The sequence below is a fragment of the Vidua macroura genome, chromosome 6 (genome assembly GCF_024509145.1).
Source record: "Vidua macroura isolate BioBank_ID:100142 chromosome 6, ASM2450914v1, whole genome shotgun sequence".
Taxonomy (NCBI): domain Eukaryota; kingdom Metazoa; phylum Chordata; class Aves; order Passeriformes; family Viduidae; genus Vidua; species Vidua macroura.
In genome coordinates, this window is record NC_071576.1 from 34,618,772 (window position 1) to 34,679,719 (window position 60,948).

The 60,948-nt window shown below is 41.8% G+C and overlaps 4 protein-coding genes and 1 long non-coding RNA gene across 6 annotated transcripts in view; 1 reads left to right on the plus strand and 4 right to left on the minus strand.

The window, feature by feature from the left end:
- LOC128808712 (deubiquitinase DESI2-like) overlaps nt 1-11,596 on the minus strand; it is a 78,744-nt gene extending 67,148 nt beyond the window's left edge. The window contains exons 1-2 of the mRNA XM_053980151.1: nt 11,409-11,596; nt 10,427-10,582 (exon numbers count right to left, since the gene is read on the minus strand). Of these exons, the coding sequence (XP_053836126.1) occupies nt 10,427-10,492 (66 nt within the window). The 5' untranslated portion in view covers nt 10,493-10,582; nt 11,409-11,596. The remainder of the gene's footprint in view (nt 1-10,426; nt 10,583-11,408) is intronic.
- Nucleotides 11,597-17,856: 6,260 nt separating this feature from the next.
- SYNJ2BP (synaptojanin 2 binding protein) lies at nt 17,857-27,089 on the minus strand. The gene is made up of 4 exons (XM_053980155.1): nt 25,577-27,089; nt 21,539-21,675; nt 19,956-20,051; nt 17,857-18,513 (listed from the first exon to the last, which is right to left on the minus strand). The coding sequence occupies exons 1-4, from the start codon at nt 25,641-25,643 to the stop codon at nt 18,373-18,375; spliced, it is 441 nt and encodes a 146-aa protein (XP_053836130.1). The 5' UTR covers nt 25,644-27,089; the 3' UTR covers nt 17,857-18,372.
- A 1,858-nt stretch (nt 27,090-28,947) lies between these two features.
- LOC128808755 (disintegrin and metalloproteinase domain-containing protein 21-like) lies at nt 28,948-32,693 on the minus strand. Its single transcript, XM_053980244.1, has 2 exons — nt 29,719-32,693; nt 28,948-29,399 (listed from the first exon to the last, which is right to left on the minus strand). Exon 1 carries the CDS (start codon nt 32,606-32,608, stop codon nt 30,317-30,319), a length of 2,292 nt encoding a protein of 763 aa, XP_053836219.1. The 5' UTR covers nt 32,609-32,693; the 3' UTR covers nt 28,948-29,399; nt 29,719-30,316.
- An 817-nt stretch (nt 32,694-33,510) lies between these two features.
- LOC128808757 (uncharacterized) lies at nt 33,511-37,873 on the plus strand. Its single transcript, XR_008437530.1, has 3 exons — nt 33,511-33,688; nt 35,402-35,494; nt 37,802-37,873. It is a non-coding gene; the product is annotated as an uncharacterized LOC128808757 (long non-coding RNA).
- On the minus strand, nt 37,296-50,493 carry MED6 (mediator complex subunit 6). 2 transcript variants are annotated; one of them, XM_053980246.1, is made up of 8 exons: nt 50,387-50,493; nt 44,036-44,195; nt 42,928-43,019; nt 40,667-40,749; nt 39,845-39,953; nt 39,371-39,486; nt 38,610-38,637; nt 37,296-38,235 (listed from the first exon to the last, which is right to left on the minus strand). In XM_053980246.1, exons 1-8 carry the CDS (start codon nt 50,406-50,408, stop codon nt 38,108-38,110), a joined length of 738 nt encoding a protein of 245 aa, XP_053836221.1. In that variant the 5' UTR covers nt 50,409-50,493; the 3' UTR covers nt 37,296-38,107. The 2 variants fall into 2 exon arrangements, with proteins under 2 accessions (XP_053836221.1, XP_053836220.1); XM_053980245.1 differs by lacking the exon at nt 50,387-50,493 and adding an exon at nt 46,806-46,845.
- Between the last annotated feature and the right edge of the window lie 10,455 nt (nt 50,494-60,948).

Below are 60,948 nucleotides of genomic sequence, written 5' to 3' on the forward strand. Positions count from 1 at the left end.
AAAGATCCCAAACAACTAGCCTTTTGGATGAAAAACACATAGTAGTAGAACATCTCTTGTCAATATAAAGAAAGAAACTCCTTGCAAAATGGGATTCCAGCAGGAGATCAACCTTTCTCCTTCCCCAGCTTAAAAGCATCCCAACCTCATCAAGCATTAAGATCTCAATGAATTAATCCTTAAAAATTCAAGCAGTGCAACTCCCCTTTAGCTACCAAGTCATACATACCCACATCACCCACTGAGAGAGACATCACTGCTAATAATGCAGGGGTGCTGGCTGTGTTTTATATTCTGGGCATACTCCAGAGGAGCTCTTGAAATTTTGCTATGCTGATGGAATTCAGCTTGGCCACATTACCAAGATCCCAAATGGAATCAGATGCAGGTCAGTGTTTTTCATCATACTGAAGTGCATTGCTTTTGAAATCTCTGCGTTAATCATGTCCCTTGTACCTGGTATGAGAAGAGAAATTCAGATGCTAGATTCCAAAAAAATGTTTGTTTTAATGAAATTTCTTAAAATCTGCTTAGTAGCATCTCCTGTCCCTGCCACTCAATTAAACTTATCCAACCCAGAAACACACCCTGACCCCAGCAGTTGGGGGACAGTAAACAATATCCCTTGCTCCAGCTCAGCTCTGTTACTGCCAAGATACACTTGTATCAACTCAGAACACCTGAACTATCCATCTATGAAACCCACGGCTAGCAGAAAGAAAATTCTCATGTGTGAGGTCTTTCAGATATCCATAGGGTGTGTAAAAGCAGAGAAGTAACCCTACTTTCCATTCCAACAGCATTTTCATCAGGGCTACACTATCATCTCCCTTGTACTTAATTTACTCCACCACTCATCAGTGATGAAAGATGAGCCTACTTTCCTGGGACTACAATGCAAGAGGGAATCAATAATTTCTGTAGGAACTGAAGAATCACAACAGAATGTAATCTGAAGAGCTCCCTGTAAACTGCCCAGTGTTGTCTCATCACAGCTCTAGAATCTGTGAGGGAGGTAGCATCCAAAAAGAAGCAAGTAGGAAATAGTTAAAAGCAGAAAGTAGAAATCTTTCAAAACCACCATCCAGCAGAGTCCCTGAGTTTACGGAGATTGGCTAAGGACCACAACAGCACAGAAATGGCAGTCAGTGGCTGTATGTAGAGCAGCTCAGCAAGAGATGAGGATTTACGAGAAAGAGACAGAACACAGAGCTATGGGAATCAAGGTGCAGCTATCAGAGGCATGTTTCACATGTGCACAATTGGGACTGTTAGGGACAATATTTCTACAAGTGCTTGCCACACCTTGCAGCTCTACTTTTCCTTAATATGTGTTCTACTGGAACAGTTATAAAGTTTCCAAATTCTTAGGTAATCTCATCTTTAGATTTACTCAACAAGGGTCATACCCTATCCAGTGTCTGACTTGCTCAGGTCAATCTATAAGGAAATGAATACCTTTGCTCTCATTCATACCAACCTCATCCTTCCAGCATGCTGGCCCAAACCATACTTTGTTCCTTCCTGCAGAGTCAGTAAAACACTAACAATACACAGGTCTTAAAGTTATAATGGTCCTTGTACCTGGAGTCTCCCAGTTTCACCGAGTTACACTAGTTTCTCAGGTGAAGGGAGAACATGCATAGGCTCAGGAGGAAACATTCTGGTTTGGGTTTCTGGTGGATACAACATGGAGGGTGCTCCACTATCAGTACTGCAAGCATGATGCTATTTTCAATCATCTTCCCATTTCCGCTTCGGCCAGCTCACATTCACACAGACGTTGCCTGGGAAGCACAGCACCCACCTGTGAACAAAGTTTGCAGACTGCAGCTGTTGCTGCTCAGAAGTGGGTGGGGGGACACTTCACTCCACTCTCAAAAGTCAGCACCAAGGTTGTTAGATTTAGCCCCAGAATAAGCTCTCTGTGCTGACAGAAGTGAGAGGTTAAAAGAGACCAGATGAACACTCTACAGGGAACCTTTTCAGAGCCAGGTCTTCCAGGAAAGCTTTTGCCTCTCTCAGAGAAGCCCTGGAAGATCAGGAGAAATAAGCTTAGCATCAGATGTCAGCCTGAATGTCAGAAGTCTTCTGTTTGCTGGAAAAAGGCCCGGCCAGCGCTCTGAGCACTGGTGGGAGAAACTTGCTCCCACTCAGGAAGACAAAGTCAGCAAGAGGAGAGGACATGGCCACAAACATTTTTCCTTACAGCAACTCAGTTCTAACCCAGCTCACATTGCACCTCCAAATTGCAGAGGTGACAGACATGTTCTGCTTAGTGCTTACTACAGGAGTGCCAAAGAGAAAGGATTCACTGATCATACCTTCTTCCTTCTCCACTATCAAAGAAAACACTATTTACCTAAATAAGGAGGAGGCATTCAGCCACACAAGACAACTACAGGATGGGTGCTCAAAGAATGGATACACCCAACTGAGCAATGCAGAGTATGTATAAAATAGAAGCCTGCTTCCTGAATAAGCCATACCTGCCAAACAAAATATCTTTTTCTAACACATGGTGCCTTTGACATTTGCCTTCAGTCGTGAGGAGACTTACAATTCATAAGTGCCATAACCATATATATATAATTCATCAGCTGTCTCCACAGGACTGAAAAATAAGTCAGATCAAAACCATCATCTATCTTAAAGATGCTTATTAACATGTTATTCAATGTGCCAAATTAATTTTGCTTTGTGTAGTTAAAGGATTCCTTTTTTTAGGATTTTTCTTTGTTTTTGAAAGCACTTTACCTTATAATGTATTACACTTTAAAAGGGATTTCCTGCTTAGAATTCATGTTGGTTACTTTGCTTTTAAAAAGCAATGTCCTTCTCCCAATATATTGAAACTATGGACAGAAGCCTCACTGAACTCCAAAGCAAAATCAGACCCAAAAGACACAGGGAGTAGAATAGACTTCAGTGCTAGGAAACAAGAGCAATTTCACAGGTTTGGAAATCACAGCATGCAGGAAAAAGGAAGGGTCCTGCCATGCATGGAGAGCAAGGCAAGGTGTAGGGAAAGAAGGAAAGTTCATGTGCCAGTCAAACCTGAATAATGAGGCGCAGTCCAACTCTGCAAAGTGCTGAGGGCTACTCACAGCAATGAGAACTTTTGGTGCCAATCCTCTGTCCACTAAAGCCTAAATGCTCCTATAATGCTTTTAAAAAGGAATTGTCAGTGATTCCTCTCACAACAAAAAGAAAGAATACCCCTACTCTCCCTGCTGCTGGGCCTCCTTACAGTTTTCAGTATATGTTCACTGATCCTATCTGAGCTCACCATGCTGTTTATAGACAGTAGCAGAGTGTGGATGTGACCATGATTCCAGGGGGATGGGACAGAATAGGCCCTGGGCAGCAGCCCCTGTGTCACATAGCCAGGACTGCATCACTGGGCTCATGCTGCTCCATAGAGGAGATCCCTGTCACTGCCTCTACTGATTGCCACACTGCAAACATGCTTCCCAGGAGGCTTTGACTCATGGACTCTATGTCAGCAGCACTACTACACTTTCTAGGGGAGTTTGTAGAACTGTAACTCCTTTTCATTCCTGAAAAGCTGAGGCACAGTGACAGCTTGCCCTGAGCACCACAGAAAATTAATTCAGTACTTCTTCACTGTCACATGGTTCCAGGCAGCCTGATTCCTCCACTCTTCCAACCCCAGAGTGCTGTAATGGCTCCAATTCCTTCTGCTCTGCTTCTAGATGGCTGGAGTAGAAGCTAGCAGGGGCCAAAGTAAGTCTTTTAGCATCTCAGTGCAAGAAGCAGCAGCTGCAGTATTCTGGGATGCCCCAGCACTAAAAGCAGTAGTGACTCTAGAAGAGCTGTTCTATTGACACTTGCCACATGTGGAGCTGGCCATACCCACTACTGCTTACAGCACTTGTATTTATAGTTGCAACCTGGAAGGTATTTTGGGATTAAATCCAAAGTCTGCCACCAAACACAGACCCAGACACACATTCTCATACCTTATATGTTTAAATGTTGACTTGAATAGCTCTGAAACAAATGGATTTTGTAGGTAGCTCATATACAATACAGGCATGCAGAAGTCCAGATATTTAAGATGTACCTTTGCAGGGGATGCTTAGAAACAAAGTTCCATGAAAATGGAGATGAAGTAGTTGTCAGCCAGAAGTGACAGCCTTCAAATACTATCACTCCTTCTTCTATCTATTCTATACTATCACTTCTTCTGGTTTAACTTCCATTAAAAATGACAGGATAAAATGACCCTCACAACAGTGGTGCTCTGAGAAGGAACCACTACCAGTGCAGGTACCTCCAAATCGACAGCAATAGTCTGAAGAACTCAGATTATCAAATTTGTGTAGCTCTACTCCACTTAATTAAAACACTTCTAGTAATTATGGAACCCCACTGGCTTTCCCTCCTGTCTACCTCCAGATCCTCTCCCTCCTTGAAATTCAAATTTGAACTGCCCTGAAGCATGGAGAGTGCTTAAACTCTGGATTCATTTAAAGTTAATAAGCAGATGATGGCAAGCAATGGAGTTTGGATTGACACTTCAATCAAAGTTCAAGAGAGTAAGACTAAAATCAGAAATATGTATTCACCTCCATCCACCAACAACTACGGACATTCAGCCTTTCAATCACATCAAGAATGAATCTGTCACATTAAACCTGGTAAATCTGCATAATTTAGATGTGTGGTCAAATAAAGTTAAGTTACCAAACATTGTCAGTTTATTGGCAAATTGACTGTAAAATGACCTTTTTTTTTTATCCTATAACTGGGAACAGGCTGAGCTAAGGAAACTCTCAGCAGACAAAAAAAAAAAAAAAAGGATGGATTCAAACATAATAGAAATATGTCAGAAAAACAGTCTGCAGATAAAGGGTCCAACAAAAGACACCAACAGCAGAGGGGATTAAATACAAGTATATTAGAAATCAAACCCTGGAACACGAGTATTAATTCCATAGTTGTCACACCTACTTCCCCACACACACTTGTGGAAAACCTGCAAGGCTAAAAGAAGGGCATTGCATTAAAGCCAGATTAAGAGAGGCAACCACAATGCCCCTCTTTTTTCCTTCTTGAAGTAGTCCAGAATTAACAAGTAAGCAACTAGGTCAGACCGAGTTTTACAGCCCAAACCATATTTTATCATTTTGTTCTGAAAAACAAATAAATAAGAAAAGCCATTTTAAAACCCTAAACTATGTTTTTTGCATTTTGCATGCATCACATTGTTCAGCTATGGTAGATGGTTGAGCATGAGCAGTATCTCACCTCATTAAATCCAGCTACCCTGCAAGCACAAAATGCACTCTATGCCACTGTCAGCAATGTTAGTGCAGTTCTACCACTGTGCTGTTGAATTCAGGAGGGATTCCAGCCTATGTTTCTGCCCATTAGGAAGACTGCCAGCTGCTTATTTGCCTCCCACCTTCCTGTTGCCATAACAGTTGATGCTTGAAAGAGGGAAAGATAAAGCCAAGGAAAGGAAAGGGCATTTTGTAGATAAAAGAACCTTATCTGCCAATATCTTTAAGCAATCTTCAGTTCTGAACAAGATAGAAGAGTATAACAACCTGTAAACATAAAGCAGCTGTTAGAACACCACAAATTACATGGTTCTCCACAGAAATAATGTAACTACCTCTAAGGGTTGCATGTATTACTCCCTGAGCACTAAAGGATCACTATAGCTTTATTAAGTTGTCCCAGAAAACAACTGACTACCTGTTGGGAGATCTTCCACTTGCTTCACTGAAATATTAATAGATCACCCCTTCCCGAGTCTTTCTCAGTGCTATCATCTGTAGAGGACTGGCTCTGACCACTTTACAGCTTCAGAGTTTGTGGGAGACACAACTCAGTCTGTGACTCTTCAATGAGCTGAGAACTGACAGCTTCCCAGAAGAATCCCTTAAAGAGAAGCTCCATCCAGAGGCAGCCTTTTGGGTTGGCACTCTTCTGACCTGCAAAGTATCAGCCAAAAGACTAGAGTTAATACAGCTTTCCATTGGCATCTTAACCAAAAATTATACCATCTCTTGAGATCAGCTTCTACTCTGGATCACAGGAGCATAGAAAACACTATATTGTTACAAAAAAGCACAGGAAGAAATCTGGAGAACTATAAGCAAAAAGAATCTTACTTTCATTTCTGGTCAATTTCAGGGGTGAAGGAATAGGAAATCTGAAGTTCACGGAGGAGCAAAACAACAAGAATCTCTACCCAGAACTCACCTGCAGAAGGAGAGACTGGAGCTCTCTCTTTGGAACAATCTTTGCATTCAATGACACACCACCAGCCACATCAGCACCCTGAAGCCTATCTCCATGTGTGGAAGATTAGCTGACTTGAAGTTTGATAACAAAGGTAAGAATCTATCATAATAAATATGGTACATATTGAAACTAGTAGAAAAGCTAGGAATTATTAAATATGGTCTCTGAAAGACATTAGCAGTCTACACTCCAAACATGAACATACATTACTGTCCAGAACAAAGGCATTTCTGGGGTCACTCAGGCATTCTAGAAAAGGGGCTAAGGCTTACATTGCTTTTGGTAGAGGGCTACACATACAGAGCTGCAGGACAGTAAGAGATGAGTCATGAGAAACATCACAGGAAGAAGGAGAGTAGGAGAAGAAAGCAAAAAATCCGACAGAACAAGCAGATGTGGCTTGAAGAACAATTCAGGGAGTGTTGGGGTGAGATCTGGGTAACTCCTTGAAAGAGACAAGGAAGAAGCACAAACACTACCTGCTGTAATAGATGAGAAAAGGACCTTAAACAGTTTTTTTAAATTGAAAGGTAACATCAAAGATTCCTAGCCTTCCTAAATTCTTTAGTATTAACAACCCAAAGGGATTTGGACTGTGTGCAGCAAAGGGTGAGGCCTAGATTTTGAACTTTTAAGTGACTAGATACACAGTAAAAACATGAAGCCTTATTAAGAGCAGCAACTCCTCCAGAGAACTGGGTAACAAGCTTGTTTTGCCTAATTTCAAAAGATTCCAAAAATAATCTGGGCAAGTTAGACCATGCTCACTTTCTTAATAAATCAGCTGAACAGCTCCTAGAAAGCAGAATCTTAAAGACACCCTCCAGGACTACAATACAAAGAATAAACATCTTCTATTGTAAGTCTTTGATTTCATCAATAAAATATTTAGCAGGAAAGAACAAGAGAACAACTCCTATTTTTCAGAGGCATCTAGTGAAGTTCCTCATGGTGCAGTAATGAATAATTTTTATTTGAGTTGCAAGAAGTAAAATTTGATTATTCTGACCCATGACTGAGGGCAGAAAAGGGGGAATAAATGAACAATTTTCCCTCGATGACAGACAGTCAACAGCAGGATCTATCAACTTTTAACGCTTGGATGTATTTTGTTAAAATCTGTGAACTGAAGGAGAAGATTAGCAATACAAGAACAGTATTTAAGTGATACCATTATGTAGGTTTTATACAGGGAGGTGAGACCTTTACCTGACTAGCATAAAATGTAAGGCTGTCTTAGCAGGTTTTCTAGTTAGTGACTTAATTTGCCCTTCTACTAAGCCTCTAGTCTAGTAAAGAGTATCACCTATCTAGTTCAACCACTAGCTCTCCCTGTTGAAATTTTTTTCAAATATTCAAGAGGTTTGATAAGGCTGTCTCATTAATTTCCAGAGAATGCAAAAGAGTTTTACACTGTTAACAGCAAGGGCTGTAATCAAGAACCATTTGGGAAGCCAAGTATACTTCTTCCTGCACCTGGTAGAAAAGCAAGTAACCAAATTTCATTTTCATTTCAGATAGAAATTTACTCCTCCACAGTCAGAAAAGTAGAGTTTCATGAAAGGGGTACTAAGATAGAGTTTGTCTTGCCTTATGAAGATAAGGCAAAACATTCTTGCCCAGAAGACATCAAAAGCTCTAAATCTTCATGTCGCAGCATACATCACAGTTGAGACAGCCACAATGCACAGAGTGTCACCATACAATTTCAGAAAGCTTAAAGCATTCACCCATACAGAGTAACACCTACCTCATCAAAAGGCTAGGTGTTTTTTCACACCTGCCATCTGCCAACACAGAGTAACATCATATCACTTCAGAAGGCTGCAAGCATAGGCCCTTCTTCCTCTTTAGGGCAGCCTTTTATACCCCTCACGGTTCCTGCATTGCAGCTGTGTGCCCTTTTGTGATTGGTCAGTGCACCTGGGCACTCTGTGTCGCATTACCTTCAATGCTGCTCACCTGACCCACACAGCTGTAGCCCACTGGGGATGAGGCTCAGCTGCAGCCCCACTCCCAATTATCACAAACTGTGTGCCTACACTTCATGGTGTGTTTTTATAGGTTATGCTACTAATGAGTGAAAGAGCACCTAAATATATATTTCATATTGATGACTCTTATATTCGAAGGCTGCTATTGTAGCAGGATTTGTGGCCAGACACAGGTGCTATGGGTCAAATCTCTTTCCACTGGAGAGCAGATCTTCATTGTTATGGGCCAGTTATGCCTTTCCCCAAGTTCCTATAACCATCTGAGGCATCTTTTGCAATAGCCTACCAGAGGCAAAGTTATCTGTGTGAAGGTTTCTTCCAGTCAGAGAGAGGACAGAACTTCAACAGAAGCTCTGCAAATCCAAAACCAGCAGGGATTTGGAAAAAGACCAGATTCCTAGAAAACAGCTGGTGCCTGTGAACTATCGCTTAGAGAGCTATAGCATTGTCTCCACTCCAAACAAACACTTGGTCCAGCAAAGTGTATTTGAATTTGGATGACATTTGGACCCAGTTCCTTTGTTTGGAGTTGTCCCTACCATGCAAATGTCCATTAATATCATCCTGAAAGAAGCACAATCAATGCAGCCTCTTCAAAAAGTGGGGAACTGTTTAGGTAGTGAAAGCAGTGAAAGGTAAGAAGAGAATCCCCTCTCTTTGACACAGATAACTCCACCAATGGGCAGATTTTCCTCCTGCTGTGTGTAACTAGATACTTCTAGTGTGCAACTTATTATGGTTTGTAAAGCTAAAGATGTGCTAGGTGAAATATTAAAGCTCTCTATTCTCTGCCCTCTTCCTGCCTTTTTAAGGTTATTTCAATAATTGACATGTATCCTCTTAGCCAACGGGAAACAGTACAGCCAGTTCCTGATTCTGGCATAGATCATCTTGCTGGAGATCTCCATGCAGCCATGTGTGCAAGAAGCTGTGAGCAAATGGCTATGAGTGACAGCTCTTGAACAGTCTGTGTTGTTAAAGCCTGGGGATAAACACACAGGCCCCCAAATGATAAACTTAAACCATACTAACAACTGTTTGAGAAAGAGTTCCTTCATCAATAACAGCTATTAGCACATCACAGTCTGACTCATCCCTTTCACCATCTGCACAATGTGTCATTTGCTCTAATCTCTCATTTTCTTTGCTCCACATTCTTCTTAGCAGTCATGCTTCCCAACTTGCAGGATCATTTGTATGTTCCCTTACCAACAACCACCAATGTGTATTTAGATAACAAGAACATTGTACTATTTTGATATTGCCACCTTGGAAATCAATGGGTCAAGAATTGCTAATTAATCACTAATGCTCAGTGATTGTATCTTCAACAGGCACTGATTGTACAGATGGGTCATTTCTGTATTTACACTGTATTATTGCATTCTTTTCATCCATACTTTGCTACACACTTCAAGCTATGTTCAGATAGATTAAGTGTATCAAGCACCCTCATAAAAAGTACGGGTGCTAAAGCAACTATGCATTGCAAAGCATTTACCTGGACAATTGTTAAATGACAGAAATAGGCCATCACTGCTGGTTTCACAAAGGAAGCATTCTATTTTCAGTACCTTAGGAGTTAATCCATATGGGAGATGTATGGAATACCTTTAAAAGGCATGTCAAGCAAGTCAAGTTTCTCTCTGAATCAAAATCTCAGGAGGACAGCTTTGTGGCACACTTGGATTGCCCTCCTGTTAACTCAGCCCTGTCCCACAGCTTCCATTTTGGTGATTTTAAAATAGATAAGCACTTGACAAGTAACAGCCATTTGACAACTATCTGCCATCCTCCTTCTCCTCCCGCCTCTCCCCACTGCAAAGGAAATCATGGTGGGAACATCAGCTTAACACTGGCTTTTTTTTCTCAATGCTAGATGTTGAAGCTCTGTATCTTCTGTTGTTTAACTCCACATCAGAAATGGTTGCCCCTGTTAAAGGGCAGCCTACAATCTCACCTCTAAAATGTTAAATGTCATGACTATTGGAACCTATTTCAGTCACTTGAATCCTTTAAGAACAAATTCCTTTAAATTTAACTGCTCCAAAATCAAGGCCTTATGCAAAAAATATGCCTGCCTTTTGGGCAAGTAGGACCGGCTTTGCAAAGAATCAGCACAGATGCTTCAAGTCATTGACAGAAGCACAAACCTTGTCCTTTAGCAGCAGCTGTTGAATCCTCATGGTTATCCAAACCTTTCTCCCTCTCCAGGTCATCTTCCGTAATTAGGGCCTTTCACAGCAGCCCGCATCTCCATACTGCACTGCTCACCTTGAACAGCAGCATACATGTTCTGGCACCAGCATCTGAAACAGCATTTAGAGACTGCAGTAGCAAAGTGCTTTCTCTGAAGCAGCATTTGGACTAAGTTTTCTTGTTTTATAACCACAGCCACAGAAGTCCATGTGTGGGATTGTGTTTGGTTTATTTTCCAGCTTCATACCACAGCTTCAGAACCACATATTCAGCTATCAGTGCTCTTACATCCCCTGTTTAGAATTTTTAGAAGTATTTATGCACTATGAACAAATTCAGGAGCTGGACATACCAGCAGCCAAAGGAAAAATTATTTAAAGCTTGAAAAGCAGGGAGAACTTGAATACAGAATGAAGAAGGCTTTCTTCTCCTCATCCCAGCATGTCTAAATGTCCATGCAAGAACATCTAACATCCATTTTCAACCTCTGAGCAAAATGCAGTGGGGCCCATAAAACACTGTGTTGTGTAATTTCAGTACAGATTCAAGCACTCTCTTCTAGTTAATATTAGAAGAAAATTAACATATTGATCAGATTCTTCGACCATATCCTTGACCTACACAGTGCTCCCCAATGGTTTATAGTTACCTGGCAAAAATGGGACCACTTCTGCTGGGGAAATAATTCAAGCAATTTAAGAAAAAAGGACTCCAGACTGACATTTCCTTGCAGAATTGTGTTCTTCAAGTTCTGGCCTGACAGACAAATTGGCTTTTTGTGGTACTCCTGCCATAATTCAGCCATGTGACATTTCCTCAACTGGAAATTGGAAGGTCCACATGGGTGCAGGGATTGGGATGAAGGGGCCATGGAGTTTCATCTCTGCAGTGTGTCCCACTCCTTGCTTCTGTGCCTTTTCTGGCTTTACTTCATACCTGATTTCTGCTGCTTTCCCATGCAACCCAAACATGGAAGAGCCAAGGATATGGGCATACTTCCCATATGTGGGTCTCAGCTAGAGAGCAGGGCTGAAACCAACACAGATGCGCTAACCTTGGTGGGATGGAAACCATGGCAACAATGAATAGGAGCGGGACAGGGGAAGCGAAAAGGAATGTTATACTTTGTTTTAGAGTAGCCAGGTAGAACTGCACCTGCAGAACTGTGGTTAATCAACACAGTTAAGAGACATGAATGATGTAGTTACTGTTTAGGAGTGGAAAATTTAGCTGATACTGTAAAACTATATAAACCATCCTACACCAAGAATAAACAGCTTCTTCTTGCATATGACCCAAGAAATGCCCTGTGTCAACACACCTAAGAGCATTTTACAGCCCAAGGCATTATCTTTGCTGTCAGAACATGTGACCAGCACACCATTTTGTGCATCAGCTGACAACGGCATAAACTGCACAAAGTCTTCTTGACATTCACTAGAGCCCCTTTTGAAAAGTATTATTTACACAATGAAAGAAGAAAATCATCCATATAATCATGGATTATTACTCACCTTTAATAATTAAATTTCTGAGCCATATTCCAAAACTTTGTATTAACTTGCAATATTTAAAAATAAGGAAGTGATTAAATATTACAATTATTTTATTCCCTTTCTTATTCTTTTTTATTATTTCAGTGATTTTTAAGTTTACTAAAACATGCTGAGGAGCAATGAGTGCAACAGACCATCTGGGGAAACTGTGAACTCACTATTTCATGTATTGCATCTGGACTCCTATACAGGCTATGTACTTAAGTGGGGCAGCAAATATCTCACTAATTAAGCAAGTAATTCTTTCATACAGTCTCTAGTTCCCCTAGGAATCTCTATACTAACAACTTAACACCAGACTGCTAGTATCTCAAAGTTTCTAAATTTACAAAACATCCTTACAGATCCAGGCCTCTTCCTGCATGAATGAATGTTAATAAACACAGAATCATCTAACTTAGGCTATTTCCCATTTAACAACTTGATCTCTTTCAATTAATATCAGCAAACTGCCTTGAAAACCGTGAACCATAAATTTCCAGTGATTCAGGGAAACAGGTTCTAGTCTGTGCTATTAACATCCAGAGTAGCTTTGTGGTTCATCAAGCACGTATTACTAGTTAGGGTAACTGAAGAAGGCAGCTACTGTGTCAAAGGTGTAAAAACAGCAGTTTATGCCCTACACTGCTACTTCTGCATCCCCCGAAAACCCTGAGTTTAAATCAGCCAGCCCCAGCTGTGTCCCCTGACTTCCCCCTCCCAGCCCTAACAGTCCTACTGAACCCAGTTAAGCCATCATTACTTTTAGATCTGATTTTCTTTTATTTAGGAGCACACTTTCCTCACGCACACACTATGAACAAGGACAAACAGGTTTTCTTCAGCCTTTTTTTTTAACCCACTTTAAATTGCCCCGAAAAGCTTTTCCCAGAGATATTAGCCACAGATATACAGACAACCCTGCTCTCCAGCACAAGAACAGCTTTCTTTCCAAAACTCTGCATGCCTTTGCTGAACTTTCTTCCTTCTTTCCCTGGAAATAGTCTGTCCCAGCAGAAGAATGACATGCTTAGCATGAACTGCACTTCTGCTGCACTTCCCCAAGTGGAGGATACAGACTGGTTAGCTCTAAGAGCTGTCTACCTTGCACATCCGACCCATAGCAGGAAAAGGGATACAGTTCTAATGTCAACTGCCAAGCTCTAACAACTGCAAGCATCATTTTCTCAACACCACCATGATCAGGAACTTGGAAAGGTAAGACAGACGTGGTAAAGTCAAAAAAGGGCAGGCCTGAAGCTGTGAGTTGTCACGACATCAACACAGGTCTTCAGAAGCATTCACAAAACTGGAATCCAGCTGTTACTGCTGTAGAAACCAAACTACCCTGCTTAAGATATTGATACTTAACAAGATACTTACCTCCTTCTAGCATCCATATCCATGGAGCAAAGCTCTTAGGGCTTCTTTGGACTCAGTTCAGTGTTGACCAGAAACCTCTTACTACTCTAACTGTACAGCCTCACCTACCTCACACACATCCTCATGCTTCCTGTTCTGTCCTCCAACACCTGACAAACCAGACAGAACAAGGGCAGTCACAGAATTAAATGCCAACGTTCATGTTCCAAATGGAAGAGAAAATGAATAAGTGATACCAAATCCAATAGCTAGCTCAAAGCAACTAAGGGAACCCAGCTGAATTAACAAGTATCAGTACTTGCTGTCACAGAGCAAAAGCAGCAATTTTTCTATAAAAATTGCTTTTGTTTCATGGCAAAAAAATGCAAGCCAAGCACAAATGCTAGGCTGCTGAGAGGTGGTAAAGAGAGATGAGAGGAAAGAGAACTTTACCAAATGGAAACATGGCTGGAAGACTTGGACACAAACATGAGCATACCAGCTTGGTGAACAATCTCCTGTCATTCACAGACTGCTATGAATAATTACCCTGCATAAACATCACAGTTACTCTTCCTTACTAAGAGTTTCAGCCTAGGAAAGTTGGTTTGGGCAGCCAGGTAGGAAATACACACTCACTCTGCAGTGAAGTTTGCCTGTGATCAGTTACGGCTGCAACAGCAAGGACAAAAGCTGTCAAATATGACAAGGAAAGCTGCTTTGAGTCTGCTCAACACTGCTCTTCATTAACACCTGCGTATGTTCTCATTGCATGTGGCCCCGTCTTGAATGAAACTTTGAAAGGCCTGGAGTCTCCTTCAGTTGCACAGGCAGAGAGAGAGCAGAGCTCCAGAGATGACATGTACCACGCACAGCAGCATGGATATAGCATGAGTCTGCCTCAGTGTCACAAGGAAAACCCTGAGGACAAGGGTATAGTCAAGGCCCTCCTTCAGAATTCTTTATGTAAGCTTTCCTTCTCAGCCTGGGGGACACTGTCCCATTAGTAAGTTATCTGTTCTTTCCTTCAACCTGAGTAGAGAAAAATAATACACATATTTTTAAAAAAATCAATGCCATACGCTATCAAAACACATCCATTAAACAGAAAAAGAATCCAAAAACCAGGAGATGCCCACAGCTACTGAAAACTCATAACTGTGGGGGAAATTGCCCCTGTACCGAACTCCATTCACTATTTTTGTTGATGATAGAGCAGAAGGCAAAACCAGACAGTAATCTTGGCTGGTCAGTGCACAGTGAATGCAAACAGGAGATGCAGTCATTCAACAAAATGCAGTCAGACATCTTCCTCACACCATGCAGGTCACATTGGGTATGGACAAGGATTTAGAAGTTGGAATATACAGCCACACATGTTTCTAGTGTCTCACTATGACCAAATGGAATCACTCTTTTGACCTACAAACTAAGAGAAGTTACCCCTCATGGGGCAATGGTGTTTTTTTTACAGACTCCTTAGGGCACTTGAGACACCACATGAAGAAGGGCAAAGCTGTATGCCACTCCTAAGAGACTTGTAAAAGCCAGTTAAGAAAAGGCAAGCTCTAGGGAGTTGGCTTAAATGTGCTTTGTACTTATCTGTAACAAAAACCTTAACCAAAAAAATTAAAGTTTGCAGACAAAGATGGTATTAAAAACTCCTCGTATGGGGCATTGGCATGGTCAACAGTGGGAGTCCCACGTGGTTGAGGTGTCTGGATTTTACAAAGCAATACAGAAACTGGAAAAGGTACACAGAACCACAGAAACTACTAAAAGAAAGTACCCTACACAAAGAATCTGAAAGGGCTCAGTTGGCTTTGTCTCTTAAAAATAACTTGAGAGGTAAGGCAATTACAACACATAATTCCCCTCAAAGGGAGGGACTATCAGTTATTAGAGGCCTCTTTAATCTAGCACTGAATAACCTAACAAACCAGTTGTTGGAACCTAAAGGCAAACTGAAAGCAAGATACTTCTCCCTCCTACACACTGCTTTCTAGTTTGCGTTAATTAAAAAATGCCAGAAGTAGTGCATCTACCAATCTTCAGATCAAGTTTAGCTGCTCTCTCTCACTGTTATGCTCTAGTAAAATATGTATTATTGCCACAAACAATTCTGATGAATGACACACAAATGCTTAGAATATACATAAAGTCAAACTAGATAGGTTTGTCATTAAATTATGGACCTGAAAATTCATTTTTCAGCAGATCAGCACATTCACAATACATTTGAGGGAATAGATGAGAATGGGAGAGAAACATGGGTATTTAAGAGTTTCAGCTGCCCCCAGTATTAATGGCAAACATAAACTACAGTTAGGATGCTTTCTGTTTGTCTTCAGGATTTCAACTTATCTTTTGAAAAAAACCCAAGGTTTAAGTTGTAACAAAAGGTAAAACTCTCTCTGATCACTTGTAATTACAAGCTATCCTCACTAGATATTTTTTAAATTTGCTTCTTCTACAATGATAGAAAATGTACATATAGTATCTAGTGCAAAGATGAAACTCAAGGCCTCAGAAACCACATGGTGGAAAATACTTTGGAAAATCATGGAAAGGTTAGGTGAGACAGTCCGGCTGCTGAAAGAAAGTAGTATGAGCCACAGTTCACAGGAGAGTTTGGGGCTGAGGTACTTTCCACTTGGGTTTTGTCAATAAATGGGACAAGAGGTGGCTGGGGATTGGAAAAGTGATTGTTTGGTACCAGGCAAGTACACAAAGGTGTTACTTTTAGACTGGATGGTTTAAATCCTGAGTTAAAACTACTACCCAGACTTCTGAAAAAGCTACTGAGTGGCAGTTCAACAGCTGTGAACACTATACACCAGAAGGGCCTTTTCTTTTTTAATAAGCCATGTCAATTTTCTGAGCATTGAATATAACCCTTCCCCTCCCTAATAAACTACCTGCAATATAGATGGCAATCATGTCTGAACAGTATCAAACTCCCAAAGCTGAAAGGTTAAATAAACAAACAAAAAATCCCACAGGTTTTGCTTTCTGTTACTTCAATGGGAAATGACTAAAACTAACCATTACCTTCCAAAAATCCTCATCCTCCTAGCCTGTTCCACATACTCCTTCTCATCACAGAAACTCAACTCAGGCAAAGGCTAACAAGACAGGTCATTTTCTTAATGTCTGCCTCTTTATTCTGAAGGCTGTGATACAACAACATCAATTTCTAACCATCCATCTTAATACACACATGTGCAGCACATGGACACCACAGCCAAATATTCAGAGCAGGTCACAAACAAGCTGGTTCATGCTGTAGCTGCAAAGATCTGTCTACACAGCAGCCCTTCTGCTATCAGGCACAACTGGTTTGCAGGCCAGGGCAAGTCACTGCATGCCTTAGCCCAGGCTAGTCAACATTAATATTGTTCCCAAAGTCCCCTAAGAACATGGAACAAAATTCCTCCTGTTTCCTCTTCCCCTTACACTAGAGCAGTCTATAGGCCAAACAAGATTTCACGTGATCCAAGTGCTCTGAAACTCCGAGGTGATTTAGGAATGCCATGTTCAACAGCATAACCACTTCTATCTCCAGCAGACAGCAGGAACACAGCCCTGAGCAAACACAACAATTTCAAATACATCAGCAATGTCCTACAAGAACAGAGATAAGTAAAGCACCAAGACACCAGTTTTTCTTTGAAAATATATATTGAATATGTGATCTCTTCTTTGGCACTGTACAGACCAGACCATGCATTTTGCTTTTCTTTTACAAAAACAACAAAACACATTGATTTCTTGGAGACAAGAGAAACAGGTCTTACCTACAGAGCTCCTATCAGCTGGGGCATTTAAAACTATTCAAATCACAGTGAGGAGATGAGACCCTGGAGGTAAATTCAACCATATACTTTCCAGAGGAGGGTCTCTTCCCTCTGGTTTTACTTGCTAGGCTTTACCCTGGCTTAAAGCTGACAGCCCATCTCCTGAACATCACATAACTCTTCACAAACAAGCAAAAGCCAGGACAATCCCAGCCTGCTCTCAGCTTCTCCCTTTCAATCATCATAAGATTCTCCTGACTGCAGAGAGCAAGTTAACTGCTAAAGAAAACTTTACCTGAAGTATTCCCTGTGCAAAAAATAACCCCCAAAACAGACCTCTAACCTGAGAGATGCAGACTTCAACCCACTTGATGAATGCAGAAACTATTGCTTCACTACTAATTTAAAGACTCTTCTGCAGCTTCAGCATGCCTGAATCTCTTGCCACCACTTATCCTTGTTATCCAACAAACAGTTGTCTGTTTGTCTCTCTCCAGTATGCTAGCATTTTGTGGAAAGCTTTCTCTTACAACTCTGACCCAAAAACTAGCAATCATTTTGACAATCAAAATCTTCTTCTAGCAGCAAGCTATCTTCTATCTTTCCACAACTGACAAAATGCCTCACCAATACTGCGTATTGCTGTTAAATCAGCAGCTACACTGAAGATTTTACCTGTGAAACCACAGATCAGATTTTACACATTTAAGGCATTTATTTAGCAACAACCAACAAAACTTCAATGGGAAAAATAATATACCCTTTGCATTGCTCCTCTTTATTCATGGGTCAGACAGAATTCATTAGATTCAAGAAAAAAGGCAAAACCTCTAGAAAATGTTTTTGATTTAAAACCACCCCAACTCCCACTCCCTTTAACCAAAAGTTAAACCTTAAAATGTGGAATAGATGAGTGTGTTTCAAAGTTCATGGTGCAAACTAGAGGAGGATGGCAAAACCTCCTCAGATTTGTCCAAAAATACAGCTATCCCACTCTTTACATAAACACAATCCTCTCCCTTCCCTTTTTTCTCTCTGCTTCTATTCACCCTACAACAAAATCAATATATACGAACATCAGCAGCAACTTTGATGATAGGCAATGATCCTTTTTGGCATCAGTCTGTGACAAGATTGTTGATTCTCTATCTTTAAATTGCATCATAGCTGTGTAAAATACGCAGTGATATCCCAGACGTGAACTCTTCACATCCGCTGTCGATACCTCAGCAAGATCCAGACTGCTGTCGCAGCAAGTGCCAGGCCTGGCACAAGAATGGCTGCCAGAGGAAGCCCACCTGATTCTCCATCTCTTCCATGACCCACAGGGCCATTCTGTGGCTGCAACTACAGGGAAAAAAAAAATATTTATGTCAGAAACCATAACAAGAGAGCTCCCAGTCTGGACCAGGAGGTTCTGTAAGAATGTTCAAAATAGTTTCCCCAGGCACCTGCAGACTCCACACATGGAGGGTTAAAACAGCTTAGGGTGGACTGAACTTAAATGCAGGGTACCCAGTCTGTACTAGGCACCTCCATGTTTCTCTGCCACTTTCTAAACCAGGACTCAAGTGGAACAGGACACACCTCATACAGCAGAAGAAATGACACACACATACCCAGTCACCCCTTGATGCACTTGCCGCCACACCATTTCCTGCTCTCTTTACCAGGAAAAAGACATCAATAATTCTCTCTGGTTTTCTTACCTGCCTTATACACCAGTCCAGAAGACTTACTGCTTTGTTAGGGGAGTAGAAAAGGGATCTCAAGCCACCTCTCCCCACCAACATGCTTTGGGTAGATCACTGTTTCTTTTGTAAACTTCCATGCTATCTGGGGATTAAGGATTTAACTCTTTTTACATCTAAAATGGTGCCAGTATATTTAAAGCATAGCAGTACATATTTCCTATTATCGTAAAATCATTTACATTGGAAAGACCTTTAAGTCCAACCATTAACCCAGCACTGCCAAGTTTACCATTAAACTAAGCACCACATCTTTTTTAAATGCCTTCAGGGATGGTGACTCAACCACTTCATTCAGCAGCCTGTTCCACTGTTTGACAACCTTTTTTCAGTGAAGAAATTCCTAATACCCAATCTAAACTGGTGCAACTTGAGGATGTCACCATTTGTCCTGTCACTTGTTGCCTGGGAGAACAGACCAACCCCCACCCAGCTACAGCCTCCTTCCAGGCAGTTGTGGAGAGCAATAGAGTCTTCTCTGAACCTCCTTTTCTCCAGGCTAAACACCCCCAGCTCCCTCTGCTGCTCCTCATCAGACTAGTGCTCCAGATCCTCCACCTACTTTATTACCCTTCTCTGGACACGTTCCAGCATCTCAGTGTCTCTTTTTGGGCTGCCCACACATTTCAACACTAACTTGAATGTGGGCTTCTGAAACAAAAGGAGTTCTGTCCCCAGTAAGATTTTGGCCACTGAAATAAAATTGGGCAACATGAGATTCTGTCTTCACACACAAAGCTTTACCTCTGAGAAAGGAGAACAGTGAGCAAACACAACATACTCCAGCAAAACAAAGACATGGGGACATCTCCAAACTCACCTTTTCACTGACACAAAGGTTACACTGGTTACAAAGTAATAGAGAGACAATTACAGCTGAGGCAATGAGAGAAGGTCATAGGTCAAACAAAATTTTTATATGCACATATCCCACTGAGCACCTGGACACAGTACTCTTCTTCCTCATGCACAGCTACCAATCATAGAAACCAGTCTAAACTGAGCCAGAAATAACCCTAAGAAAGAGGTAAAACATACCCTGCGCTGAATTTTCAGAGACACGTCATAGCCTGCATTCCTGAACAGTTCCACAGCATCCTTGTGCCGCAAATCCTTCAAGTCTTTGCCATTGATCTAGCAAAAAAGGAAAGGAGAGCCAGATGCTGAAGGTAAAGAAAGCAAATTTTTAATGATGCAGATGAAGAATAAGACATAAAAATCTTCATGTTACACAGAATTCTGCATTTGGGACATGATACTGCAACCATAAAGATCCTAATTAATTAATTATGATGTATTTTTATATGTTGAGACAGAACATGAGAAACTCCAAGCGAAAACACAGAGGTACTGAAAAAAACCAGAAGCAAAATAAGTATAAAAGACCACAGTTGTGTCAATAGCAGCTTCTGATGCTGTTGCTTTACTGGAAACAAATCAAAGGTGTGATTCTGACAGGTAATGAACATAAAAGAGCAGCTACAGCAAAATTATTATTTTAAGTCTCTTCCCTTGTTTCATCTACTGGTGTACCTTTGAAATCCCTCTGAGAGAGTGTTGTAAACATTGTTGCTTTTATAAGCACACTGATGTAGCAAAACCAACAAAAAAAAAGTTACATGCATACTTCTTAGCATCCACTTGATTCACTTGCAAGTGTTAGGATTTTTTCTTAATTTAAAGTAATATAACATGGCACTTGATTTCATTCACTGAGTGAATTCATCCTACCTTTTCATTTTCGCCCCCATTACCCCTAATTGTATCCCCTAAGATCACATCCAGTGCCTCCCTTCTCTTCATATTTAGGCACCCCAAACACAAGTACATAAATATTAAACTGTCAGGAAAAAGAGAATATTCTCTGTTTAACTTAATACCACTTTCTGGATCAATAATAGGCTCCAATTAGTGCAAGGTAGTCTATAGAAGCTAAAAAGATCACATGTGAAAAAAATAAGCAAGTGTAAAATAAAATTAGGGAGTACAAAAAGGTTGTGTATAATCCTAGGAGAGGCTACTTCTTCACCCATCACTTTGTAAAGCTTGTTTCTTGCATGATTGCCAGCTATATGAAGAATCAGTGGGTGTGAACATTAGACATTTGAAAACAATTTTCTAAAAGGAGAAGCAGCCTATGTTATTCTTGAGGAGCTGAAATGAAGAGAAGAATATTACGGCCTAGAAGTTTTATAGTCTAAAAATCCCCCTGTGTAAAAGGATCAGAAATCATGGATTACCAGTCAAAAAATGGAAATTTAAGAGGTGGAAAACCTTTATTTTCATGTGTGTAAACAATAAACCATCCTGAGCAAGAGAACACTTGATGAATTCTAAAACCTTAGGGAAGCAAGTCACAGAGGAAACACAAGCACAGCAACACGGAACACTTCTGTGGCAAATCAAGAAGGCAGAGGAGATAAGCCCATGTGTAGAGGCACTCACCTCCCTAGCGCTCAGAGCTCTCCCCAGACCCCCAAGGCAACTCCTCCAGGGAGTTTGCTTGGGATCATCTAATTCATTCACCACATCCCTCCTCTCTATGCACTGTGAAGGAAAACCTGCCTCTCACATCACATCACTGACCAAGAACACAGGGGACAACAGAAGAAAGGGCTTACCGCTAAAATTTTATCTCCTTCTTGTAATCGGCCATCAAGGTAAGCTGCCCCATCCTTTTTGATCCAGCTGACATAGATGCTGTTGTCATTGGCAATATACTGCTGATCTGTCCCACCAACAATGTTGAAGCCCAACCCTAAAGCAAGCCAAAGAGAAAGATGATGAGAAAAAGCTCAAAGCTTCAAATGTTCTTGCTGTCTTGCTTGTTGGAGACTGCACCCTCCCACATTGCCTTGCTTTCTCCACCATACAAAAACTCACAGCACACAAATCTGCATTACCCTTTCCAACCACCTTTCCATTGTCTAGAAAAGTTATTCCCATAAAACTGGTCTTGAAAGCAGAGAAGAGACACTAAATGCCTGAGGACCCCATTGTGTAATGCTTCATTACACAAAACACCTGTGAGCTGTTTCAGGTGGGTGCTGGGGAATAATGAGGGGCATGCCATCATTTCTGAGACACTGATTCAGCCCTCAGCAGGAACGAACTTCTTTACCACAACATGAAAGAAAATGGAAGTATTCTGCATTTCACATGTGATTACAGTAAATCGCTACCTTTGAGCTACAAGAAATCACCTCTGATAAGTGTTTTGTGAGCTGGGAAACAGGGTAAGGAAAGGCAAGGAGCGTTAGACCCTTTCTACAGATAGGGAAACAGGCAAGGAGAACTGTGCTACTATCTTGAGGGCACCTAGAGCTCAAAAGACCTCCCCTTCCATCCCAGGAGCTGGAAATGGTATGCTTTGCTTCCAAGAATAAGATTAGGCTACATGAAGCTACTTCAAATTGTACGCAATCACTTTCTTCTGTTCATGAATTCAAACATGATAGGAAATACAGACAAAGTTTGCAGATTTAATGCAAGACAAAAAGGAATACATTTATTACATACATTTATTAAAATTGATGTCCACTATACATTTTTGCCAATTTGTATTATTCTTTAAAGGAAACCTCAGTTACAGATATCTATCTGGATCCAGCTTCTGGATTAAAGTTAAGACTTCTTGTTTCATTGAAAGCCAGAAGAACAAATTGAATTTAAAATCTGGAAACCCAAAGATTACGAGATTCCCCACTGTACATGCAGCTAAGTTTCTCTCTAAATACAAATGCATGACAAGGGACAGGAAAGACTCCCCAAGAGACATGTAATGAAAAAAGAAAGAAAAGCCAAGGAAAAAGGAAAAAAAAAAATCAAATACGCAATCAAAGTAAATTGAAAAATACCCAACTTTTTTCCTGACATGAACCAGTCATCCAAAAGCTATTGTCAAGAACAGCTGAGGGCAAGTTCTGCCCACGTTCAGCCAGATTGATTTATTTGTTTTCATTTTCTTTCTTATTTTCTCTCGAACTTGGGACTGGAAACCTTGGGAAGCAGTTTCAAATGAAAGTAAAACCACCTTATGCCTGCTGGGAAGCAGCATTTTAAATTAGTCACAGGAGATCAAAGCATTTACAAAATGAGTCATGGTATTTTAAGTGTGCATCTACAGCTGGGAAGTAAAGAAATATTAGCAGCAATTTTGCCACACCTTTTTTTTCCTTCCGTTCCTGGCAGTTTCAGACAAGTGAGGAAAAAAATGAAAGCAAGAGAAAATTGAAGAAATACTGACATTTCAACTCAAATAACATCTGTTTCAAGAAGGACCAGTTGTGCACAGTAATACACCTTTCAATAGAAAATGAAAAAAATTAAAAATCCACACTCCTAAAAATTATTTGCCATAAAGCAAATCACTTAGGAAAGGGAGAAATCAATACTACTGAAAGTATAAGGTTTAATCAACACTTATTAAAAAGCCAGAAAGAAGGAATTAGGATCTCAGAACACATTCTCTCTGATATATAAAACCTCTAAAGTATATATATATATATATATACACTTTTTTCATATATATGAAAAAAGTATACATTTTGCAACTTTTTACCCGTAACTGGAAAAATAACCAATATTCACAGCTTCCATCAGCAGAGGCAGGTCTTTGTGACAAAGAGGCAGCAGTTTGTGCTAGACCAAGTTAAGTATTCACAGGGCTTTTTCACTGTGTCTTTCCAGCACTCAGACTTGCACTCTGCCTAAAAATATCTCCCCTATCAATCCTCAAGCTCTTTGCTATTCTCTTCCTTCCATTTCATGCAGCCACAGAAAGAGACACAGCACAGCTGGAAGAAAAGGAGCAAGAGGAGAGAGCACATAGCACTAAATCTCTTGTCTGTAAGGGACCAGAAGCAGAATGGCAGAGCTTTAAAAGCAGGCTCTGGGCTAAACTACTGACCCTTCCTGAGGCTGCAGACATCCCTATGCCTCACTTACCCTCTCCGAACTAAAAAAGTCCCCCAAAAATGCCATTAAAAAAAAAAAAAAAAAAAAAAAAAAAAAACAGGACTGGCAGGATTAGGAAATGAGAGGCTGAATACAAGAAAATTTGAAAAAGATAAATATACACTGTCCTGCCACTGGAAATACATTCACAACCAATTCAAACTTTTGCCAGAGGCGTTTAGCATCAGACCTATTTTAAAAGTTGCAGTCAAAGTCCAATTCAAGAGATTACAGTATCCAATTGTACTTCACAGATAAGTGATTTTTTTTCCTTCCACAGAAATGAGTAATAATCCACATGGCAAGTGCATCAAGTCCATAAGGGGACGTAGGACCTTCAAATCAAGTAACATAGTTAGAAACCTAAATCTAAAGATGCACAGCCCATCTCAATGACTGGACAAATGCTGTTCATGGTAATCGAGACTGAAATCAAAGTGGTCACACTCAAGACCATTCTCAACTCTGCCCTTTAACATTCCCTTACACCTTCCTTAAAATTTTAGCTCCCCAAATGTATGGAAACAGCATCCCCATCGGAACCAGCTTCATTTGGCACAGTTTTCCCTGACAAGCACAGCTTCATTAGCTTAAGCTCATGGCTATGCAGGTAGGGCTACCCAGCTTTCAGACCAGAGGCCAATCTGGTGAGCAGAGGAGGCAAAGGGCTGCTCACACCCTCTGGGTTCTGATCGCCAGCATGAGGGCCTGGACCAACACCAGCCCTGCACGGGACCTACCTCTACCCCAGAGAAAGGAAACACACACACCAACAGCGTCGGTGCTGGGCTCTCTGGGGAGCCCCTGGAGCCAAGGCTGGCCAGCAGCCGCACCCAGCAGTTGTGCAGAACAGAAGGGCTGCCACGTTTTCGTCCCTAGTCGTTTAAATTAAAGAGAAGGCCTCAAACACCAAAGTACAACTCTAGCTCCAAAAGCCCTCCTGAAGCCTGCCATTCTCTATAGCCAGGATTTTGCTCCAGAGCTGTACATTTTGTGCCACCTAGCCTCACTTCTGAAAGTGTCATCTGAATGGCACCATAAGTCCTGTAAAAATGTAAGGTTTCCATGAGTGCACCTGCTGTTGAGACATGAAAAGCAAAGCCAAAAAATGCCCCACGAACTGCCCTATTCCCTCTTCCTTCCAGCCTATGCTCCTCTGTCTCACCACTCCAAAGCATCTCAAGGTACGCCGCACAATGAACACCAAGCTGACAATTCAGGGGACGGCCACTTGGGCACAGTTTTCCAATGGCCCCTGACCCAGAGTATCCAATGCGTCTGGGCGCTTAGCGGCTGCCGCCGCACTTGGAAGCAATAGCTCCACCAGAGATGGCAACTTCCAGGGAAAACCAGAGGCGAGTTGTCCGCAGGGACAGCAGCCTCCACCGGAGCTCCCGCAGAGGACGGACTCTGACCCAGCCAGCTCTCCCTCACGCAGGGCACGAGCTTTTCCCGCAGCAGCGTGTCCGCCACGGCTATTTCCAAGGGAGGCCCCCGGGCCCGGCACCTCTGGGCGCTACGCTTCTGTCCTCGCCACCGGGACCCTCCCTCCGCCGCCCCGGTGCCCGCCACGGCCGCCCCGCCGGCCGCCGCCACCCCGCGCTTCCGCTCCGGCCTCGCCGGGGGCTGCGCAGGCCTCGGCGCGGCTGCCCCGGCCCGGGAGGCGCCGCGGACCCGGCGCGGAGGAGCCGCCTCCGCCTTACCTGAGGGTCTGCGGGTAAGGCTGATGATCTCCTCGGAGTAGCCGCCACTCGCCACGCTGCCGTTCATGCTGCGCCCTGAAGGAGAACTCGGCTCCCGGGACAGCCGCTCTCACCTCCTCGGCCGCCGCCGGGCCGCGCCGCGGAGCGCTGGGAGTTGTAGTCCCCGCGGGACGGGGCTGCTCCCACCGGCGCCCGGGGCAGCCACCGGCGCTCACCGCAGCGGCGGAAGAGCAGCGGGCCCGGGGAGCCCAGCACAGCGTCTTCCTGCCCCCGCACCTTCCCTGGCCCCTGCGCGGCATCTGAACCTGGCCCTGCCCTGCTCCCCAGGCTGGAGCTGGTTTCCGTAGGAAGGTTAAGGAATAGGCCATAGTTGTCTGGGGTAGGCGTAGGAGAGAAGAAGGGAGATATATGACCTGTTCCCAGCAGGTCATATATCTGGTCATATATTAAACTGTCCTCACAGCAAACTGAAAAACAGATCGGATCGTGCTGGAACAAAAGCCCAATACAAAGCTGGGCAAGTAGGACAGAGAGCATCCATGCCAACACCGAGTTACCCTGCGGTGCAATAAAGTGATCTATATTCAGAAACACAAACGGTGCATAGAAGCACCGTGCTGCTGCTGGGGCAAGAAATACTTAACTAGATCCTGTAGAAGGTGTTTGGTTTGAGGATTTGAGAGATTTCCTGAGAACTCTACAGAACAGATAATTACCTAGCAATAAAGGGCAAAGAAGTTCAACTTACTGTATAACAGAGGAGCCACTTGAACCTGGGACTTTGTACCTCAGGGTTTATTGAACCAATAGATTATTGGGAAATAGCAAGGAAAATGTTATCATTATCTATTTCAGCCCATGCTACCAGTGTGTCAATACAGACAATGATGACAGGGAACAATGTCAGTTGAACCACCTGACTGCTTGGCACTATGAGGACAGCCACATCTACCTGGTCTTCAATGTTACACTACCATTTTATTTGTTTGGTATTGCAGTAAACATAACAGATGTTTTTGACTGCATTCGTTCCAAGATTATCTGCACTTCTGGATTCCTGAATTTAATAGGGAGAGACAACCTGGGCACCAGATTTCTGACTGCTACAATATATTAATGTTTAGCGCTAAACTCAGTGTTGGAACACCTGCCTCAGAGGTGGGAGACAGGCATTCAAGGTCCAGTTACACTTGCAATGATAAGCAAAACCATGACTCGTGTGATAGACTTTTTTGTTTTTGCTAAGTAGCATTCACCCTAAGTTGAGGACTTTTCAGTGTCTCATACTCTGCCAGTGAGGAGGTGCACAAAAGCTGGGAGGGAGCATGGCCAGGACAGGTGGACAAAGGGATATTTCATACCACAGAATGTCCAGTATATAAGCTGGGGAAGTTATTTGTAAGGGGGCCCAGCACATTCTGGGACAGGCTGGGTATCAGGCAGCATGTGGTGAGCAATTGTACTGTGCATCACTTGTTTCTCTTGGGTTCTGTTACTCTCAACTATTATTATTATTATTATTATTATTATTATTATTATTATTATTATTATTATTATTATTATTATTAATGTTGATGTTAATATTAATACATTTTAGTTGTTTCAATTATTAAACTGTTTTTATCTCAACCCACAAGGTTTACCTTTTCTTTCTGAATCTCCTTCCCACAGGGAGGAGTGGGAGGAGAGTGAGCAAGCAGCTGCAAGGTACTTGGCAAACTCCTTCAAGATACAGCAGCAATTTAATGTATTTTAGAGATTACAGCCTTGGCTTAGAACAAAACCAATTTTATCTTGATCTGAGAGAACTGCAATGTTAAGTGTTTTTAAAAGTTTTCTTTAGTCAGGAAGAGATTTCAAACAAGAAACATGGGTGTATTGTAACTCAATCCTAGGCAGCTCCAGGCGTCACCTATCACGACTGGCCTGCCACATGTTAACAGCTACCTAAGCCTTAATACCCTTGCTGCACTGGCACAGACCATTTCACAGAATCAGAGAATGGTTTGGTTTGGAAGAGACATTTAAGATCATCTAGTTCCAACCCCTCCTGCAATGGGGTTCCACTAGTCCAGCTTGTGTCTTCTTATTTCCTCCAGCACCATTTCATGTAGTACAGTGACTCACATCTCTTGGGAGACGGTGCAGCAACATTTGCAAATTGCCTCTTCATGTGTAAGTGACTTACATATTAACGAAGTTCCCTCATCCATTTAAAGCATTTTAAAATGCAGTTAGAACCAGGAGGGGAAAAAAAAGGGAAACCAAAAACATTAGGACTGAACTTAGACCTGCACCTTCATAGCACCTTCAGAGTAGTGGGACGTTTCTAACAAACCACCAGAAACATCAAGTTTTTCATTGCTGTGTTGAAATCAGAAACAACAATATTTTCAAGGAGAAATCTCAGAAAGGAAGCTGACACATTTATGAAACATAGACTAGGTTTGTGGAGATGCATGTTTGTCTTACTCATATGGCCCAAGAAGAAATGGGAGAAAAGTATACAGAAATACTCCTATCCAAAGCCTCCTCCCAATTAAGTCCTGGTTTTGCAAAACAGTCTTTAAGCATGGAAAAAAACAGAAACTACAGCATTTTATTAATTTATCTTTCCCAAAACTGCATTTGCAAGTAAGCTTTCTGGGCTAAATTGTGCTTTCATTACACCTCTGTCTCTTCAGTATGCAGGTCTGTAAACAAGAACTCCCTGACTCTGGTGTTTCTCTGTCTCAGCATACATCTATACTTGGCAATTTATAGTATACTATTGATCAACAATGGCAGGCCATCAAGGAGGCAACCTGAAACTTCTGCCACTGTTTTTGTATTTAAAAAGCAAAATAAAAAAAAGTCTTAGTAGGTACTAGATGTGCATAGGTAGTTGGAAGGTGCTGGGTGTAGTGCTTTTGTTACTTTTTATCTCCATCTTTCAATTACTTCACATCGCTCTTGTCTGTCTTCTATCCCTTGTTTGAAACACCTGAATTACAATTGTTATTTCTCAGAGGACACCCCTCCCACTCCCCCCAACCCCCAGAGGAGGTCTCTGGTTATAAGGAATAGATGTGGTGTTAGTCAAGGGCAGTTACCTTGCCTTTTGACATAAATGCAGGATTAAGTTTTCATCATCTAACCAAAACCATCCATGTTCTATCATGACAATAAGCACAGCCTAAACAAACAATGTGTTACCTCATTTCTGTAGACAGGATAGATAAATATTTAAGGACTCATTTGCTCTAGGCAAAAAGCTGGGAAAAACTGTGAATCACATGCTTTGTATTTCACATCCCATCATAATGTAATTGGCCCTTTTTGGATACAGGACACCAAAAAAATACACATAAAAAATTACAGGAAAATGCATATTCTAAAAACACATATTATATATTTGGGAGGCAGCAAGAGTTGACTATAATAATTTGTAGAGTCACCAACATCTTTCTTCCCAAATGTTCCCAAGTGTTGGGGTACTTATCCTGCCTTTACAGAATGTTTGCTAAAAGTGTGCTCTTTATTTTCTAAATACAAATAATTATTTTGTTAGCAGACAAGTGCATTATAGCCCTTTATCCTGAAACACCTTTTAAAAAAAGGTTTAACTGTGATCTGGACTACAGACTCCTCTTCATGCTGATCTGATAGAACGGTCTAGTTACTGCTGTAATAGAAATAACAACAATAAAACTTACTGAATGGTGGTTCCATGTCCCTAATATTTTTCAGAAGTTAGACATATTTTATGTTGTGTTAAAAAAATTAAAATGACAATGCTTCTGTGTGGCGCTCCATAGAGGTGCAAGGACACATTCAGTTATAGCTGAAAAAAGAATCAGAGAGTAAGCCAAAAGAAACCCCCTGAGATAGTCAGAAAGGTATCTATCAAATATTGCAGGTATTGTAGGTAGGGGACACTTGCAGAATAATTCCAAATACTTTAGAAATTCAGTTAACTCGGGGAGCCCCACAGACAGCTCCTCTTAGAGACAATAAAATACACAGCACTTCTCAGAAGCAGCCAGCAGTCAAGACACTGGAAAATTTCCAGGAAATAAAAACAAATTGTTCTTGTGAAATGCCAGATCTGGTGTCACTACACTGTTGACATATATTTTACAGTTCAGAAATGCAATGCTTACTGGTTGTGATCTGGATAATCCTTCTCTACTCTTTTACAAAAGGAAGACCCTGTTTCCTATGGTCTACCTCCCTCCTGAAGAGCTGCTCCCTTGTAAACAGCTGGAAACACTTGTGAAACAGACACCTGTATCTCACTGCAATACCTGTTCCTTACCTCTTGTGTGTCACAGATGTGAATTAAATCACAGACACACAGAATAGTTTGCCTGGAAGGACCTAGTGGAGACTGCAAGTGCATTTTTTTTTTCTCTGGCTGTTAATGAATGAGAACAGATGTTCACAAACATCTCTCTCACTGAATTGAAGAAAATATTAGGTGAAGGAGGAAATTGAAGCAAGTAATTTATCTACACCTGTTTTAAGAAGTTTGCATTTTTAAACTGTCGATATGAAGCACAAACACAATACTTGCAGTTTACTTAATTACATCAGTTTAAGAGCTCAGGGTACAAAGAACAGCATGCCTTACTACCTGCATGTACTAACTTAAAAGAAAATATACAGAGATAAGGTTTACTCTGCATTTAATGATATCACATGAGATTAGAGCTGTGCAGAACCTGTTGAATTATTTTGATGAGTTATCAGATGGCTCTGCTAAAGAGAGATTTCCTCAAGAGAATCCAAAGATACTGCTTTTTGAACTTTGGTGGATTTTGACTCGCCAGCAGGTGAGTTTTCTTTAGGAACTTCTGTTTTTTTCAGTCTTTGAAACAACTGCAATATTCTATGGAATTGGGGTTTCATCTTCGTAAGCCATCCCTCTATTTCTTGTCTATAATGGATGGAAAGGGCTACTCCAACAATACACATAGAAAAAAAAACAAATAGTGCTAGTCTTACTTTTGCTCTCTGAGCCCTCCTGACTGGAGGGGGTCCACTGTCAATGCTACCTCCAAATCCTTCCAATTCACAATATGGAGGAGCCCAGCCATACTTACAGTGACAGTTCTTACGATTGTTACACACCCCTCTGTCATGACACTTTGTCATGTTGCAATCATAGTTCAGCACTAATACACTCATACACGTCCTGTTGATACAAAGCATATCACTACCACATGGTGTGCCATCTTCCACAGCTCCCACATCTGCTCTTGGCATCCCTAAGTGATAGTCGAGACCCCAACAATTTTTATCTCGAACAGGAGTTTGGACTAGTGTTACATGGTTCTGCAAGAAAGGAATTTTGACTATGTTTTCACACTGAATCCTACCACACAAGACATTCTTAGTACTGCATTTTGTAAAACGGACATTGTCATGAATACCACAATTCCCAAACCGGTCACCTTGAGTATTCACTGCTTTGAAGCAATCTAAAGGGGCAACCTTGGCTTGCTTGCCAAAGAGATGCCGGCACTTTTCACTGTGGGAAGAACATTTTCCTTGATAGCAATAAATACCATCATTGCAAGGAGCTCCATCTTGTACATATACATCCAGTGGGCAGTGAGGGGAAATCCCATTGCAATACTCCGGCAGGTCACAGCTGCCAGTACTTGCTCTGCAGAGTGTTCCTGCTGGAAGGACTTTACAGTTCTTGCAGCATTTTCCAGATGCACAGTCTGAACCTGCAGTAAATGTACAGTTTGCGCGGCAACAAGGATCCCTTCGGCAGCTTGCTGCTGAACCGCAGTCACATTGCTCTCCACTGTCTACTATCTTATTGCCACAGTATTCACGTTTATCGGTGTAGAAAGTGCCAGGTGCTGGTGGTTGATGAAGGCACGGAGCGCCATTTACAACCAGATTAAAGTACTCTTTGTAACTGCAGTCACTGAATGAATCTGTTTCAGCATTGTTTTCATACATAATGCATGTCTTGTGTTTGCAATTACATTCCGGTTTATCATGGGTCATCCCAAGATTATGGCCCAGCTCATGAACAAATGTGATAACAATTGAAGACAACTTTTTCTCAGTGAAGGAAATAACAGCCGATGACCAGTGGCTATCACACACTGTCCCTATATATGCCAATCCCAAGCTGCTTCCAAACCACTGAAATGCAAATAAGTGAGCAACATCGTGGCGCATCCGATGTATCAGGTTTGACTTTCTCCAGGCGTTAAAGTCACTAAGTACCTGGGGAATAGAGTTAGTAACATTTATTAAGTTATTTTCAGTCCAGATCTCCAGTCCTATGAGAAACAGACGGACAGAAAGCTGTTTGTACAAAATGTCCCCAGAATTGATGACTTGCATTACATGCTTCAAGACTTGGGATTTGCTCCTGCCTGACTTCACAAACCGCACGTGGTCCACGACCACTACTATCTTCACATACCTGATGTGTGTCCACCAGTCCTTCAGCTTTTCGTTCTCCTCCTCTGCCTTGGGAGCCTTGAACCATGGCAGCACAGCCTTTTGTTGCTGCAGTACCTCCGGCGTCAGTCCGCAGCTGGTTCCCTCGGGGCTGTTGGCCTCCTCCATGCGGTAGAGAATGTGCCGAAAGGCCGGATCATTGGGGACGGGCTCGATCTGGTAGGTGTCATCCTCCACCCAGAGCACGCCGTGGAGGCCCCTGCCGCAGGTGCTGAGGGCCACCAGGGAGCCGGGGCTCCCCAGCACGTCGCCCTGGTAGAAGCAGTTGTCCCGCACGAAGGGGTGCTCCTCCCGGCGGGCCCCGTCCCGGCCGTAGGTGACCAGGGTGAAGGGGCGGGATACCAGGCCCCTCCTGGGCTGCAGGCGCAGCACCCGCGGCCGCCCCGCCACGTTCAGCCAGTAGGAAAGGGCCGGGGCGTCGTCGCCGCCCCGGGGGCTCAGCTGCCGCGGCACCGTCACCCACGAGGCGCGCTGCTCCGCGGGCCGGGCCCCCCGGGCCCCGGGGCACCCCGCCACGCCCAGCAGCACCAGCAGCAGCAGGAGCGCCGGCAGCGGCCCCATCGCGGCCGCCGGCACCGGCCGCCCCCGCCCGAGCGGGGATAGAACCTGGAAGGGCCCGGCCCGGGCAGAACCGCCCCGAGGCTCCAACTGCCGCCGTGCCGGCCGTGACGGGCCCGCTCCCCGGGAAACGGCACCTGCGGCGTCGCCGAGCGCTGCCCAAGCGCCTCCAGACAGCCCATCCTGCTCTTTGAGCCAGGACAGAGGCTCTTGTGAGAAGGAACCAGTAAATTTGCCTCCCACAAACACGTTCTCAGCTTTTAATAATCGTCATTTCAAATTAATGGGTACTTCTCCTTCTGAGCGGACACAGCGAGGACAGCCCCCAGTTCAGCTTCACGCTCCTTGTCACAGATGTTTGTGTTGAGCAAAGGGATCATTTGGGTAGACCACAAGTGGGAAAATCTGTTTTAAAATCTCAAAAGGTTGACTTTTGCTTTTTTTGCTGTTTTTATTACAGGATAATTTGTGAGTGGACATCAGAAACAGGCTAAGGCTTAGAGTCTGAAATTAATAAGTTCAGAAATACTCCCTGTGGTGACCTTAGCATGTCCCTTACTATAGCTACTACAGCATACACACCCTCCAAGAAAAAAGGTAGAACCAGGGGAGAATTCACTTCCACTACATTCTATAATATAGATGTAAACTAACAGTACCAAGTATAAAATCCTCAAGCCTATCTACACCACAGCTGCTATATACCTACAACAATGCAACTTAATTACAGACAGCACTTATGCAGCAGCCATTTTCCCACATCATGTCCTCTCTAAAGACTTGTGACTTCATAGCAATGGAATGAGAACACTTACAGGTACATCTACCACTTGGTTACCATGCCCATTTTGGGTACAGTGCTGGCAAGACACAACCATAAGACAGTGATCTGGGTTGTGGTAAGATAGGATGTCCTGCACAACACAGATGCACGCTGGTTTTCTAGCACATACTGCTGGGATTCAACATAGCCACAGCTGTTACCTTTTAGGAGCTCTTCACAACTTTCTTTTCAGCACTGCAAGCACATTTGGGATGAAGTCCAACCTGTTATGGCCCTTATCTTTCTCAACTGCAGGAGGTGTATCCTTCTACCATCCCATATGGATCTCAGGAATCCTGCCTTTTATCACCAGCTTCTGTGTGCTGACCATCACCCTGGCACAGGGAGCAACACCTAACATTTCAAACTACTGGAGATAGGCACTGCCCCTCAGGAGGCTGGGCAAGAAAGAAAGAAGCAGCTGGCAGAATGCTCAGAGCCTTATGCCCCAGGGTCCTGAGAGGGCTGGTACCTTATGCTGGGCACATGGCAGGCCTAACCAACAGCTGTGGAGGTTACCAACTATTGTCCAAAGGTGATTCAGATTCTGTGGTTTGGTACCTTGCTCATTCCTTGCAAGCATGGCCAGCATTAGCAGCATACACCTTGTAATACACTACCTCAGATTAAAGGAATGAATTCAGGATGCCTGCTTCTATTAGGATCCATCTAGGAAGATCTTTCTAGATACCCATCCAAACTCGTGACCTATCTATTTTAGCCTTAGATTTATTTTCCTATTGGTTTTAAAATTATAGAAACTGTTTCTGGTGACGTCTTTTATGTGCAGCTAGTTAAGTGCTTGTCCACTATTTTTCAATTATCAGTTTTGCATTTCAGTACTGAGAACTACACCAGATTATGTCTCTTGAAATAAATATAACCCAGACCACAGTAATGGAAAAATCCTGTTACATAATCTGTGTGCAGTGTGGAGTGCTATTTTTAAATGCATACTTCTGCTGTGTGATCACTCCTTAAGTCATACAAAAGACCCTACTAAATCACTCTGCCAATTTTCAAGAGCCTTGTCTTACCACCGCTTCCATCTCTCAGCATGAAGTTGCCTACTACTTACTTTCTCTTTTAATATAAACATAGCTATACAGTTAAGACTAGAAAATACTCGGGTCTCAAATTACTAGTACAAAGCTCATCTATCCCCTTTGCCTTGTCCCTCCTACTGCCCATACCCTTCTTGCTCCAAGAACAGCTTGGTCTGGCAAACAAACCATACTGACTGACCAGATGGCATCTAACTTTCTTTGCTAGGAAATGGCTACCAAAACATGAAGTATGGGGGCAAAGTGGCAAAGAGGAATGCCTGAGAGCAACATATAGCCTAGTCAGACCTTACTTAATGAAAAGATGACAAATACAGTATTTCTGCTGCACCTGAGACACCATTAGCTTTACACAGTAAACTGAGGTAGCTAGAGTGCCCCTCTCCTAAAATCTGGCTGGATTTTTGCATGCATGTGTACACATACACACACATACATACAAATATGCATAGCCGTTCATAAGTATGCAAACATTTATATGTACTTTGAGGCTCTGTGGAGAATTGTTTCTGTTAGAGCTCCAGGTAATTTTCAGCTGCTGCTACTCCATGATTTAGGCAAAGAAAAGCCCTTTTGAAAGTCTGAATGGTTATTATCTAAGAGCAAAAAGTAGAGATAGTTCTCTTGTTCAACCAAATCTCTCCTTTATACAGAAGAAAGTGGCGCACAAACAAATTTCAGAAGTGCTTGCTTCTTTCCCTTTCATCTACAAGCTTTACAAATACTGAACGTCCTTTGGAAGGACTTTGGACTTCACAGTCAGAGTCTACACTGAGAGAAAAGGCTTAGATTCTCATGCACTGAAAAACATTACTGACTACAAGATATCTGCTTAACATTTCAACAGTAATATCTGAAAATGTCACTTCAGTAAATTAATAGCTCACTTAACTGATGAAATTATTGTAGAATATCTGGTCAGCAAGTAACAGGACCAGATCTTTCAGTCCCTCATACGGCAAAACTTCAGCACTGGACAGCTACTAGGAAATCGACACACTGGTAACACCCATTACTGTTTTAAAATGTAATTTGCTCAGGGAAAGACCATTCCCCTGGAAAAAGTTTATCACATTCAAATGCTTGCTTCATGAATGGAAGCCATTTGCTATCTTCCCAATAGCTTAGATGCTGGTGCTTTAACTCAGATGGGATCACACCAGGAATCCATCCCTTTTAACGCCCTTTGACACCAGCCAACACCAGGCATTTCTGCAGAAGGCAGAAAGGCTGCTGAGAGAGATAAACATGATGACAGTCTGCCCCTTCATGTTCCACCCTTATCTCTGATCAGCTCAAATTCTGAGTATGGAGTAAAATGGTTGAGTCCAAATGTAAATCCAATTCAGTTTCATTAACCTGTCTCTCTATTCAAGACAGAACAGGAGTCCTCTACTTTGCTATTTGTTTCACTACTCAGTTTTATAAAGACTTAATATTTGTCTTCCCAGTGCCATCATAGGAGAAACTCTGTCCTACTCATTTTACTGCCCTTCTTCAAACCCTTCTACTTTAGGGAAATTCCTTTTCAGACATTGAATTGCACAACACACTTTATTTCAGGTGAAGTCCGGTGACTGATAGAGTATTTTGCTCATACTATATTCTAGCATGCATTTTTTGCCACAGCTGTACGTGCCTTCAGCAGTAAGTAAGCTTTCTTCTGCTAGTAGTGTTAAATATTTCCTTGGTGCATGAATAGATAATTTTTCTACATTTAAAAATCCAAACCAAAAAAAAAAAAAAAAAAAAAAAAACCACCAAAAAAAACCCCACACAACCGAAGCCCAGTACCATAGATCTTCATTAAGTGCAGTCTGTCATCTGTCTTGGTAACTTTTTCCAAATTACATACAGGTTCCCAGCTCACTTAATGGCCATTTCCAAGGACTTTATTCTGGCCATCAACAGCAAGGCCTGCTGAGGTGCCTCACCATTCATGTCTCATTTCTGGAAATCCTGGCTTTCCTTCATGGGGGTGGATGAGAGAATGGCTTTTGTGCTTCTTCCACTACTTGCTTTCAGAGGAATTTCTATAATACAAGAAAGAACTAACACCCTTTTTTTCTAATTATATTCACACCATCTTGTCTGGTTTTGAGCATCCCAGAATAACTGCTTTCTATATTTTCACTTGATCTGATAGTTCACACTATTTTTTTATCTACTTTTATCAACATTTTGAGAAATGGCTGTTCAAACCTGATCCAGGTATGAAATAAACCTAATACACACTCAAGTATATGAATATATGCATTTCAGATCTGTATCTGCATTAACTGAGAACAGGTATTGGTATATCTACATCTTTTAACATTACAGCTTTGGATTAGATGATAAAATGGCATGGATCTTTTTATCATTCAGTAATAAATAGCCCTGACGGGTCTTTTTATCATTCAGTAATAAACAGCTCTGAAAAAGAGTGTCTTGTAACCTGAAGATAAATTTGACACAGCTGTCTAAGCATACTTTAGTCTTTCTGCCTATCTTCATTTTGGTTGCTGTGTACAAACCTTTTTCTTGCTATCTACAGATTACTGCATGAAAGCAGGTAACAGTTGTGGAAAGAAAGCAAACTATTTCAAGGTTCACTTCATTACTTCAGTGAAAAACCAAACCCAAACTAATAGTAATTTCTTTTCAACAGATGACTTCTAATTTTTCTGAGACAAAAAAAGGTTTATGTAAGAAAGAAGCTTAAATAAGTGTACAGGTGTCAGTGATGTTTCTCTTCCACTGTCCCACTTCCACAAAAGGCACATGTCTAATGAAGGAGTAAGGAAGTGCCAGGAGCACAGAGGAAGAGATGTGATTGATATATTTGAGTTACAGTGGAAAATTAGAAATATAAACAGCTTCACTTGAGTGTGCAACATCAAGAAATCTTAGCCTGTTTTACATCATAAATCTCTCTCCCAAAACACTAACTTCTATAATAAACTATCAGCTTAACCATTAAGTAAAACCCATGTCCAAGAATATCTAGAAACTGAGACCATTCTGACATCTAATTACATGGATTTGAGGGTCCAGTTATCAAATTTTTATCTTTATCCCAAGCACACTAGAGGCAGAGCAATTTGTAGTGGGTAAGCTAACATTTCCTCCTCAAAAGAGAAGACAATATATTCCAATGTCCAAGCAAGAAAAAAAAAAAAAAAAAAAAAGCTGCCAGCACATATGACATATTTACTACTAACAAAGTATACATTTAAGAAAGGCATTCCAGCAGCCAGGAGTTTTATTTGCCAAGAATTCCAATTCCTTTTTATATATAACAGGCTTTTTTTGTTTGTTTTTACATAGGAAACCCAGACACAAAGAATGCAGGAGTTTGTAAAGATTTCAGGAGGCTGCTGAACACGTCCATGTAAAAACCATTCTCAGAAGTCAGCATTCAAAATAAGATGAAGACTGAAAACACCTCCTTTGAGGCAGGTCACATCCTGACATTAACATTCACATGAGAGGTTTCTACAGAAAAAGCTGTTACTGGGATCTCACACCCTGAATTGTCAGTCTCAGTGGAAGAGCTTAAATATAAAGAAAAGGGAGCAAGAATCTTCTGTTTTCCAGGTACTGACTAATCCAGATGTGCAATAGCTTCTCCCTTCACTGGAGTCTCATTCGTTTTTCAGGTGGTCCTTTAGCACCAGCACTCTGAGCATTCTTTACAGTCTCTTTTTCCTCTGTCTTGACAGCTTCAGGGACTGGTTCTGGTTCCTTCTTGATTTGATCCACTAAAGATGTAACAGCAAAAGAAAGTTAAACCTCTGATTTCATTCCACTCTTCAGAGTATTTAGAAAATATTGTTAATGTCACATGGGCAACATTAATTTCAAAGGTGTAAGAATAATAAGCAGAGAATAAATTCATACTTTTATTCAGTTAAAAGGTGGAAGAGATTGAAGTGATACAGTTCAGGCCTTTCCTGTTTGGAGGTTGCCTATGATCAACTCAAAATCTTCACTCTTATCCATTACTTTGCACAATTAGGTAATGCTAGAATTCCAAATCACCTCACAGTAGCAGCAGCAAGAGCTTACGTGGCAACTGAAAGATACTGCATACAGAGTTTATTTTTTAAGTCTTACAAAAATATTACAGTTTTACCTGGGATAGGCTTTTCTCCAGGCTTTTGCTGTGAGAGAAGAAAGAAAACCAACACATCAGTGGAACCAAAGTTGCAATTCTCAACCCTTCCTGCCATTAACTTAGGAATTAAATGCAAGCAATGCACTCTTATATGTAAGAGGTGAGGGTAGAATGGGTCACTAAATACACTTTAAACAAAATCCGGTTAATATTTTATAACATCCAGTTTTTCCTCTAAAAACTGCAAAACACTAAAGACAAAAATATGCAGTTACCCAGTCTTTCCCAGGACTGGCTGAGGAGCACTTTTGTGAGATGCTGGAAACATAATTTCCTTTGCTCCCAAGCAGAAGACCTGGTGGAACAAATGGCTACCAAAGACAATCAGAGGTAACCACAACAACTTCACAGAATGCCAAGAATTTCCATGCTAACTAATGAGTCCCTAGAACAATGGAGTAACTAAAACAAAATACTGTGATGGCTTGATTGAGTTCACAAAAGAGGAAACTGGAAGCAGCAGCAACATCTGATAGCTGAGAACAGATAAGGAAGATGTATAATAAAATTCACTCTCATAGTTTTGCCAAGGTCTTAATGACTCCAGTGATTACAAATGGAGATCCTACACTCTAATATGAGCCTTCCATGTTTGTGATCTAATCCATGTTACTGTTGCAGAAATACACTAAATCCCATTCAGTTTCACCTGTTTAAATACCTATGACTGTCTTTTAAGTTCTAAGTTACAGTAAAACTGTGGCTTTTGAGTGTCATACCTGAACAAATCTGGGTGGAAACTTTTGCCTTAGGTCTAAAAGCAAAGCATCTACTCGTTGTCTTTGGAAAATAGAGCTTGGTTCTTCTTTCTTCTTGACTTTTGGTTTAGTTTTCTCTGCAAGTCATATAAATATTAGAGAAAGATGTATTAAAAACTATTTTCTCTTAGCAGCTCTTTATTGTATGACCTCCTGACAAACTGGTTTGGCTTTTGAAAATGTGTTTTGGTCCCCCATGGGTTGAAGAATTGCCCACTTTGTTGACACACAGTTCATTATTTTCATTTCCCACCCATGCCACAATGTTCATTCCCACCAGCACAGAAGGGCAAGATTCCTTTAACCTGGTAGAGAGCCCTAACTTACCCTTCAGTCACTTCATCTCACCTCTCCACCATCACTGTGCATTGCCTCAAGCTTTTCCCTACATTCCTTTCCTCTCCCAAAGTATGCAGGAGAAAGTAGCAATCATACCTCGTTCTTCTTCATCTTTGAAATGCCACCAGTAGCCCTTGGATGGGTGATAGCGACAGTAGGACATAGCTTCTTCAAAAGCAGACTGAATTCCATGCACTGCAGTGAGCTTTCAGAAGAAGAATGTAAGGCAAGTGTTCAGAACTCAAGGAGAAAATACAACATAAATTTTTGAAAGTAGGTATTTTAAAATTAGTATTCTATATTCATTTTTGTTCTGGAAAGGGAACTTGGAATATCCCGTTTTGGACTGAGAATGTAATTTCTTTAACAGGTTCTCACAAGGCTCTTCTGAAGTGCTTTTCTAAACTGACAGAGAAAAACTTGGAAAAAACCAGTAGTTTACAAGAACAGAAGAAATCAAAACAAACTTGAGCATCCAATTTAGGAAGAAATACCACATCAATTAAAAACATAAGCCTCATTTAAAAATAAGTATTACATTAGCTTAACATTAACTTTCCAAAGCAAGCTTCACTGATTATGTATTTAATTACTATTTCATATGTATGTCAAATAATTTTAAAATTTTGATTATTCAAACTTCATGTTGTTCTGCCAATTGTGTAGCTTCGCTATTCTGATCCTTCATCCTTAAACAATGTATCCTAGTTTCTGGGCAATACTGCACTCTCACAAGATCTTGCATTTTCATGTGGGATGCACACAATATTAACCAGTGGGGTTTGTTTTAAGTTACTGCACCATTACTACACAAGATCTTTGCTCAGAATAGTGAAGGAGATACTTAAACAGCCTGGGGGACAACCAAAAGTAAAAACAGATATAAACCAGTACACATCAAATGCACAGAACACTTACAACTCTGGAGTTAATGACAGATCCTAAGTCAGGTGCTTGATAAATCACTCCAGCAATAATATAGTAGTCAGCCAATGGCATAACTGTGGGAAGGAAAAGAAGAAAAACGTGGAATCAATTTAAAGCTCTGGATGAAGACTGTGTATTTGTTGCTGAATTTCAGCAGCAGAAACAGCAGAAACGGCAACATTTCTCTTATCACAAAATTTTCTCTTGTTAACCTTTTCCTTTAAGGTGCTTTATTTGCACCTTAGGCACAGACTGTAAGGAGAGAAAAAACCAATGTCTGCTTTAGAGATAGAAAAGCATGGGCTGTCAAGTCCTGTCCTACTGCAAGGAAATGATTTGCCTCACAGAACTGGGGCTACTAGAGCTACTGCTAATCATGTGAACTGCTCTGGAAGTAATTCCACTAGCCTTGGCTAGCGGTAGAAATCCCCAATAATGTAAGATCTCATTGTTCTGGACTCAGCTTTCTCTAGCTTCTACAGTCCTCTCCACTACATTTCCCAGATCCAATGGAGTGAAGCACACACAAAGTATGCTTTTCTAAATTAGTAACATTCTGCCAAAAAAAGACTACCTTCCAAAGGCATTTGCTGAATCAGATTTTGAACCTCTACTGACCAATCAAAAATTCTTGTTCATTAGAGCTGCAGTGCAGAGGAACATTATAGTTGCCTCTATAACTCTGCCAAACACTGTTCAATTGAGAAACCATAGCAATGCTCCCAGCTTCACATTCCTAAGGACATTACCTGTGCACACATGTGTTCCAGTTCCTCCATCTCTACTAACAATTCATCCAGTACTTGCATTTTATGAAGCTTGGACACCTGCCTAAATTAGCAGTCTCAGACATCTGGGTACCTATTACAGTACCCACTTCCCCTCAAAGGAAAACAGATGCTTAGCACTTCTTTACAAATGGAGCAAGACACAGAACAGCAGTTTTACTGTTTCACAGCTCTGTACCAGGTCCTACTCTCCTAGACTAGACAGGCAACTTTTCCTAATCATTGATCTAAAGATTTTTCTAATACCACTTCAAACAGGCAAAAGCTTGTCTTTAAGAATTTAAAATATAAATACTTCTTTTTTAAAAACACACAGAAGTCATAGGACAGGCCTGCATCAGCTGTATTTGAGAATTCTACACTAGCTATGAACTCATTAAATTTCAGTTTTACATCCCCATTCCAATGTCTCAAATACACTAATTTTTGTACCCCAATGAAATAAAATATGTGGTAACATCTCAGCTAGGGAACTATGCAACTCAATTAACGTACCCAGCACAAACCTTACAGTCACAGTGGGAAAAATGTTACCAAACAGGTGTCAGTTAAGTTCCACCAAATATACATCTGCCTTACAGCTTAAGTCTAAACACACATACTGTGGTAGCTCCAACTCCAGGCTCAATCTGAAAGGTGTCAAAACCAGAAATTAAGGGCTGTATGATAATTCTATACTCACTTTTAGAAGCTATGTTGAAAATCTCTAATAAAGAAATAACTCAAACAATGTACTAAAGAATCAATCATACATGTTTTCTCAACTTGGAACTGCAATGTAAACAGACCATTATCTGACATAAGCAAATAAGAAACATTACAAGACAAAACAAAGTCCTGTAAAGACCAAAATGTATATACAGAACCTGAATCCCTAAGAAAAAGAAGAAATAATTAGCAGTAACCCTGCCTTTCTTTCCTACAAAGCTTACTCTGAAATAACCTATTGTTTTATATGAACATGCAGTTAACAGATAGGACAATCCAGTAACTATTGAAATGTGGCTACATATTTGATGAATCAAGTTGCATGCAGATGGGAAAAAAAAGCTAAGGAATTTGATTTAAAAACTGGAAAGAGACACTGTAGGAAGGAGTGGTGCTGTTACCACAAGACTCCATCACAAGAAGACATGGACACTTGCATAGCCTGACAGATAAATACGACATGGAATGAATGCTATTAGCAATTTCCTGTAGGAAAACGTAGCACAGGGCAGCACTCTCTCATTCACTGTTCCCATTTCCCCACAAGATGGCACTCCCTGCTGCTGGCACGCTGCAGGGAACTGCCGCAGAAAGGATCTCCCCACTACAAAGCCTCATACCCTCCTAGTTAGACTGGAGATTAAGACAGAAGAGGGGAAGCAGACGTGCGCAGACGTGCTTAGACGTAAATTAGGAAGTGATAAAAACAACTGACTGATTGGCTTCTCAACAGGGGCAAGAAGTGAGTGACTGTACCTTGTGTTGGAGATTGCCTTTGCTGCTTTCGGATAATGAAGAGGATGGGCTCTTGAGCATGGAGAAGGATGTACTCCACTCCAACCATCTGGCTGAGAAAGAAACAACCAGAGTGAGTATCTTCCTCCAAGTAAAATCTGTAGGAGGTGAAGAGCGACCAAAGGGCCCGGCAATAAAGCAACGAAGTTCTGATGCTTTGAAAGCTCTTCTTTATAATGTGCAGTAAATAAAGGCAAAGGATTTCCTGAGCTAGCTATCAAACCCTAGGTGCATAGACAAAGGGAGTTATAACAACCTGACACAAGTAGAACATATTAGCAACAGATAAATAGCAAGAAAGATAACAGTCTACCTTCATAGAGATGTCATTTAAATACAGCAACAAAGAACTGGTGTATGATGTGACCATATGTGTGTCTGATGTAAAGGCCTCTCTGCAACCACACTGAGCACAAGTGACTTTACCAATGGACTTCTAGTCCTGCTTGCAAACTCTCTATCATATTGTGGAGTCTTAAAATAGTTCTCAAACAACTTGCCAGTGCTCAGCATAGCAGATGGGGAACTGAAAAGAAAGTTAACTTGCACATGCAATCTCAATACACAACCATATGTGATCAGTTTATTTACAACACTCACTACTCTTATTATCCATACTAAAAAGCCAGCTCTTTGGAGGAATTATGTACTAATTATGGCACACAGCCAATAGTATATGGAAACACAAACTATTTATGAACTCAAAGTATCCCCTAACAAACTCTATTCACCGCAGAAAAAACATTTAACTACATTAGACTACTCAGGTTCTGTTGAGCAGGGAGGATGAGAGAAGACAGCTTTTCTATTTCAGAGAAATATCTAAAGGGTGATTTACTGGCATCTCAAAAGACACACAGAATCCTTCAAACTTAACACCTCCTTGAGATGGCATAAGAACAAGCAGAAAACATCCAAATACAGAAAGAGCTGGCCTCGCTGGAAAGTGGTGGGACTAAAAAGCACAGAACAGAACAAGCGTTCCAGCATGCATCCATTCAGTCACCAAAGCCTCTGAATGGAGGGACAAGGGATACTGCACAGGAACTAGATGCAAATTACAACTTACTTCAAATGGTCCAGGGTCATCCGCTGCATTTTGACGACTTCATTGTTACATGTTCGGTCATAGAAAGGGTTACTTCGCTCTGAGAAATAGTCCAACACGCTCCCATTGTTTAATATTGGAATCCAGGAGCTGTCAACCCAGGAAATCCCCAACAGATTATCTGGGAAAATAAATCTATATTGAGTACCAAAGCAGTCAAAACCACTACAAATACATCCAAGAGTAAATTGCCACCAGTTAACTATTATAGCAGAGGAAGGAGATGGAACACAAACATACCAGTTAACATAAAAGAAGTATTTCATAGAGTTCAGATAATAATTGATAACCTTTAACCTTCTGCAGGTCTCTTAGCAGTATACAAAAAAACCCCCCCCCAAAAAAAAAAAAAAAACCCCCAAAAAAAAAACCCCCCAAAAAAAAAACAAACAAACAAACCAACCCAAAAAAAAACCCCAAAAAAAACCCCAAAAAACCAACACACCCCAAAAAACAACAGCAAACACAAAGATACTATCTTTGGGCAGATGCTTCCCAGTAATCTTGAACAAGAGATTCTATTCCTGACTATAAAATTAATCTGCCAAATTGCCTGCAGCAAATTACTTGTTCCATAACTCAATGGATATTACAGATATTTAACTACTGAACACTAACAATTATATAAAAAAGCAAGCTTTTTAAATGAACAGATTTTATAACCTACAAGTCATAATAGGCCAATTAAATTCTTACAGATTTAGGGAAATATGAGTTAAAGTCCCTGCATTTTGTAATCACGCTGCAGCAAAATGTTCTTCAGGCACATCAAAGAAACCAGTGTCAACAACCAATTCCATAGCCAACAAATTTGCTAACACTAGAGATCCAGGAGGAACCTTGGAAAAAAACCCTGAAATTCATTGATTTTAAATCACAGCAGCAGCAAACAGAATTTCCTATACACAAGAAAGCAGGAAGAGACATGCATTGTTTAGATTAAAAAAAACCCTAAGTGATGAGAAGTCATTGAAGACTGACTGAAGATCTCAAATTCCCTCCACATGGGAACCTGTCCCTAAAGTTCATACATTATACACATACCCTCAACTCCCACTTATCATTCCAATGAGAATATTTTACTTCTGTGACAATTCAGCATGCTCAAGGATCATCAGATCACATTCAAAAATATTAGCTCATACACTACTAGCAGCTTCTCTGAGGAAGAGTTATAAAGCAACACCACCTGCTTAGCAAACCAGGAAAAATGCAACAGAAATAGCTACATGTAAATCAATTTTCCTTGCTAATCTCAGAATTTTTAGCCCGACTGTTTCATGCATGGCAGGGACAGGGAGGGAGAAGTCTACAGGCATACAAGTTATTTTACACAGACTATTCTCTCTCCTCACTACAGAAAAGGAAATCTCAGAAACACGGCACTAAGACCCATTATTAAACACCTAAGTCATAGTAGCGCTGTTTATTCCAAATGTCATTCAAATCCAAAAGAGCTCTCCTTTCCAAAATATCTTAAAATCTTAAGCACTTGCATTCTTCTTATAATAAGCTCTCACATTATACTTCAAATACAAACTTTCTTTGGTCGTATGGTTAACAATAACTGCATTTCTCAGAGGACTGTCAGGCGAGCTTTAGAGAGAAAGATATATATAGCTATCATGCTGTATATATAGACTGAGAAATGTATCGTAAAATGGAATATAAAGTTGGACTCTTAAGAATCAATTATGCACAGCTGCTTAGTGCCAGTATTTATAATTGCCTTTATAACTAGCAAGATGGTTCTCTTAACTGTTCTTGGAAAAAGGAGAGGAAGAATAAAACAAACCGTGAATCTGACATGGCTGTCATACTGAAGGGTGTACTGTTTATTTTGGGTATAAGAAAGGATGGCATTCTTGCTTCCCTGTTCCTTTCAAAAATAGGACATCTTGTGCAAAGCACTTCTTGTGGAATTTGCATCACAACTGCAAAAGTAAAGCACTTGTGACAATACTGCCAATCTGTCATGATTTTCAAGACAATTTGGAAGACAAGCCAGCAATCCATGGCAAAAACGAAGAGTAATTCACACAATGTGCCGAACCTGGCCTTGTTGGCCAGGTAGCTCAGCACTACGCTTTGACAAACCGAGAGGAACAGTAAAGTAGCCTGACAGGGTACTGGGTTTACCTGACCAGGTTTGGTAGGAGGAGTCACAGGGGTGGCTTCAGTGAGAAGCTGCTGGGAACTCCCCCACATCCTACAGAGACAAGCACAGTCCATGACAAGGTGGCTGTCTGTAAGAGGCCATCTGAAGCCCCCCTTATTCTCCTTTTGCCTTCCGATTGCCACGAGGAGAAACCCCTTCCCCCACTGCAGTTCCGGCTTGGAGAAAGCGACAGTTGCAGGTGCAACTGCTGTACCGTCACACTAGCTGTTCCGAACAAGGCCTGGCAAGGACTTGGCAAGGAATTGGCAAGGACCTGACATAGACTCAGCAGGGAACTGCCTGCTGCGATACCTGCTCACTCTCCACCTTTAAGCCGAATGAACTTTTGGGGTGACTCTAGTGGTCTCTCACTGAAGACCCCTCCTCTGCCTCATTACCACCGTGACAGACAGAGATCGAAAAACCCTCCTCCCAAGGACTGAGACCCCTACCACAGGGGGTGGGGAAAAGGATGGTGTGACCACTAATTACATGACCTGTTCTCCTTCAGTAGCTCCAATGGACTTATTCTTTATTGTTTTCGTCCTGCCTTGGTGGTTTCAGTGGACTCACCTGTTCCCCCCTCAGCAACTTTCATTGCCCTGCATGTTCCCCCCTTTTTTTGGTGGACTATAACCGGACCCCTGAGTTGACCAGAGCTTTGGAGACCCTTCCCGACACAACAAGATGGATCCCCATCGTCTGGACCAGTGGGGATCTCGCCTGTGTTGGTAGCTATTCCCATCCCCCTCTTCTCTCTCTCTCTCTGTCCCTTTATCTCCTTTCTGACCCCACTATCGCATTTACTGTTTTGGCCCCTAATAAAGGTGCATTTTTTGTGATTAACTGATAGTCCCCTACTGTTTGCCTTTTTGCACTTTTGGGATCGGTGAGAAGAACCATCAGGATTCCTTTGCCCCTACGGGCAGATTGTGACACTGTCCCCCTGCAGCCTGTGGAGATCCACAGTGGAGCAGAGATACAGATGCAGCCCCTGGATGACCCCACACGGGAGCAGGTGGATGCCCAAGGAATGATGTGACCCCATGGGAAGCCACGCTAGTGCAGGCTCCTGACAGGACCTCTGGTGCCTTGGACAGAGGAGCCCAAGCTGGAGCAGGTTTGCTGGCAGGACTTGTGACCCTCTAGGGGACCCCTGCTGGAGCACTTTGTTCACATTTCTCCCAAAGCCAAGTGCAACACAAGCCATGTGCCAACCAGCCCCACGAGTTGCCAGGCCCTGCAGAGCTGCCAGATCATGTTCACCTGGGCTAAGTAGCCTCAAAGCTGGCCCAGAGGGAAAGGCAGGTCAGAGGCCATGCTCGCTGTGACAATGGGCACTCGTCCATCCTGACCCAGCTCTGAGTGCTACAAAGATCTTGGTAAGTCTGGAAAAGTGAGGGATTGCCTGCGTAACCAAGATAACCAGCCTGCACAGAAGGTACTTAAAAATTGGGAGCAGGTTGGTTTAAGTACCAAATATTAATCTGCATTATTACTTCTACCAATTTCAGAGACCAAGATGGATTAAACAAAATTTCTTGATGACCAGTATTTTAGACCACACATGGACTGATTTCAAAAATTTGTGGAGATAAAATATTCTAATACTCTTGGATTGGCGAAAATGCAGTTGCTGTAGTTTCAGTAATATATACTTTGAATTTAAACAATAGTCCCACATGATGGTAGGCTCAAAGGGATATATAGTAAAATTATACCAACAATTCCATTTTTCAGAGGTGCAATATTTTGGATTTTTCCACTACTGGTTTTGATGAGTCATGCAGAGAAATCTGGGATGGTTTTTCATAGGTAGACCCATTGATCATCCAGCACTCTACCTTAATTTCTAACCTTTCTGTTCCCCAAATTTAGGGAATATTATTATCAGCTTCACCCTTACCTAAGTCCCACTCATTTTTTAAGTACTTAAGCAAAGTGGCAGGGCTTAAATCTGTTTTACTGGAATGTGTCAGCTTTTGGAAACTATCATGCTGACTAATAACCCTAATTGGGGGAGTTACGCAGGCTATACTGAATACCTGTTTACAGTGAAGAAGAGAATGGTACTAAAGAAGGTGAAAGGAGAGCAATAGGCACTGGGCTCTGAAAGGGCTCCCACCCTTTGGCCTGAATCAATGTACTCTTGGTAGGCAGGAAGGGACAATTAGATGTAAACATTAATTTTGACTATGAGAGGAGGGGACTGGTAGAAAACATTAAGGCATTCCTAGCAGACCTCATAGCTCCAATACAACCAGAAAATGAAACAACAGACTTCTGATCAACAGCAGAGCCACACATTCAGTTAGAAACAGATACAAGGGCATGCTCAGTAAAGTTACAATACCGATTGTTGAGGCAATGGGAAAAAGGGTTTTATGGCCATTCTTACAGCTTGTGGACTGTCCCAATTGGACATACTAAACTGACTCACAAGTTTCTATATGCCAGAATGTCCCCTTCCATTGTCAGGACAAGACTTACCATGCAAGCTGAATGCTCAAGTAACTTTTTTTGAGAACTGTATTGCTATGCATCTCACAGAAAAAGGATGGAAAGCTCAAATCTGCTTACCAATGAACCAGACTTCAAAGGAACCTGAAAACTACACCCTGGACTCAGTACTGATTGCTGCTTAGAGCATTAATATGAATTTAATACCTGTAAAGAAGGGAGGGATCCCACCATGGAGCAGTGAAGACTGTGAAGAGTCTTCCTGCTGAGGAGGACAGAGTGGCAATGTCAACATGCGTGAACTGATCACAAACCCGTTCCCTATTCACCTTTGCTGCTTGGAGGAGAGAAGTTAGAGAACTTCAGAGAGAACTTCAGAGAGAAGTTAAGCCCAGAGTGGTGGAGGTGTTTTTAAGATTTGGTTTTATTTCTCATTATCTTCCTCTGATCTAATTGGTAACCAATGCAATTAATTTCCCCAAATTGAGTCTGTTTTGCCCAGGACAGTAACTGATGAGTGATCACTCCCTGCCCTCATCTCGATCTACAAGTCTCTCTTTCCCCTGTCTGGTTGAGAAAGGGGGGTGACAGAGTGGTTTTAGTGGGCACCTGGCACCTAGCCAGGGTTAATCCACAGCAGACAAATTAAAAATAGAAGTATGCCTCAAAATCTACTTAATATATTGAACTATGTTAGATAAAAGACTTTGAGGGAGCTTAAATTATCTGGAGTAACACAGAAGGTTCTCACATCAGCTAATAACTCAATACAGCATTCCTCCATTAATTGCCTACATAGTTTCTTTGTGTAATCTCAAACAAGTCAGAAAACCACACAGGACTACACATAATCATTAAGAATTTGAAGACAAAAAAGGAGAAAACCTCTGTGGCATTATCAAAACTGACCCTTTATGAGAGTTCCCTAAATACCTCCTCTTGTTCATTCTCTGAGACCCCACCACACAGGCTTCTGATGTTACTGCATTCAGACACTCCTATGGAGAAAAATAACTTCCTTTCCTGTGGCCTCTGAACCCCCATTTCTTCCATCAAAGCTCAAATCCTTTACAATTTAACTTCTACTTTGTTTACAACATAAATATTCTTTAACACGTCAGTAAAATATTACTTCTTCTTCAAAACATAATCTCTTTTTATTCATATCCCTGACTCCACCCCCAATGTTTTTTTGTTACTTCAGCTTTCTTTCCGGCTTTCCTAACACCTGGCCTGCCTCACCACATCCACCTGAAATGCTCTGAAGATTACCAGCCTCACTGGCTGTTCCGGTCCTGTGCAAGTCCCATACACACGCCAGCGCTTCCCACTTCCCCCCACACTTCAGAGCTGCAACTCTCTTTTTTAGCTGCTCCTTCACGTCGCCATCTCATTGCAGGACCGCTTTGCCCCCCCGAAAAGGCAAGAGTCTACCAGAGGCAAGCTTGTTTTCCCCAGGCGGCCCTGAGCACACGCTCGCAGCCTGCCGCACATCCAAGAAAGCCGCTTTCTGGGGCAGCTTTTCCGCCCGGCCGTTCCAGCTTCCGAGGACCGCTACACAATCGCACCGACCCCCTCCTGCAGCCGCCCCGCGGAGGGCTCTGCTCCGCGGGCGGAGCTGAGCCCAGGCCGGCGGGCAGAGCCCCGAAGCCGCGGGGAGCGAGCCCCGAGCGCCGCCCTCGTCCCGGGCCTACCTCGGATATCCACAGCCGCCATGGCCGCGCCGCGCGCGTCCTGAGCGGGGCGGGGCGGGGCGGAGCGGCGCGCAGGAAGCGGCCTTGGAGCGGGGAGGCGGGGCCGGGCCGGGGAGGCGGGGCCGGGCCGGGGAGGCGGGGCCGGGCCGGGGAGGCGGGGCCGGGCCGGGGAGGCGGGGCCGGGCCGGGGAGGCGGGGCCGGGCCGGGGAGGCGGGGCCGGGCCGGAGCCCTGTGCGGGGAGAACGCCCCTCGTCCCGACACGCGGTCGCTGGCCAGAGAAACGCCTTCCTGAAGCGAGGGGTTGTCCTGCTCCAGCGTCCCAGCACAAGTAAAAGTGGCCTGCGCTTCGCCTGAGTGGTGCATAACCAGAACGATGGCGCCAGTGCCGAAAATCGACATGCTCATTCGGAGCTGTTTGCTCAAAACAAACAGCTTTTTGGGATTTTGCAGTTGTTTTTGCCTGACCTTGGCCTGCTGGTATTTGCCGGTCGCTTTCAGAGAGAAAGAGATGTGGGCCACAGGTTGCTGCTGCTCAGCGTCACACCCATCCGGCTTGAGCTGGCTGGGGTAGCCCTAATTTAGTTAGCCATGTGGGAATAATAGATGTTTTGAGGTCACATCATCAAAACACTGTATGGCTCCTGTCCTGCAGTATGGTCCTTGGCATTTTGGCTCTTAAGTGAAATGGTCAGTCATCAGTTATTTATAGCGTGAAGAGCAACACTGGAGGAATATACATAAACTGAAGATTATTAAACTCCTTATTTAGATTGACAACTACAGTCTCCCAGTCTGCTGTACAGAGTGTCCAATATCCCTATGTCATGCTAGCTGTACCTCCAGGGACTCAGCCTTTGCTGCCAAGATCAGCCATCCCCTTGCCGGCAGTAGCAGAGTCTAAGAGAGCCTGGAGTTATCACTTTGCTGATGGCACGTGATCGTAATTGGTGATGGAATCTCTTGCCCTTCCATTAGAGGCCTGAAAAAAGTGTAGGAAATACTTTACTGTGTATGAAGTACAAGAAAGGGATATTATTATTGTACGAGAGCAATCAAGAAGTTAGAGCAAAAGAGAGATCATGCTGCTTATTTGCTCCCTATTCAGACCTCTCATACTAATGCATTAGGAGACAGACTGTAATTGCAAAACCACATACTCTTTTATTTTTTTCTTCCCAGGATTCCTATCTCATTCAATATGTTAAAGTCACTATATAATTTGTGAATACTCAGGCCTTGTTTTCTGTGAAGAAGAGGTGCCTGCAAAACACTTGCTCTACATGTTTCGGGTGTTAAAAGATGTGAAGGTACCAAGTGAAGGTTACAGAAAGTGACAAGGTCAGACAGAAAAATGCTGGTTTGGAAAACTGGACTCTAGTCTTGCCAGTAGTATAGTCATGCATTTGATTAATGAAGTTTTTTCAGACTCAGATTTACAGATGTGCTGAACCCTCAATACAAATAAAGTAATGCTGGTCATGTTTTGTGTGTTTTGTAATTCTTGCACACTGAGAAGTTAAGGTCTCTAAAATCTCTCACAGTTTATTATTCAAAATAAGATTTTTGTAATCTTAGTGTCTCAGAGCTGTATCTCTAAAAGGGAGGTAATAACAGGCCCCTTGGCTCTGAGTGGTTCATGAAAATAAATTTAATAATATCTGCAAAAATATGAGGCTGGGATAGTAAGTGTTCTGAGAAAATTAATCTTTTCTTCAAAAGAAGATTTGCTTAATTGGCAAAGTAAGTAAAAATAAGTAAAAAAGATTGAACGGTGGAAGAAAAAGTACTGAACAGAAGTGCACTGTCCAACTGTAATACTGAATTCAGAAGAAAGCCAGGAAAACACAGTATTTGGTATCATTTAATAGCACAATTATATTAAAAATCAAATCTAACCTTAATTTTTCAATTTCACGATTCCTGGATACTTGTCTTTGTCATTGAGATAATATTTTGTGTAATATGTGCTTTTCCATGGGGTAATTCTCATGTGTGCACACTGCAGATCCCCATTCATTAGTTAGCTGCTACTGGTTAGCAGTTTCTACCTTTGCCAAACACATCTCTCTAGTGTTATCCACACCAGAATGTTTCCAAATAATACTGATAGGTTGCCATTCTAAACCAAATACCTCTATGACCCTGTAATGAACAAGCCTCCTGGAGGGAAAAATGCCACCAGACATCACAGCCATCCTTCTGGAGCATTTCTGATGCCCTGTTTCATTCCATTTTTGTGCAAACCATTTCTTTTCAGTAACAAATGTAAACTCGACCTCTGTTTTAATTATTCATGTTGTCCATCTTTCCTGCTGACTCTGCACCTCTCTTTAGCAAGTATGTCTTCAGATGAGCAAGCGGCTGAAAAGTAAAGATTCCTGGGTGGGAAATAATGGGGCTTGATTGCTTACAATGAATTTTCAATTACATAGTGAGACTAGCCAAAGCACTGCTGGAAGGTATTGTTAATCTGGTAACATTTTCACCTTCTGCTATAGCATAAAAGGTGAGGGCTTTTTCACCTGGCTTCCTCTAAAGGGAGAGTCCTAATGAGCACTGGAGTTCTGTCCCTCTTAGCAGGAGGTGTGGATTACAGATGGAGAGATAATGAAAGCTATCACATGAAATGAGGAATTTATGCACACTGCTTTTGATGTCAGAGAAAGGCACCTTAAGCAACGAGTATTTAGGCATATTAATTCAATTTGTGTGCTTTAAAAATGCATAAAACACTTGGATAAAAACTGACACATTTTTTAGTCCCGGTGTTCAGATGTCATTAAGTGTCATTCTCCCTTCAGTGGGATTATTTTTCTGTATTTCTATGGTCAGAGCTAATGAGGAATCTCATGCTACTGTGCTCCTCTAAGTGTAACAGAAGAGACTGTCCCTAATTTACAATGTTTATTATCTCCAGTGGATGAAGGATTGATAGCACTGAATGCTCTAAACCATATTATGGGTACAGCAGGGAGACTACCAAGGAGTCCCTTTGTGGCTTCAAATAAGCACAGCTAAACTGTGAGGACTACATCTAAAAAAGATGGAAAACCATCTCTGTGCACATTTCTAACAGTCTGCAGAGACTGAACAAATAAGCTAGCTATATGCCATGAGGTGAAAAGTATTGTTTATGAATCCTTATCATTAAACTCTGGGCGGTTTCCAAAAACATAATAGAGGCTCCTGAACAAAGATATCATCACAGCACCTCGGATTCTGCCCATCTGCATTTGAACTCACAGATTAATAGTAAATATCTCCAAATCTCATTCTGTGTTCCATTAAATCTAGTTCTGCAATGAAGCACAAGGGAAATTTAAATTTTTATGCTAATAAAAAATTGCCGGGCTTGAATTACTTATGAAATGAGCAATTTGCTACTGGTTTATAATAAACAGGACTGGGAAAATATTTTTTTAAATCCTTATCTCATGGTTTGAGGGAAAACCATGAGAGAGAAATGTATGGGCAATGCAAAGAAAATGCTGAAACCACAAAATGTGTAAGGGGAGAAAGGAAATGTTTGAGGGAGCTGCCATGAGTTCATCATCCATATTCTGTTTTAACATTTTTGCTTGTGAAGTTTCTCTCTTTCCACCTTGAAAACACTTATGTTGCTGGTATCTTCAGATGGCATTACACATGCAGTCATTTACAAAATAGCTTCCATAGGCCTCAAAAGCCATCACTGAATTATGCTTTAGAAACCCACAGCACAGCCAAATTGCGAAATTCTGATTTTTAAATCCTTAATCAGGCACTTTTGCTGACTTCAAAGTCTGTTAATTTCTCCTTTCGCTCAGTGCATCTGCGTGTTCTTTTCCTTTTCCTGAGATGCTGTTTTCTGCACAGTTTTTATAAATACTGCTAATCACATGCATTGACTATTAAAAAAAAAATAGCCAGGCTTGTAAGCTCTTTTTTTTTTTTCCTGGAAAAATGCCACTGGGAAAATCTAACTAAAGTGGCTGAAATGATGGCTGCAGCCAGTGCCCTTCTCAAAACGGTGTCCCCCTCACCTTGTTGCTCTCAGCTCTGGGCTGCAAAGAGCAGAGGAACTGTGGGATACTAGGAGTAATGTTCCTGGCATCCTTAGATCATTTCAATACATCTCATAGTGCTTTATTAGAGTCTCCTGTTTGAAAGAATGGGGAAAGAGAAGATTAAACCCTGCTAACAGTCTAAAAGCTTCCTGAAAACAATTAATCTCCCAGTAAGCCCCAAAAGGCTATCTGTCAAGAAGTTAATAAAGATGAAATGTCAGGATGCCACATGGCTGCTGGCAACTGCGGGCAGGAGGGGAAATGAGCTTCCAAGCAACGAAGCACAAACTATGTCATCTTGCATATGATCATGTATTAAAACCAGCAACTGCAGATGCTGACTTTTGTGTCTCTGCAGACATCTCTGACCTTAGCATCTCTGCTGCTGCATTGGCTTTGTCGACGTAAAAGCCCATGACAAAGAAGGATGCAGCAAGTACAATCTACAGGTGTTGGATCACCCAGAGGGGACTGGCGGTAGAAGCAGAAACTGCCCCATGTCCCTAGAGCTGTACAGGTCACATACAGGCCAATATCCAGCAAGAGGTAGATGAAGCTGTCAGGCAACTCTGAAGCACATCCTCCATCCCTTACAGCTCTACTTGTGTGCATTTGTTAGCTGGATTGGGAGTCAACCAATGTTTTATTTCCCCCCAGTTTCCAAAGGGCAGATCAGGGCCCTGGAGTACAGCCGTGGACCAGTCACTGCCAACAAGCAAACAGTGTCTGCTGACAATGAAGGCTTGCCCAGGACAGGGAAGGGGAGAAAAGCAAAACAATCTTCTCACCATACAGCCTGTTTATTGCACATGTCTAGCAATCTAATATTCCTAATCTCTGGACTGCACCACAGCCATGGCGTTTGGTGGCTACCTCTCAGTAAGCTTTGAATGTCATCATTTTACTGCCCATTGTACCCCCAAATATGGCCAAATTGCAAAGTCCTTGATATTTATGCCTTTAATTCCAGCACTTAGCTGATCTGAAAGAGTTCTTTAATAAAATAGAGTCTCTCTAGTCTGATTAAGAAATCAAGATTTATTTTCCTGATTTATTCTATTTTCTATTGAAAAACAGAGGGCTTCAGTTTGGCAGTGAGCCCTGTGCTTCCCAGTGGGAGGATGCAAAACATGTACAGGCTGACCAGATCAGGAAGTGAAAAGAAACACTTAATTTCTATATTTCAAGATTGGAGAGAGCTACAAAATCCAGCAAGCAGCAATGGTGGCAGAACATTAACAAAACTGTCTAGCAATATCTCTGCTTCAACAACTGCAGCTTCATAATGCTAAAAGCGGTCTATTTCACTTCAGTGAAGAATTTTCATTTCTGCTCTGTCCATTGAGTCACAAATGCTTTTTCTCTGCACCTTCCATCTATCAAAACCAGATATCCTCACCTACCATTAAATCTTAGTGGGCACACTTCATCACTTGTCTCAGGTACCTAATGGGCCAGGCAGGTCCTTAATTGGAGATCTTTTTCCCTGCTCTCCTTTTGCATTATTTTTTACTGGTGTTGGTTGCCTGTTAGTTCTAATACCTTTGCTTCCTTCACAGGAATTTTACATGTCCCCGCCTCAAGAGGTACTGAAAAAAACATATTATTTCCATCCTGGCTGCACTGTTCTTCTTCATCTGTGTCTCCACACTATCCAAAGCTGAACGCAGGTGAGTGGCCCAAGCGTTGAGCCCAGGTAGTGGCTGCATAGCCAGGGCTGCTCATCCCTGGGTCCAGAGCAAACAGGAATTTGACACTAATGTCTAAGGTGGGCAACCTGGCCTATTTGCTGGGCCTGTGAAAAATGATCTATAACAAAGTGTTCCTTCCCTGCTGGGTAATACTGCATATATCAAAGGTAACTGGACACTGTTTTGGAGAGAGGAAAGGCAACATACCCAGTTTGGCAGAGGTGGCATGAATTTATGGGGGCCTTTCATCTCAACAGCTACATGGCCTATTGACTGCTTAGTCTGAATCAAGGTATTTTCAGAGAGGGGATTTCCTTGGTCGCTGCAAATGTGGCTGAAAAGATGTGTGTTCCTTTTCCCCTCCCTTCAGAAGTGGCTGCAGAGACTGTCATTATAAGCTTCACTTTTTTGTCCTATAGCCTCTAAGGTGCAAGGTCCTCTATGAGGTAGGAAATTACTAGTGAATTGGTGATCAGCATGGGCTCGGGTATCTACAATTTATAGAGAAACCCCACTCTCAGGAGGATCTATCCCTTCTTCTGCAGGACTAACAAAATTCCTATCACAGGCTACATTAAAAAATTCCCGGTTTCCCTACCCAAATACAGGTTATCTTATACTTTGCTTCAGTAGGGTCCCAAAGAAACAAGGTAGATCCCTTGGGTATCAGAACAGTATCAGCCCATCATGCTGCTGCTGCACTGTCCTTCATCAGAGACTGATATCAGAGTTGCTATGCCACTTCACAGAAACTTCCAGAGCCTGTACTTGAGACCCTGAGCTCAGGATGTACAAAGCTGGGACAAAGTAGCTTAGCAGGAGGGCACTGTCCAGTACGCTTTTGCACATGTGAGAATCCTCCATCTGGGATATTTTCTCAAGCACATCAGTCAAGAGTGAACCAGCTGTAAATACTTTACACCAGGCTTTGGTAGGAAAGATAGGTTAAATCAATGAAGCTCACATCACAGAGATTCAGCATCTGCTCCAAACAAGTGATGCACCCACACTGATATCAAAGCCTCATCTGTATAATGGAAAGAGCCATAGCATCCATTTGCTTTGCAGATCATACTGAAGTCAGCATGTACATGGCAACTTACAGAACATGGTATTTGCTGGGGTATTTGCACATCCAGCAAAGAATTAGTCATGTTTTTCTATCAGTGCAATAGAGAGTAGAGGAAGGACACTTACAGATTAAAAATCAAATTATCTTATTTGATCATTTCCCCCAGTCTCTTCTCCCCAGTGTTTTAAACATTCCTTTTGTTGGACAGGAAAAAATTAGAATAGCAAGGCAGGAGATACATGAATATAGCTGATCTACTGGAGTGAGGCCAAACCAGCAAAGCCAGGAATGTGTTTCTGTAGTACTTAGCACAGTGGGGCTGCACTGGGACTCAGAAGCTATCGTAATGCAGTGATAAATAATGGTAATAGGAACATCAGGAGATGAATACAGACAAACTGTATGTCCTACAAATCTGTCAAAAATTTACATTTGCCATCAGCATACATCACATGACTGTCCTTCACAGCTTGGTTCAGTGCCATGAAGTGTATACTCTTGTTCAAGGGAAAAAAACATAAAGCAGGGCAATGATCACCCTTCATCAATAGGGCTGTTTCTCCAGGGTGGGCTTCCCCAGTATGGGACAAATCAGCAGCAAAGTGTTTTGTTCACATATAGAGTGCTGCATCTGTAAAAAATTGCATCTGTGGGAAATGGCATTTCTGCCCAGCAGGAAATGTCTTTACATAATCAGCTGGGGCTCTGTACTGAGATAGGACAGCTTGAGCCTTACCAAGCTATGCAGTCTTATACAGCTGTACAGCCCCAAAATAATCCTTGTTTAGTGCCAGACACTTTAACAAGTCTCTGTCTATTTTTTTTTTTTTATTCCAAGTCAAAACAAGATTTGGATTTAAGGAAGAGTAAGTTAAATGAGTTTTCTTGCCTTTGTAAATCTACTATCGCACCTGTGGTGAAATCAATATCTTCCAGATTTTAGCTCCAGGATCACTGGAGTATCTTTTCCATCCATATTATCCATCTATTCAACTCACTGTTGTTTTTTTTCTTCCTAAAAAGGAACATTATATGGCTAATGACTTACTAGCCTTTGAGATGAAACCTTGGACTCTATTATGGGCAGAATAATTGATCACTTCAAACTGATTCTCAGGTGAATATCAAGGATACAGAAGCAGTAGCCTGAATTTTTGTGTTGCTCATGGGTTTTCTACTTTCTCATCCGTACTGGCTTTTATGGCAGATCAAATGTCTCCTCTGTCTTTGAAAATTTATAAAAGTGGACATAGAAAGCTGTATTCATCCCATATTTCCCTTTCCATATGAATTTCTTTTTTTTTAAATGCACATGTTTATCTGTTTCATAGTCCTCTTTAATCAAATTTATTCAGTACAATTTACAAAATTTCCAAAACCTCGCATTACAGAATAAGCAATCTTGCTAATAAGGTCAAGCATAGCTTATTCTTCTAACTACTCTGCATTTTTTAGTACTGGTATTTCTAAGCCTAGAACTGTGATGAAAACAGTCAAATAACTGTACAGCTTTATGAAGGAAGGAAACAGCCCAATGAGAGATTAACCTAGGCTGATCCTCATAAGCAAACCATACTTACTTGAACACCAGTGGGTTAAGAATGAAATGAAGCGTGGATACTGCAGTCATTGGGTAGTTTGTTGACAGGACATGCAATCAGAGATGCAAGTAGAGGCACAGTCAATGAGTAATTTTAAAAAATCTATATTAATACAGGTATTTTCATTTTGGAGGAAAATAGTCCATTTTTCTTCTATTCAGTCTCCTCAATACCAGGAAATCTTTATTTCCTGAGCTGCCACTACACTCCTGCTCAGGGCTAAGAAATTATTGTGACAGGTGTGCACAGACAAGTAGGTCCATAAGGACTGCTCATCTCACTCTCCTCAGGGCAATATCATTAATGTAAGCTGTGCATGACAGCTTATGGGGAAAAAAATACCTTTCAAACAGCCTACCAATGCAATTACAGTGTATTGCAGGAACCACTAAATAAATTTTCTGCAGTGAAATCCTCAGTGAGCTTCGATTAAATAGGGATAGTACTAATCTCTACATGTCCACACTTGAGACCTTACATTGGCAATATTACGTGGACCAACTAAATGAGTTTGAAAGTCTTTCACACATCAAGATCCATTAGAATTTCTCTTCTCTCTTTGTAGGATGAAGCAATGATGTTTCCTCACTCAAAGTTCATTTAAGCTCTCAGTATACACACGGTTATACTGATACCACAAAATGCTGGCCACATTCCATCACTGCAGTGTCCTGGAAGATGAGGCCTGGCCTGGAAAGCTGTCTGGGTGGGGAACAGAATCATTTTTACAACAAAGTTTGAAAGATGAGAACCTCATGTAAACTGCAGGGCTGATGCTACTGGGATCGCACACAGATGGTAAGTCTGTGACCACACTGCCTGAGGCTCTGTGCTCACCAGACCTCACAAATTTGTTTGTAGGAAATCTGGGAATGCATATCCTCAGGAAAACCCCATATGCTGCAGGACAAATGTTGGAGATACAGAAAGAAGCATTCCTCTTTCATAGTTTTTCTTCGTTTTACCTGTAAGCAAATCACCCATATAGGTGGTAAATGAGCTTAACGATCTCCATGCAGCTTTTACTCAAATGGTTTCACTTGATCACTTCTTTAGATACAAGTATCCCTGTGCTCAGAAATGGATCTGTCTCTAGGATGAAGTGAGCCATCTGCTTAGCTGTGCACTGCAGCACCCTCAGCATATTAGGAGAGAGAGAGAGAAAAGCAAGCAGAATAACTACATCCAACTGGAAAAGCAAGTACAAATGCATTTACACTGAAATTTGACCCAGGCCCTGCAGTTTACCCTTCAAACTCAATAACAGCACAGGTATGTTAAAGGTCAGGACCATAAAACACCTTTGTCTCACCTCTCTTCCAAGGATAGCACAGCTATCTGAGCTGCCAGCTGAGGGCCTGCTAGTCTGCCTACAGAGTGGCTAAGTGCTCTCTTAGGGGACAGTACCATTTGCTGTATCGTCAGCCACACTTCCTGAAATAGCCCATTTCTCCTCAGAGGCCACTCTAATCACCATCAACAACTTGCAGGAACTTTTGAGACCAGGCAGGAAAACAGCACAAACTCTCTCTTTGACATCAGCCCATCAAGTGTGTCTAGCATGGCAAGAGCCTTCCAAGAGGCCAGGGTTTGGTACCCCTCAGGAATGACAAAGTTAGTAAGCATTGAAACGTTACCTTAGTGAAGATTGTGCCATGACATAAAACAATGAAAATGGATGGGATATGCAAAACAATTCTTGTAAGCCCTGGTTGTCAAAGACATTGCCAAACTAGGAACTTTCCAGACACTTCTGCATGTTGTGAGATCTTAATTCCTTTGCACACTGCCAGACCAGATATTAAAAAAGCAGATACTTCTCAAGCAGATCTGCTTACTCTGTAAAATTACTGCTTGTAGTTTTTCTCTTGCAGTTCAGCTGAAGTTGGGAATAGCTGTGTCTCACACAAACCAAGCAATTAGAAGCACAAGCACTTCCATTTGCTCCCATGTGTAATTTTTAATCTCATAAAAAAAGACTAAGCCACAAAACTAAGAGAGAGATGTTTTTTCCAGCTTAGAAGTAGTTAGATGCACTTTTGATGTGTGCCTTTATGATACCATGGAAGAATTCAGCTGCATGAGTTACAGCTGTATGTATGAGTTGAACCCAAGGGTGCTGGTGTGAGCTCTTCAGGTAATGGGCAAGTA

What these genes read in the sequence shown, in the direction of transcription:
- SYNJ2BP (XM_053980155.1), bottom strand. Translation starts at nt 25,643, where the DNA reads ATGAACGGCAGCGTGGCGAGTGGCGGCTACTCCGAGGAGATCATCAGC. An exon ending in CCTTACCCGCAGACCCTCAG is followed by an intron (nt 21,676 to 25,576) that starts GTAAGGCGGAGG and finishes GGCTTGCTTTAG; the next exon opens with GGTTGGGCTTCAACATTGTT. An exon ending in CTCTGAAAATTCAGCGCAGG is followed by an intron (nt 18,514 to 19,955) that starts GTATGTTTTACC and finishes TTTTCCCTGTAG; the next exon opens with TTGCAGCCACAGAATGGCCC.
- LOC128808755 (XM_053980244.1), bottom strand. Translation starts at nt 32,608, where the DNA reads ATGGGGCCGCTGCCGGCGCTCCTGCTGCTGCTGGTGCTGCTGGGCGTG.
- MED6 (XM_053980245.1), bottom strand. Translation starts at nt 46,830, where the DNA reads ATGAAAGTTGCTGAGGGGGGAACAG. An exon ending in CTGTCATTAACTCCAGAGTT is followed by an intron (nt 39,954 to 40,666) that starts GTAAGTGTTCTG and finishes TTCTTCTGAAAG; the next exon opens with CTCACTGCAGTGCATGGAAT. An exon ending in TGGAGAAAAGCCTATCCCAG is followed by an intron (nt 38,236 to 38,609) that starts GTAAAACTGTAA and finishes TTACATCTTTAG; the next exon opens with TGGATCAAATCAAGAAGGAA.